The sequence below is a fragment of the Coffea arabica genome, chromosome 4c (genome assembly GCF_036785885.1).
Source record: "Coffea arabica cultivar ET-39 chromosome 4c, Coffea Arabica ET-39 HiFi, whole genome shotgun sequence".
In the NCBI taxonomy this organism is placed as follows: domain Eukaryota; kingdom Viridiplantae; phylum Streptophyta; class Magnoliopsida; order Gentianales; family Rubiaceae; genus Coffea; species Coffea arabica.
Genome location: NC_092316.1, coordinates 18,853,052 through 18,925,140, shown reverse-complemented (window position 1 = coordinate 18,925,140; position 72,089 = coordinate 18,853,052). Strand labels below are relative to the sequence as shown.

Below are 72,089 nucleotides of genomic sequence, written 5' to 3'. Positions count from 1 at the left end.
GTGGTAGTACTAAGCATAGGATTTCAGATTGCCCTAGAGCTTTCAAAAAGAGGAAGTACTCAATAGCCAACTAGGTCCACCGCAAAACGATCAAGTGCCAGATGGGAGTAATTAGTACTAATGGTTATGAACGGGGTCCTAGTAGCGAAGGTTTCACAGATTGAGATGGTTTGACTTCACTCGAGGAATAGAGGTGGTAGTTTTACCCTAGACTGGGCTAGCACCTTTGGAGGTTGTGATCTTTTGAAAAAAAAAATCTTTTGTTGTTTTGTATCCTGGCAACTTGACATGTTTTGCTACAATCCTGTCATTCTCCTTTCCTTTTGAGAGGAGTTCATAAACCTCTTCCAACTGGATGTAATTATTATGATCTTTATGACTCATGAAAATTTACTTCGCTTTTAATTGTTTTTATGACTTACACGTATGTTTAAATCCTACCCCACGCCCTTAGAATGATAATAAGACACGAAAGGTATTGGATGTGATCGAGATTTTTCTTGAGAATATAGATCACCTGAGGTCTTGATAGTGACTAGAGATCGGGATCGAAGTGAGGACTTAGTGTTGAAATGGAATTCAATGTTGGAAATGCCAATTTGAGATATTAAAATCGGTGGATTGAGTTAGTAAAAGGAAATAATTAATGGATTCAATGTGCCTAACGATTAAGGACTAGATATCGTATTTGGAATGAAGGCTAGAAGCTATGTATTGATAGATTATGGAGTCTGGAACGATGTGACCATTAAGAGCAACCACCATTTTTCTTACATGGACAAGAATTCAATAATTTGTGAGGAGCCGTGATCCTATTTAAGTTGGATTTAAAGAAGAGATATTACCCATTTGGGAACCCTAGGAACTAATGTGGTTAATACCGCTTTCAAATTAAGACATGGACACTCTAAAATTTTCGGTACACCCTTCGAGTTGACAGATGCACTAGAAGTATTTATGGACCCAAGGTATCGGAGTTAAATCGTATTTGGACAAATCGGTGGAGACATTTATTGATGATATATCGATATACTCTAGTGTTGAGAAGGTCATGAAAGACACTTGATGGTAATTTTACGAACCTCGAGAGAACGCCAACTTTTGTTAAGTTCAATAACTGTGGGTTCGATTGGAAGAAATAATCTTTCTACGTTATACAGTATCTAAGGAAGGAATTATTATTGACTCAGCTAAAATGAAAGATTGTATAAGAGGAAACGACCAGAAAAGCATATTGAAATTTGGAATTCTCGGAGTTAGTCGAATACTACCTTTGGTTAATCAAGGATTTTTGTAAGAGTGCAAGACTTGGCAAACCATTTGAGGTTCTAAATGTAAGGAAAAATCTTGAGATGAAGAATGTTAATTGGTGTACATGTGTAGGGGGTAATTTTGTGCTTTTTACAGATGACTCAAAGGATGGTTTAGAATGTATATTAATAAAACATGAAAAGGTGATTGTATATGCCTCTAGGAAGTTAAAACGCCAAAAAAAAAAAAAAAAAAACGTAAGCTGGTGATCGATCTGATAGGCTTAACCATGAAGAGAATGATATTTTCTCAGGTGTGAATTTCGAGGACGAAATTCTGTTAAGGAGGGGAGGATGTGAAGACCCGAAAAATTTCTTATTTTTTTTCGAATATTAATGGTTTCATTAAGTATTTATCCACCTGTTTTCCCCAAATAATTTATTACGACCATTTTAAATCCATTCGTATGGAATAATGTCTTCATTGTGTTTTTAAAATGTCCCGTTAACAACTTCAATTTTCGGAAGGATTGTTTAAGTGCGAGATAGTGAACACGAGTGTTTCGAGGTGATATTATATTCGAGAGCATGATTATCCTGGGGAAATTAAGAACGGACAATAGCAGATTAAGAAAAGTTAATCGAGAATTAAAGGTGAATAAATTCTAAGTGAGCATATACTACTCACGCGTGGATAGTTTTCCAAAAGACGCATGGATACAAATTTATTGGAGATTTGAGGAGTTAATACTCGACTCATGTGAGGACTCGTAAAAACTATTATTTTATTTAAACCTAATTTATGGCTTAATAAATTATTTAATTGGATTTTTGCCACGAGGAATATTTTCTAGTCTTATTGGACATAAATACATAGTAATATAACTTCGTTATATTTTTAAAGTGACTCGTTTCAAAAATTAATTTCCTGGAGCGCGTTTAGTAAAAATAGTGAATAGTGCTTGGGGATTTTATCCGCGTAGGAGCACAATAAGCTTGGAATATTGGAGACTTGTACCATGGTCCTAAAATAGGTAATCGTATGAATAAATATTCAAGTGATAGTTAGTAGTGCAATCGTTATATGAATTTATCGGAAGTTCGCGTTATAACGTTAAAATTGTCGGTACGCGTTTTCACACGCGCGACTTTATTTGAGGGACTTTAGACCCTTATTTTGGGACAATTAAGAGTGAATAATAGTTACAAGAATATAAATGCATTGGAGGTTTAGTGCACTAGTGAACCAAACGCGCGAGAAAATCGAGCTCTAATCGCGCCAAACGCACCCTAATGTGAGTTGACTAATGGGTGATTTGAGGCCACAAGTTAATGTCTTCTCTTGGAAGCTTAGAAATCTGATCACACTCTCTCTCCTCTACCCAAGACAGCCGACCAGCTCTTCCTCCCTCTCCAACTCCATTGTTCCAAAAATTTCTTACCCAAATCACCACCAAAACATCTCCAAATTCAACCAAACTTGCACCATACTTAGCTTAACACTAGGAGATCATTTTGAGCTGCAAAAGGGTGCTGGAAATCACGGTTTCTTGGAGCATTTTGAGGGCCAAAAATTCTGATTTGGTACACTAAGAAGGTATAACATGATCCATCACCTTAAACTTGATTTATAGTAGTAGATATGCATCTCTAAGTACTTGCATGTGTATGGGTGACTTCATATTGTTGGAAATTTGAAAAGTGGGCTCTAGGAATTCCCACACTTGGGTTGTTGCTGATTTGATGATTAATGGTGGATATATTATTGGTTTAGTGGTTAAAATGATGGATAAATGGTGTGTAATTGATAGAAACTTCATTGGGTGCAAGAAGCAAAAATTTTCCGAAACTACCCCTGTTTTGTTCGGCCTTGATCAGGCCCATTTTTGGTGATTTATTGGCATGAACCTGATGTTTATATGTTATATGATATGTGTAAAAAGTTTCATTGGAAAACATTGACGTTTGGATGGGCAAATGAATTCTTTTGAGAAACTAGCAAATCTGGAAAACTGTTCGCGTATGATTCTGACCAGTGGTAGTATTTCGGCTATAACTCTGTCCTCGGATGTCGAAATCATGTGCCGTCAGTGGCGTTTGAAACTAGACATTCCTGGCTTTAATTTAGTATAAAATGCACGTTCTGATTCTTTGTGAGTGAGCCGAACCACTCGTTTTAAGTTAGCTGTCCTGTCTCTCGGATTTGCTGGAATAGCTTGTAGAGGCAGCAACTTGAGGCTCAATTTTGAGCTGGTTGCTTGCCGAATTTCAAAACATTTCCTTCTGTGAACTTTTAGTCCTATGAATGTTTTTTCTAACGCCATAAACCACGCCCAATTCCGAGCTAAATTGATTGAGTTGTGACCAAAATAAGAAGACTGCCCTGTTTTGGAAAAACGTAACATTTGGACTGGTTTTGGACAAAAACCGTGAGTGATCTTATTAATTGAAATTTTGATGCTAAACCATTACCAAAGGTATCATGGTTGTATCTTAGACCTTTATTTCACAAATGAACCATGGTTGGATAGTTTTCTTGGTTAAACGATTTGTATTTGGGAAATGAAAGTCAAAAGGCAGATTGCCTTAGGAATTTTCCGAAACTTTGGATGATTAGTTAACTACCTTCCGAGGGTATTTTTCCCTGAATTTTGACAGAGAGATACCTTCCATATAGTATTGAAATACTGCCCATTTTGGTGTCAATCCAAGTTCGTTTCAATACCTAATTAAATTTCTAGAGTTGGAGGTTCAAATCTGGAAAATTCTTCTCCAGTCTTGAATTTTCCCCAACTTTGAGCTACCGTATCTCGGTACTCAAAACTCCGATTCTTGATCCGCTTGCTTTTCTATACACCTCACTTGCAACTCTAATTGGGTTACAAATTTCAGAGGCCGGTTTGCAACGTGTAAGTCGTGCCGAATTTTCAAAGTTGGCCGAAATCCAACTTAATGCTGCCTTGAAACCAAGTCTGCACCTTCAAGCCCATTTTTGAGCACTTTTCACTTCGATTCATGGAAAAGTGTCTTCTAGGAACTTATAGTACTTTCTAAGAGGTTTCCAACGGTATAAAGTTTTCCAATTTTCGACTTGTACCGAGTGAGTTACGATTTTTCAAAGATTCATGATAAAGCTGAAAATTTTCCAATTTCAAATAAATAGAGTTTTTCAAGAACTCTTTACACTTTTGATATTATCTAAACGTTTTGCCCACGATTTTCATGATAAAAACTCAACTAATATTATACTTCATAAAACGCAAGTTGAACCTCGATTTATGAGTAATTGAGGTTCATTTTTGTGAAATATTCCTTAGATCGTACTAATGTACAATCTTACTTGATAATTGAGATACTTGAGTAATTATCCACCATTAACTGCCAGGCACACAAGGAGACCTTCAAGAGGATCTCACCGTGGACACTTGAACTCCAGCGAATAATCTTTATTGATTAGCTCGGTGAGTGTCAAGTGTGTGAATCTTTGATACTTGCTTAATTGTGGTAATTATTAGAGATTTTAAAAATAAGGGCGGGTGTGTACTTTATCGCATCCGTTCTGATTTCAAATGAATGAATGAAATGTATTGAATGAATGAATGAAATGCAATGCTATGTAATGGTTACATATGTCGTTGGAGTGAACCTCCTCGACTTCCAAATGAATGGGGGACGCCCAAACTCATAGGCCGACCTTGAACTCGAGCCGGCAATGGGCTTGGTCGGGAACTTGGGCGAGCCATGAGATTATAAGCTCGACCTAATAAGAGATCCTGCTTGGCATACTCGTAAAGTATCGCCTTATAACAGACTTGTGGGCCCTTGGGGTGTACGGTGGACGGAGGGAAGTAAGTGGTGATCTACGGAAATGGAAATACCGACCCGGTTGACAGGAGGGTCAATGCGGGAAGGTATACGAATGACATCGGCAGAGCGAGTGGAACTTAGCTCCTGAGAGCTACTATATCCTTGAATTGTTTCTGATTATTTTTCCTGCTCAAATGGTACTTTATTGAAATATCACGGTTTTATTTGATAAAGTTGAGATTGCTATTTGAACAATATGCTTGCATGTGTGTCCTTGGCCTCACGAGCGTTTTGCTCACCCTGTAGATTTGTTTTCCTTAACAGGACTGGAAATGGAGTTAACGCGGAGAAATCTCCTTTTGGATATATTGTGTTTTAGGGTTTCAGGTGTATTTTGGCTTGACCCCTTTATGATTGTACTTTTGGAAGTTTAATGTATCATTCGGATATTTGGGGTGTATATTTTGGAATTTAAGTTGTATTATGAACGCACGACGTGCGGGTGGCAAGCTGATAGGTACCTTGTGGTGTGACCCCTGAGAACTGTATGGATATTGTTAAGCATGAACGTTTCCGCACTATATGTATTTGCACTAATTTGATTGTGGTATCTAGTATCGCTTTGAGTTTGAACGTTTATTGCTTGAGTCCTGGCGAGAGTTAGGCAGGCGTTCCGCGGATACCCTTTGGTGCGCCTTAGGGAGAAGTGGGGACGTCACAGTTTTAGCTCTAGTTTCATATTGTGAGTTTCAACTTTAGTTTAAGAGTTTTGAGAGGAAGGTGAAAACACTTTTTTACCAAATTTATTTGAAAGATCAACTTGTAAAGGAACTCAACGATTCAACCTTCAAGATATTGAAGAAGAATTTTTCTTCCTAAACTTTGTCTCTTGTTCTTATTTGTCATGTTTTGTTACAAGCTTGTTTCATATTTAGATGTTCTTAATATAATGTCTAGCTAAACTTTTTCATATCCCAGGGTGAAGATGAACTCCTTATAGTTTTAATTCGATGTAGTTAAGGAATGATTATGCCTTTTCATGATTTGTTAGTTTGAAAATGTGACGCCCCGAAAGAATGAGTACGCGGACCCGCCTTTTCGACATTCTCTTTATTAGAAAATTCTCCAGATAATTTTTATGAGTAAATATAGTTTTTAAATGATTTTTCTAGTATCGGTTAGTTTTTGAGAAATTAAGAGTGTATATGGACGTGGGACCCACTAGTGCGAAAAGTTCGCAAAAATTCGACCAATAAGGTTAAGTTTCGGATACTGTGTGAAATTTGTCGGGTATTAAGAGATAAGTAGAGGATATTAAGTGATTGATGTGAGAGGAAAAGGAAGGGATAGGAATGCATTAATTGAGGTGACAAGTGTCACCATTTCATTGGGTATGGCTTATGACAACTATTCATGGTTTTTGACTTTTGACCAAATTGGTTAAATATCTAAAAAATTAACCAAAAATCTCTTATTCTTGTCTTCCTCTTGGCCGACTTTCTTGAGCTTCAAAAGAGAGAAAAACTCTTCAAGTTTTGGCTTTGATCTTGCTTCAATCAAACCATCCAACCTTCTAAACTTGTTTCTACTCCATAAAACCTCTTCATTTAGTGATAGTGAGTTGTTTGGTGAAGTTGTTTGGAAGCTTAAGGTGACAAGTTGCTCTCCCTCTTGTTTTACTAAGGTGAGTGGTGGATGAACCCCTTTCCTCCCTCTAATGATGTTTAATTTATGTTTAGTAGTGGCATAAGAGGCAATTTTATGGATTAAATCTTGATTTGTGGTTGAAATGATGAAGTTTTATTATTTTTTGGGATTTTTCTGTTTTAATATAAGCATGATTGTGTGGCTATCTAGGATGATTAGAAATGGTATATAATGACTTAAGGAGGTGGGAAAAGTGAACAATTGCAACCAATTTCTGGTTTGGGAAAAATTTCAGCAAGTTAGGGTTTTTGGGTTGCACAATCTGTCCGAATTTTTAGCACCTAGTTAGAGGCCGAATTGGCCTTGTCTCAAAACATTAAAGTTGTAGGTATTGATGTGTTTGAGGTGCCTGTAAAATTTCAGGTCATTTGGAGTAGTGTAGAGTGAGGTATGTCGATTTTACTGTAGCTGTTCTGGGTTGATCAGAATGTGCAAACTGTGTTTGTAATCGTCTATTTTGACAGGAATTGCTTTGGATTTGGATGTTGGTGTCTTCTTATGAAATGTATCTTGAGGTCTTAGCTACCGCATGCCTTTGGAATCAATGCATTTGGACCTGTATAGACTGAGTTGGACTAATTACAGCATGGTGTGATTTGTAAACCTGCAATTACGGTTCTGGTTTGGTATTCTGCATTTTTGACCTATTTGCATTCAAAACTGGGTTGAGTGACCTTCTGTAATGTTATAGCCCTGTCTTTTAGCTTCGAAACGGTGTATCTTACACCCCCATCCGATAATCGTGGTGCCAATGGTGCCAAAATCACTAAAGGACATCAAATCTGTTTTGGGTTTTAGGGCTTGGATTCGGACAAGATAATGGTTTATGACGAATGGGTTCTGAGCCGTGGAGGTGAGTGACCTCAAACTACTTCTAAAGTTACTTTTGAAATGTTTTCTTGCATATCATGTGTGCTGGCATTTGAGTGTGCCTTGGTTGCTATATTTCTTGACTTCATGACTTGTATTTTGGTTGATAACGTGTTAAGTGTTTATAATGATTTTCAAAACGAGTTTTCGAGGCGAGTGTGTACTTTATCGCACTCGACCTCGATAAATGTGAAATTTTCGATTCAAATGTTACTTGCGCATGAATGTAAGCCTTTTGGGCTGAACTGGTCATTGCCCCTTGTTACCGGTCGTCTTGAGCCAGAAGCGGACTCGGTCAGGCGATTAGGAACTTGGGTGAACATTTGGTATACTCGAGTATTACCTATGTAGGTTGGTGGAGCCTGGCCAAAAGCCAGGGACGGGGTGAATGAAATGAAATGAATGACCAAATGAGCGAGGAAATGTCAGGAGAATGAATGTATCCTTTCATGAATGTTACTATCGCTTTCCATTGTAAATGTTTCTTGAATTATTGATAATCCATATTTACTGTTTTGCAAATGATGTAGTTGTTTCCAGATTTATCATTTAATTTATGACATCATTGCTATATGACATCATTGAAATGAACTATTGTGAAACCGATTTGATTAATGATTTTCTGGTTACTCGGTGAGCTTTTAGCTCACCCCAAAAACTATTTTATTCCCCTCCACAGGGCTCGTGGCGAAGGAAGGACTTGTAGTACTTGTGCACGTGTATGGATGGCCTAAACTTTGTACAATTTTGGATTTGGAATTATTTTATGTATATTTGGGATTAGTTTCCGCTGCATTTGTGACATGTAATTATTGGAGACGGATGTGTATTTGTGGAGAATTTGATGTATACTTGAGATTTGTATTGTATTTATTTGAGAACTGTAGTGAACGACTGAGTCCCGACGAGAGTTGGGCAGGCGGCCCGCCGAACCCTCGGGTACGCCCTAGGGGGAGGTGGGGCCGTCACAGAAAACTTGTGCTTATGCTTTATAAATGTTTGGCCATCAATTATGAATAATTTGATAATTGTTGAGCAATGAAAATTGCATTCAAATAGATATAAATTCTTAAACATTAGCCTTTTCTCACGAAAGTAGTGAATAATGGTTGGTTGGATTTATATAATAACTTCATTAAGCTTATTTAACTTGTTTCTTACCTTTTCTCTATGAATATAGGTGAAGGATGATCCAAGGGGTTAAAGAAATTAGCGAAAGTAATTTATAGAGGAATTAGCCAAAGTCATTTCTCTTAAGAATGTCCATTGGCGAAAGCAAGGACATACATTTAGAAGTTATTCCTTGACAATTCATGGAAGTATAAGCATAACACCTTAACTAACTTCTAATCTTGACATAACAAGGAATTCTAATCCCTATGACTCTCTCACTTAATTTTTAAGTAATTCTAATCTAACTTATCTTTACTTTTATTTATTTTCTTACAACATACTGCCTATATGATTGGTTTTGCCACCTAATGACCGGTTTTATATTTATTGTTTATGCCATATGGCTAGCTGTACCACTTAAGTGGCCGGTTTTACTATCTAATTAACTTTTTTTGTTTTTACTTCCTTAACTTTGATTATTTAAGAAAGTAATTAAACTCAAATGATTGCCAGGTTCTAAGTTCCTATGGGATCAACACCTATTATCCCTATACTCAATAAACGAACCATGCACTTGCGGAAATAGAGTAATAAGTTTTTAAAATTTGTAGTGAGTAAGAACATCCCTATCACTCCTCACCTGCAACATTTATACCAAAACGCTGAAAGATTAAGATAAGGAGACAACCATATGGGAATGCCTTTTGCTTATTCTTATATCCCACTATTCGAGTCATAGTCCCCAAAATAACAATACTTAGAAGAATGCCAGCGATGTCACCTAACCAATTTTCTAACTTATCAAAGAAGTACATATCCGCGACACACACCTCATTCTTGCTACTAGAAGTTAACACAATATTATGGTTAAACAGATAAACTAACAGGCTGTGCCTCAGTGTCAAGGACTTGGTAGGAATATATGTGGTCTCTATTCGTACATCACCTTCTCAGGGTCCACTACCTCTTTATAGGTAGACAAGTTATGGCAAAACTTATGAATTGTTGCCTTAAAACCCCAATTGGGATCAGTTTTCACCACATACTAACCATGATCGAAAAATGGACCATCACTTGTAGTGCCTAGTAGAGTAGTCAACTTAGCTCTAGTGATTACAATAGACCTCCCCTTAACATAGATCTCCACAAATTCACTGTTTACCACACCATTATTTTGGATATTTACATAAAACTGATGAACTTGAATGGGTAATAGATTTTGGCAAATTCAACATAGTTTCCCAACCCACAATAGCAAATAAACCCTAAAGTTATATTCAACATCAAATGCTAGGTCAGTTTCAATTTCATCCAAAACTCGATTAGTAGACCGAGCTTTATACCAAGTAGCATTGTCAACATTTAAAAATCTTACAGCATCAAATGCCGATGACTGACTACTACTAGCACTTCCAGTTGTACCTCTATCGCTCTTGTAAGAAGTAAAGTCATCATTGGATATTCTAGTACGGGAACAACACAAAACCAATCACTTCCTACACAATTTAAGCAAAAATTCAACAATGTCTAACCAAAAATCTGCAATCCAAAAATTCCATTCTACTTAATAAATCATAGCAACTTCCAAATAACAAGCAAAATAAACTTGCAAAGTTGCAACCAATTCACCAAATCCAAAAAATATGTAGCAATACTCAACATCAAATGAACTAAAAGTGCACCAAACTAAAGCAAATTAAATTCATACTATTGCCTAAACAACCACCAAATAAAGTCAATAACCATGCAAAAGGATTCCCAATGAAGTCAGAGTTAACCAAAAGTTTGAGTAAAAAATCACAAAAATTTGACACATAATACACCAAGAACAAACACTAGTTGCAATCCACGAATTTAAGCAATTTCAACCATTTAATTTGCAAAAGTTTAAGTCACGACTTACTCTATCATCCATGAAATGCAAAGGCCCTTTGATTGGCTACTAAAATTTGGTTGCATTTGGGGAGATTTGGAGGGCTAGGGCTTGTCTCCCAATTGCCTTCAAACCCCAACAAAATGCATCATGAATCAACTAGAAATCTGTTGTGAAAACATGGTCTTGGGGGTTAAATTCGAGTAAAAGTGCTAGTTAGTAAGGAAGTGTGGTAGAGGAAGATTATGGAATGAGGTGGGTATGCAGAGATTGGTGGGAGAGAAAACAAAAGAAAGGAAAGAGAACGAAGAAGAAAGAAAATGTCGTGTTGCTTTTGTTGCTCAATGAAGTTCAGCACTGGACATGCACAAACCATGTGCGCCATTTGGACATTAATCACTCCTTTTTTTTCTTTATTTTTCTTTTTTAAAACTTGTAACAAAAACAACACACCAAATTAATAACTCTATATAAAAGAAAAAAATAAATGAAATATTAAAAATATAATTAGGAACTTGGTTTGCATTCCAAAAAGCACTAAATTTAATGTCTTCAACCAGACAAAATCAATTCAATTATTTTGAAAAATGCATGACTTCTACCATTCCAACTTGATCACCCTCAAAATATAACTTTAATCACTGCCCGTTAACCATAAATGGTGTTTGTCCTTCTTTTTGAATTTCTATCCCACCATATGGACCAAGTCTGTGAATGACGAAAGGACCTAACCATTGAGACTTCAATTTGCCAAGAAATAATTTAAGATGAGAATTGAACAACAAGATCCTTTTTGTCCAACTTGAAATTCTTTTCTAATGATATGCTTATGATGCCATGCCTTTGTTCTCTCCTTGTAGGTATGAGTATTCTCATAAGACTTCCACCAAATTTCATCTAGATTGTTCAAGTGGAGCAATCTCTTCCCACCAGCACTTTTAAGATTAAAATTTAATGTTTTGACCATCTAATAAGCCTAATGCTCCAACTCCACCGGTAAATGGCACGACTTCCCATACACTGGCCAATATGGAGACATACCTAAAGGCATTTTGTACATAGTCCAATATGTCCATAATACATCATCAAACTTAAGTGTCCAAACCTTTGTAGAAGAATTCACAGTCTTTTTGAAAATTTGCTTAATCTCCCAATTAAACACTTCTGCTTAACCACTGGTTTGGGGATGATAAATAGCACTGGTACAAAATTTTAACCCACATTTAGCTAATAGTGCTCGAAATGGACCATTATTGAAATGAACATCATGGTTATATAGAATTGCATAGGGGACCCCAAAGTCTGTAAAAATATTTTTTTTTTTTACAAATTTTACAATGCTTTGACTATTGTTGTCAGATAAAGCCACTGCTTCCACCCACTTGGTCACATAGTCCACTGCAACTAAAATATATAAATTACCATATGAAGGTGAAAATGGTCCCATGAATCCAAACCCCAAACATCAAATGGTTCAACTTCCCAAATACATGTCTGAGGTATCTCTTGATGTCGACTAATGTTACCTATATGTTGGCACTTGTCACACGTCATCACCAAGCTCCTTGCATTCTTAAATAGTGTTGGCCGAAAGAATCTCAATTTTAGTACCTTAGCTGCAGTTCTTTTGACCCATAATTACCACCATAAGGAGACACATGGCAAAGCTCAAAAATTCAAAAATTGGCTTCATCTCTCCTCAAGCACGCATCTTCTTTTAACTATATCGGCACATCTCTAGAATAATAGGAGATCTTCCCAAAAGTAATGCTTCACCTCAGCAAAAAATTTCTTCTTTTTTTGAAAGTCATATCAATAGGCATGATATTAGCAACAAGAAAATTAACATAGTCAGCGTATCAAGTTACCTCAACACTTTGAATAACCCATAATTACTAATCCAAGAATATGTCCTCAATTGGTGTGTCATCATATGGATCCACTTGCTCCAACCTCAACAAGTGGTATGCTACCAAGTTCTCCAAAGTTTTGAGAATTTAAGAGAAGGTCACGGTGAGACATTTGATCTAATAAGTACCTTGTGTCATAATTGAGATCCCACTGAATTGAATTGGGTCCATGGATCTAAGAAATAGTGAGAATTCTTGATCTCTCTCAATATCTCTCTCAATTCGAAAATCCAGGATTTGAATTGATGTCCTTTTATTGATTCCTTCTAAATTGCATTGATTTATCCTAAAGATTTCATTTCACTTGGAATTTGGTTATTCACCATGTACGAGACCCCTGCTAAGCATCCACAACTGAATGGTTAAAGCGCCCAACTCAAAATTGGCGAATTTGTAGGTTCAATTCCTACTGAATGCACGCCAATGGGGCCCTCCAATAAGTATATCGGAATTGGCTCTGTATTAGTGGAATCTCATCATCCATACATAACGAATTGGTGTGACATATTCATATCATAATATATGAATAGTAAGAACCAGCATTTCTTATCATTGATCTTCAAGTCAAATTCTTATAGCGGCAAGATCCAATGAATCAACTTGGACTTGGTATCCTTCTTAGACAATAAATACTTAATAACAGAATGGTCTAAATAAACAATCACTTTAGATCCCACAAAGATAAGAACAAAACTTCTCAAATTTAAACACAATAGCTAGCAATTCACTTGAGTATCATTAAGAACTTTACTAGTGTGAGGATTTGAAAATTATTGTATATTCTTCTTATAATTTTTCCTATTTCCTTTAAAAAAACTAACTAAACTAAATACTAATTTATATTTTCGTAGAGTTTATGTACTAATTTATATTTTCTTTTAGATTAATTTATGTACCTTAATTTTGTAAATACTTTAATGATTGAGTTGAGAGTTTTATCTTTTCTTTTATAATTTGGTGCATGTTAAGTTTCGTAGTGCATTGTGGTAGTGTGATTAATTGGTGAAGTACGTAATAAATTTGGTGGACAAGAGTAGGTGTAGTGTTAAAAGGATTATATGATTAGAAGTGTTAAGAGTGTATTAGAAAAATATAAACTAGCAATTAGAGACCAAGAAAGACAAAGAGATAGGAATGGAATTTGATCATGCCACTTGTCAACAGTTAAAGCCATCATTTGACCAAGACTTTTCTTCCATCCTTTTCTTTCATTTAGCCAAAATTCCTTCACTTTTCTTCCTTCTTGGCCGACCAAAAGAGAGAGAAAAAGAGAGGGAAAACTTCAATTTTCATCTTGATTTTGGCTTGATTTAGTGAAGAAATCAACAAGAAACCTAAATCTAATTTGAAGAAAGTTGCAACAAGGGAGCAAGAAGACTTGTAGTGGAGTGATTTGGGAAAGAAAGATTTAGTTTTGCATTTTCTCCTTGGGATTTGAAGGTATCAAGCTAAGAAACTTTCCTTCTCTCTCTTATCTTGCATTTTAATGGATATATAACTTGAATATGAAAGTTTGGTGGAAGATTTCATGATTTTGTAAAGTTGATTGATTTTCAAGCCTTAAAATGAGAATTTCTAGCCTTGATATGGACTTGTGAGTTTTGATATGAAGATTTCTAGTCAGATATGCACTTTTTGCTTCGTTATACGATTTTTCTAGCTTTAGTAGTCAATTTCCAGCTTTGGGTTTAAATTTTCAGCTTGGGTTTATGATGTATATGAGCTAGTTATATGTCCAATTTAGTTAGTTTTGTGGCCTAGAACAAGTGCCCTTTATATCTTATAACTTGTGGCCTTGATTAGGGCTGTTTTGCCATGAAATTAAACTTTGAAATTGGAGGAGAAATTTAAGGAAAAACAGGGGAGATGCTATCAGTTTCCTTTCTTGTACTGTAAGTGAGTGAAAGTAAGAATAGAGGTCTGATTTTTGGTCGAATTGGACTTAGTTTGCTTATGGATGCTCGAACCTACTTTGGTTGTGGTATTGTTGCGCCCCATTTGTAAATGAAAAAATAAAGAGTTTAGGAAAAATGATTTTTTGATTTATTTTGAGTGAAAAAAATGAGTTTTTGATTAAAAGGAATTTTTGATTGTTTAGAAAAATAAATAAAGAAAATGTGGGTTTAAATAGGGCTTAAAAATGAGACAATTTTTGACTCAAAATAATAGTTTAAAAAGGGTTTTTGAAAAAAATCGGAGTCGCCACTTGGTATCGAGTTAAGGTATACCAAGTCACATAAAATGATTTTTTTTTAATTAAAAGAAGAAAACCCTTTTTAAACGACTCCAAGTCTTCGAAAATCAGAGAAAAGTGTTCGAGAGTCACATTTGAAAAAAGGGAAGGCAAGGATAGAATCCAAGGCACCCTTTCAACCTAGCCAAAGCTAGTTGCGTGATTTAGTCAAAAATTTTCTTATTTTAACCTAAAAATTTATCACATTAGGATGTACTATATGAATGCAAACCCTAGACCTAATGTATCGAGGTCAACATGTCTCTTCAAATTTTAGTTAGTGCCAATCGCATTAATTACGATGCCCAAAAATAATTATTTGAAAAGGTCACGAATGTGCAAAATATGAGACTCTAAGGAAAGAAAAGAAGAAAATAATAATATACAAATATACATGATCTAAAGGAATGCATCTTAACAGGTGCGGGGACTATGACTCGTGACTTCAATTTTCCCTTTTGTAGAGGGAATACGAGCGTGCTAAGGTTAGAAAGCCAAACTCGTCCATATCCCATATTTGAGGGATATTTTCTAATCTAATCAGGCAAATGTACTAACCTATCTCTAATTTTCCTTATATGAAATGCAAGTCTAATGTCATGTGTCACACATAGGGTTATATAAAGGGAAATATGGGATAAGGGGTGTATATAGGAGAAATATGGGATAAGGGATGTGTATACAAGGGAAATGCCATGCAAAAATGATAAAAACCTGAAAAGTAGCAAATATGCATGAAAGTGTAGTGATTGTCACACAAACATGTTCTAACGCGTGGATGGTCCTTAAGGGTCTAGCGTTGGATTAGCCTATATCTATGAGTCCTCACTAGTTTTGGACTAGTGGAAAATCGGAACAAAGGGCCACAACTAGTGTTGGACTAGTGTGGCGAGGTCACACATTTATTATAATCAAATAAATCATGCAAAACATAATAAAGCAAATAAACACATAAATCACATAAAACACATAACACATAAGCATGATATCTAGATACAAGGCCCTAGGAAAGCGAATAACATGTAACACACAAACATGCAAGGCACACAAGGCAAATAAAAGCAATAGGAACCTGACTATTACATTCGGGGGGCCCTACTACAATCTAAGGGGAAAAATGAAATAAAACAAGATAATAACCTAACTATTACAACTTGGCATTTAAATGCCTTTCAAATAACCAAAATTAAAATAAATATACAAAATCAAAATAAATACAATGAATAAATAAATAAATGAAATAACAAAAAAACATTCAAGAAAAAGCATGCAATTACACACATAAAATCACATAGGAGCACATATGATCACATAAAATCAAAATAAGGGATAGAGTGTACCTCCCTTGAATTGTTGCCCTAATGAAACAAAATTACTTATTTACCTTCCAAAACAAAGAAAAAGGTCAAGGCATTACTTAAGTAAACAAATAATCACATGAAATAGGAATAAACATGAAATTGAATCAATAAAGGCATTCGAATGAAGGTAAACAACCCATGTTTAAGAAATTAAAACAAACAAAGACCCAATTGAAAGAATTAAAGAATTTCGAGAGATCAATTTATTATTATTACAAATATTAAGGGTCCAAAAGGAAATGAATTAAAATTAAGGGCTTAAGGTGAAATCTACCAATCAAATGATAAAATTCACAAAAATAAATGAAAACCAATTTGCTACGATTAAACAACAAACTTTCCAAAATTTTCACTAAAATCCAAATCAAAGCTAAAATTTATCAAAACAACATTAAATCCTCAAATTCCATCCTAGAACTCAATAAAAATCTACCCAAAAAGTCATGTTAAGACATTTTAGAAACAAATGGCATGCTAAGGGAACAAAATTGGTTAAGTTATCCAATTGATTGAGCCATAGTGGCATTACATGAAAATGCAGGGGTCAAAGTGCAATTTATTAGAAAATTTCCATGCATCATTCGATAGCTTTCTTTCTTCTGCAATCTTTTTTTTCAGCTATGAACTACAACAACGGCAATCACACTCCAACATCAAAACATCATTTGATCTTGCATTAAAAGGGCGAAAATGGAGCCTTTTCGTATAACGCAAACATTAAACCAACAATGCAGCAAAATAACACAAGATTCAAAGCCTAACATAAGAACATGCATCCCAACGAATCCATCATATTCTGCAACTTCAGAAAATTATTCAATGTAGGCAAATAGCAATGAACTTCAGTGAAAACATGCGGATCCATCAGCTAACCCCACAGGAGTCTCAACCCAACAAGACATCATACAACGACACAAGATCAAAGACTCAACAATCCCCCTTTCTCTCACTAGATTCGCAAGGCAAAACAGATAACTTTTGTTAAGTTTTCATTTTTCGGCAAGAACTCTACTAAATATGCAAATCCAGAAACCAAATAAGAAACTAATGAAACCCCCAACAATATCCAAGTCCCCTTAATTCAAACATCAAATTTAATCAGAAACCAACATGGGGAAATCTTCATCCCACTACTTAGGAATAGAAACAGCAAGAGCAAATGACAACAACGAACAAGAAACTCAAGATGATGGCCCGACAATGCATGAAGATGAAAGAAACTAAGGCACCAATCTAAGGGAATACCTGATGTAGCTGTTTGGATCAAAACCAGGACAAGAAAAGACGTGAAAAAGAGACTGCTGGAATCACTTCGTCGCGGCTTCGAACCCGTATCAGTGAAGTCGAGCTGCAGATTTGGAGACCAAGTTCGAGGGCTGTATTGAAGTTTTTTGTGGAAATTTCCTGGAGTAAACTTGCTCTACTGATTCCTTAATGTATGCAGAAATTAAGATCCAATCGAACCAAGCTGACAAGAAAGCAAAAATTGGGTCCCAATGTGACCCGAAACCCAGCCTATTCTGATGAAGCTTTTGTTAGGACTGGTCCAGGAATAAACAAACTAAAGTTAGAATAAAATAGGTGGTATAACCGACCATATAATGATTAGGCAGTAGACACCAGCCATATAATAATTAGATGGTAAAACCGACTATATAAAAGGGTTGTGGCAACCCAATAAAGACAAATAACAAAGCAAAATAAAAGATACCAAAATTTACGTGGTTCGGTCAAATTGATCTACGTCTACGGACGAGGGAGGAGCAAAATTTCTACTATAAAGAAGAAATACAAAAACCGTAGGAAAGCGGTTCCAAAATGGCACTTACAAAAGGTTTAGAAAATATTCCTAAACTCAAAATAAGAGAGGCTAAAATATTTGACTAAATGGGCTAGATGACCCAAGAAGCTAATAGCCCATATAATGCTCTCTTGAGTGGTGCACTTGATTCCTTCATAAACCCCTTCTTATAGGCTCTCCAACGAAGCCTTCTTGTTGTCTGCAGTGATGTGGGATGAAAGAATTATGCCACAGTCAAACATTGCGGCCGTTGGAAAAATCAACAAATCTCCACCTTGGCATAATTTCTAGTCCTACCATTGACAATAGTAAAATTGCTCCACCTTCTCCACATAAACCCCAATGGGCCAAATCACATACAACAAATATCAACCAAGTCCAAGCACTGCTTAAACTTGTAAACTGGAAGAGATTTCGTAAACATGTCAGCTGGATTGTTCTTGGTATTGATTTTCTGAATAAGAACTTTTCCTTCAGCAATGATATCCCGAATGAAGTGATACTTCATATCAATGTATTCGTCCTCTTATGATACGTCTGATCTTTAGTCAAGTGTATAGCACTTTGACTATCACAGTGAATAACCGTAGCATCCTGATGTAGATTAAACTCGCCAAATAATCCTTTCAACTACAAGGCTTCTTTGATTGCCTCGGTCACTGCCATGTATTCTGCCTCCGTAGTAGATAGAGCCACAACGGGTTGTAAAGTAGCTTTCCAACTGACTGCACAACCCCCAATGCAGCATGCGTAGCCTGAAAGTGATCTTCTTCTGTTAAGATCCCCGGCGTAATCTGAATCTACAAAACCAACCAGAGTGGTTTTATTTGTTCCAAACTCCAAACAAGCGTTTGAAGTCCTTTGCAAGTATCTGAGAACCCACTTCATAACCTGCCAATGTTCTTTACCTGGACAAGACATATGTCTACTAACAACACTGACTGCTTGTGAAATATCCAAACGACTACAAACCATTGCATACATAATACTGCCGACTGCACTGGAATAAGGAATCTGTGCCATATAATCTTCCTCTTCATCTGATTGTGATGATTGAGCAGCAGATTGCCGAAAATGGCTAGCAAGAGGAGTACTTACAGGTTTTACATCTTTCATACCAAAACGCTCCAAGACTTTCTTTAGGTAATTTTCTTGGATCAAGAACAACTTCCCTACTCCTCGATCTCGTTTGATATCCATGCCAAAAAAATTTTTAGCTGCTCCCAAATCTTTTATTTCAAATTCACTATTTAACTGCAGGTTTAGAGTGTGAATTTCTGACAAATTCTTGGCAGCAATGAGCATGTCATCAACATAAAGTAGCAAATAAATGAAAAAAATCATCATTTAACTTCCGGAAGTAAACACAACTATCATACATGCTCCTCAAATAACCATGACCCAACATAAAAGAAATCAAATCTCTTATACCACTGTCTTGGAAACTGTTTCAATCCATATAAGGATTTCTTCAACAGGCAAACATGGTCTTCCTTACCTTCAATCTCAAAACCCTAGGGTTGTTTCATATAAATTTGTTCTTCAAGTTCGCCATGCAAGAAAGCTGTCTTAACATCAAGCTGCTCTTTCTCCAAATCATACATGGCAACTAAAGCAAGCAAAACACGAATACAGCTATGTTTAACAACAGGTGAAAATTTTCATTAAAATCAACACCTTGTACCTGGCTATAACCCTTTGCAACTAATCGTGTTTTATACCTTGTATCTTCAACCCTTGGAATACCTTCTTTTTTCTTGAAACCCACTTGCAACCAACTATTTTCTTATTTGACGGCGACTTTACAAGAACCTAAGTTTCATTTTGATGAAGAGATTCAATTTCTTCATTCATCGCAATCAACCACTTTGCAGAATCATCACAAGAAACTGCTTCTAAATAGGTGGAAGACTCACCAACTGCATCAATTTCTGCTGCAACAGACAAAGCATATACAACTAAATTTGCATATCTTTGTGGTGGTCGAATGTCTCTCCTTGTTCTATTTCTGGCTATGGAATACTCCTCTTCTTCTAAACTATCTTCAACAGTAGATTCAGGTGCATCTATTGGCTCTTGCTGAATAGAAGATTTGCACTGTGAAGGATCGGAACTGCCAATATCAAGCTCCACCTGTTTCTGTGTACTATCAGTAGTACAATGACTAGAAGACTCTTTCTTGGAAGATAATATAGACAATTCATCAAAAGTAACATCTCTACTGATTACAAATTTTAGGGATTTGGAATCAGGACACCATAATCTGTATCTTTTCACCCCAAAAGCATACTCAAGAAAAATGTACTTTTTAGTCCTAGGCTCCAATTTTCCATTATTCACATGCATGTATGTTGGACACCCAAAAACTTTTAAATTGGAGTAATCAGCAGGAGTACCTGACCAAACTTCCTCAAGAGTTTTAAAATCAAGAGATGCAGAAGGAGAACGGTTGACAATATAACAGGCCATATTAATTGCCTCTGCCCAAAAGTCGTTTGTCAACCCTGCATTGGAGATCAGACATCTCGCTCTCTCCAAAAGCGTTCTGTTCATACGTTCGGTCACATCATTTTGTTGAGGCGTCATTCTGACAGTGCGATGCCGAGCAATTCCTTCATTCTTACAAAATTCATTAAATTCACTTTCACAAAATTTCATGTCATTATTTGTTCTCAACCGCTTTATATGTTTTTCTATTTATTTCTCAGTCAAAACTTTCCATTGTTTGAAAGTTAGGAAAACATTATCTTTATACTTAAGAAAATATATCCAAATTTTCTTTGAATAATCATCAATGAAAGTCAACATGTACCTGACACCACTTTTATAAAGAGCACAAGAAGGCCCCCAGAGATCTGAATGAATGTAGTCCAAAGTTCCTTTTGTCATGTGAACTATCGGCAACTGGAAGCTAACTCTCTTCTGCTTTCCAAAAATGCAATGTTCACAGAATCTCATCTTTCCAATACTTTGACTATCAAGAAGACCTCGTTTGCATAAAATAGATAAACCTTTTTCGCTCATGTGTCTCAATCTCATGTGCTATAATTTGGTGAAATCAGAATCGGACAAAATTGATGTAGAAACAGCAGCAACACCTGTAACAGTAGATCTCTGCAAAATATATAAAGTACTAGATCTGTGTGCCTTCATAACAATAAGAGCACCTCGAGTGATTTTGAGAACTCTACCTCTACCGGAATACCTGCACCCAATAAACTCAAACCGATTGTCTACCAAACTTTCCTCAAACTTGAAAACCAATCACTAAGTTGAGCAACTTCTCTTTGATGAAAGATGATCAACTAGATGTACAATGGAGGGAGCACTTCCTCCTTGCCCTAAGCCTCACTTAGTCAAGTTAAGAAGTTTTACAATCACTCAGATAACTCTCAACAAAGCTACACTAATGAAACTTTCAACCACAAGAGAAATGCTCACAAGAAATTCACACCACTTGGAGAACAAATCTAGCTTTGGAGACTATTTTCTAGCTAAAATATCTCTTGAGATCTTGTAAACAAAGTGAGCAAAAGTCTACCACTGGTTCAGAATCGTTTGTATTTAAAGAGGACCAAAAGTGGGCTTCAATAATGCTTCCAACGGATAGTAGGCAGATAAAGAGTCAACTAGCCGTTGGGACCGTCGGACGTCCGACAGATGAATCACCGTCCGATCCCATCGTCCGAAAATCAGCCAAGTTGTCGTTCGAACGTCCGATGGGATATTATCGTCCGACAGCATCTGCGTCCGAACGTCGTCAGAGAGTCATCAAAACTTTGCAGAATTTCTCGGACGTTCGATGCGATCGATGTGCGTCCGAAACGTGCGTCCGATCCTCCCCGGACGTCCGATGCTTCCTTACGAGCGTCCGACAGAGCTTCCTTCTTGATGTTCTTTATCCTTTCGGACGTCCAACAGATTCCTTTCGGACGTCGGACGTCCGACATGAGTGTCCTGTTTTTGCTTCTTCTTTTGGTTGATTTTCATTTCTTGACATATTCGTACCTGATTCTTTGATAGGCAAAAACACTTATATTTGAAGAGAGTTAGATAAACATTTCAAAGTACTTTGTGATCATCAAAACCAAGAATAATAGATCTCACTTTTTTTCTCCTTTTGCTTTTCTTTATTTTTCAATTTAAAGCAATTAGAGATAACATGACCTTTCTTTTTACAATAGTTGCACACCACATTTTTATGTTTGGATTTGGATCTACTTCTATTTTTTATGTTTCTCTTTTTAGATCTACCCCGAATAAACAAGCTATCGGCATGTCTCTCACTAATTTTTCCAGTAATATCCCTATCTATTTGCTCTTTAGATTTTAATGCAGATTTAATTTTCCAATACGAAATTGTTTCCTTTCCATAAATCATAGTATCATGGAAATGCTTAAAGGACTGGGATAGGGAACACAAAAGTAATAGGGCCAGATCCTCATCATCAATTTTTGAATCAATATTCTCCAAATCCATAATAATAGAATCAAATTTATCAAGATGGGAGAGTATAGATGTACCTTCAAACATCCGAAACATATACAAACTCTGCTTCAGATATAACCGATTCTCGACTGTCTTCTTCTTATACAAGACTTTCAATTTATCCCACATAGCCTTGGCCGAAGTCTCCGTTGTTACCTCACGTAATACCTCATCGGAGAGATTTAAGATAATGCTGGATCTGGCCTTCTTATCCATATTGGCGAAATCCGCATCCTTTACATCTTCTTATTTTTTCTCAATTTACTGAATTGCCAACTCAACTCCGTTTTGAACAAGAATGGCCTCCATCTTGAGCTGCCACATGCCGAAATTGATATTCCTATCGAATATTTCAACAACCGTCTTTGTTATCGTCATTGTTGCTACAAAATCTGTAACCTAAATTTTGTCTCAAAAACTGGTCAAACAAATATGCAAGTCTCGTAAGTGGGCCCTACAGGGTGATGGCCCCACGAGATAAGCGGGCTCCACGGGATGAACGGACCCCACAAGGTAAGCGGGCCCCACGGATAAACGGACCCCACAGGATGAGTGGCCCCACAGCATAGACGGGCCCCACCAGATGAACCTGTCTTGCAAAATATATTAACCAACTCTGATACCAGTTTGTTAGGACAAGCCCAGAAATAAACAAACTAAACTTAGAATAAAATAAACAGTATAACCGACCATATAATGATTAGGCGGTAGATATCAGCCATATAATAATTAGGCGATAAAACCGACCATATAAAAAGGTTGTGGCAACCCCACAAAGACAAATAACAAAGCAAAATAAAAGACACCAAAATTTACGTAGTTCGGTCAAATTGAACTACGTCCACGGACGAGAGAAGAGCAATATTTCTACTATGAAGATAAAATACCAAAGTTATAGAAAAGTGGTTCCTAGTGGTGCACTTGATTCCTTCATAAACCCCTTCTATTTATAGGCTCTCCAACGAAGCCTTCCTGCTGTCTGCTGCAATGTGGGACGAATGAATTATGCCACAGTCAAACATTACGGCCGTTGGAAAATTCAACAGCTTTTGCAGCAAATTTTTTTGTTTCTGGTTTTTTCCTCAATTCCCCCTCGGCTCTCCCTTGCTTCTCTTTCGCCAAGCCCTCACTCGGTCTCTTGTTTGGATTTTCGTTTCTCTCCTTTTTCCTCACCAGAATCTTCTCCCCTTCTCTTGGTTTCCTCTTACTATCTCTCACTCTCCGAAACCTTTTCTTTTCCTCTAGCCGAGCTCTGGTTCTTCCTCTTAGGATGCACGGTACAACTAACCTCTTCGGCTCCAAATGCCACCTTATAAAACTGTACGGAGTCGTTCGTCTTTGGTGTCTCCATGAACAGCTACGGCTTCGCACCACCGCAACAATCACTCTGGCTCACATCCTCTGAGATGGCTCCGGCCCTTCCTTGTTTCTTTCTTGTTTCAGTCTTTTCCTCTCAGCTCCAACACCTCGCTCCCTATTTTTCTTTTTCCTTTCCTCCTCCGCTGGTTTTCTTTCTTTCTGTTTTCCCCAGCCACCGCCTCTTTACTCTCTAGCTTTTTCTCTCGTTTTCTCAGTTTTCTTCTTTCACTCTCGTCTTCCCCTTTTTTTCTGATCTCTCCTCACTCCATCCACCAACCTTTCCTATTTCATTCCCTTTCAGCCGTCATTTTTCTTTTTTTCCTCCTACCCTCGGTTCCCCTTTCTTTCACTTATATAGCAAATGGCAACCTCAAAAACCTGATCTCAATGGCTCTCCCTAAAGCTCAGTTCATTGATTCTATCTTAGCCATCGGATTGGTTTCATTTCTAGATTTTTCTTGGTTTTTAGATGAAAGCCAGGTGTAATAAGGTTAACATGATCCAATGGTGAAGGAAAAACAATGGAAAAAAAATGGTGGAAAAAGGAAATGGAACCGAGCTGCATTTGCTTCTGTATTGTAGCATCTTCCATGGATTTGATATGAAGTCGTAGGAAAGAAATGGTGCGCGTGGCTTCCCGCAACTTTTTTTTTGTGAACAATTTTTTTTTCCAACAAATTTTAATGCTAAAAAAATGTCTAAAAATAAAAATTATGAGACTAATAAGCAAAAATGGATAATAATTATTATTTAATCAATAAAAATAAAAATAAATAAATAAAACTGAATTAAAAATTTGGTGTCTACAGGTATATAAGCTAAAATTTTGCCAAAACTATACATTTTACAAGGAGGAATTAATGGTCACTTTAAACATGGCTTCGAGTTGTATATGTCTGGTTTTTAACTTGAAAGTTTTAATCGTTTTCCTTCCATAAAGGGCATGCAAATATCTTGCATGTGGTTTACTAAGCGGCATGAGTTCTATTTACATGATCTCCCTTTGGTATTAACAAGCGAAGGTTGTGCATTTTGAAACCCTATTTGATTGCATTTTGCTGTATGATATTTAATCACAGATTTTGAGAGTGGCCAGGGAGTTGGACCTGAGCTTGATTTTGATAAACAGTGAATCATTAACGAGTGTCTCTAATTGTATGGTCAGACTTGCTATTTGAATGCAATACTTTCTTATTGTGTTTGGGATGGTAATTAACTTGTTTGAGTGGGCAAGGGTATACTTTATCGTACTTGCCCTAATTTGACTAGGTACTGTACAATGTTTACGAGTGGATTGATGTATATATGTATGACTTGATCATTACCTGGGATCCTAAACCCCTATTGGTTAACTGATTGAATTGAGCTGGCAAGGGTTTGGTCGAGGAAATTGGCGAACCATAGGTACTGTTTACTGTTTCTCCACTGTTTATTATGTGATCCACTGGATGTGGTTCACTAGATTTGGTATATTCGAGTATTACAACCGCTGTTATCATTGGAGTTCGAGCCCGGTAAGAGCTTTGAATGATGGATAGAGATGGGAGTTAAGTGGTGATCTACTAGATTTGTTACTGTACTTCTAAGGTTGACAGAAGTGTCAACCGATCTGTGAGCAGCTGCTGTCGGATTAGCTCACGAGGGCAAACTGTATCCTTATACATGAAAGTGTTAGCCTAATTGACTGGCTACTTGAAGTGTTAATGCTTACTCTTATGAACCTTTACTTTCTTTTACTTTGAGATTTAAATTATACATGATTGCCAACTTGCTACTTAGTTTGCATGGTATCTTGGAATCTCACTGAGTTTTACCTTATTTCATTAGTTTGTTTTCCTTACAGGGGTTGCGAGCATAGGAATGTGATTGGGATAGGCCGGATTTATGTCTAGATCCTTTGGCTATTATAATTATAATAGCACTAGTGCTCATCTAGTGTTAGGATCTCAACTAGAGTTTGAATCTTTTGTTACATTTTGGGTATATATAGATATTCTGTGAGGACTCTAACTTTTATTCCTACTTTCACCTATTTTAAAATTATTTGCATTGGTGTTATTTTATTTTATTATTTTAGCATGAATTTTACTCAAATTATATTTTTATCGCTTACGCGTCAAAATTTTTCAAAAGTCACCCCAGCACAACTAATTGGAGATTTGGAGATTTAACTTCGGACTAGTAAGAATGAGTATTAGTGGTATAAGAGAAACTACCTTGGAAGATTAGTATTTGAGAGTAAAAAACAAGAAGAAAACTAGCTAGTGCATGGCATTATTTGGCTATTATTCCTCGTTGACTTTTAACCACCAAAAAGGCAAGCTTTCTCTTCAATTTTATATCACAACCAAAGCTTCATTTCTTCTTCCTTTTCTCTCTCTTGGCCGAATGCTTGGAGCTCCAAAGGAAGGGAAGAAAAACTCCTCCTTCAAACAACAAGTTTTGCTCCAAGAATCTCTCCAAAACCCTAAAACCTTTGGAAGTTGATCAAGTTAGAGGAAAGCTCCTACCTTGTGGTGATTTCTTGGTGGATTGGTGGTGCAAAGCTTGGCTCTAACTAGGGTTGAAGAACCTTGGGTGAGGTAGCTAGCTTCACTTCACTTGATCTTTAGTTTCATGCAAGATTTAGTAGTAGCTTTGAGTTGTTGAAGGGGTATTTGAAATCCTAAATAAAGCTAGGCTAGATGACTTGATAATATCCTTATTTTCTTGATTTACTCTTAGGTAGATATCTCGAGGAGGATTATTAGATAGTGGACTTGAGGATTTCTTGTTTGTTTGGCTATTATTTTTGTGATTTATAGCTTGATTTTGGCTATTATTTTTGTGATTTATAGCTTGATTTTGGCTTGAAAGTTTGAGAGAAAAACTTGAAGAGAAAGAAAGCCATACTGTCCGAAATTTTTGCTGGTTCATTTCCCTTATTTTAATTTCGAAATTTGTAGTTATTTTGATGCCAAAATGCTTGTTATATGTTGGTGTATATGTGTGTAAATTATCTCGAAAAAACATTTCATTTGGTTGAGTTAAAGTTAGGTTAACTTGAGGAAACAAACTTGGAAAATTTCTGATCAGTTTGGCCGACCAGTGTGCATTCAACTGCATATAATTTTTTGTATAGGAGTCGAAATCAAGTTCCATTTGTGGCATATGAAACTAGACTCCCAGGGCTTTCTAACGATATAAAATACACCTGTTTATTCATTTCCTATGAGCCGTAGTGAATAGGAAAATTGACTGATTTTCTCCTACTGTTTTACCCCTGAGACCTGCACAGCTGCAGATTGTAGCTCATTTTTGTTCCCCTTGTGAAATGAATTTGAAGACAGTTTCTTCTAGTGATTTCTAGCATTTTGAACCTAGTTTCCAACGCCATAAATCATGATAATTTTTTATTTGTGTAACCTTAGTTATGACTTGATTTACAAACTGTGTCAAGTGTTCCAAAGCTGGAAATTTGTGAACCAGGTTTCAAAAATCAGCTTTCATAAAACTGTTGTATCTTGGTGTAGAAAGATTCAAATTGAGTTTTACTTGTTTTGTTTGAAACTAGACTTGGATTTCTTTCAGTGATATAAATTTCAAGGGCAAGTTCGATTTCTATGAATTTTTCCAAATTTTCAAAGTTCACTAAAATTCAAGGCTGTTTTGCTCTGTTCTTGCTGAAACAGTGATTTTGAGCTAAGATTTGACTAAGTTCGGATGTGAATATGGAAAAGGTGTCTTCTAAAGAGTTTTAATTCATCGAGTCTATTTTCCAACGGTATAAGATTTGTAAATTTTGGATTTTTGAAACTCGAATTATGATTTTTCAAAGAAGATTGCCAAAACTGAATTTTTCCTTGTAAAGTGACAAAACTCCAAAGTGACTTGGAAACATTTTCTAGGTTTCAAGCCTCACTTTATTGATTATTTGCACCTTATTTCATACTTTGGAAAATAGATTTCAACCCCTAGTCTAATGCCCTTGGTTTCCATGAAATCAAACCATAAAATAGAGCGTTTTAGCTAGAATAATTCTTGAAGGATTTCACTAGTTTTATATTCAAAACTTGGAACTTTTATCTTCCATATTTACTATGAAAATAAGCAGCATTTTGATAGATTTTGACTCCATTAGATTAGAAAACATGAACGCTCCTTTATATTCTAAAACTTGGGCATAGGATTAGAAGTTTTGAGATATAAAAACTGTGAGAACCCAGAAAAAAAAATTTATTTATTTATTATTTTATTCCTGTGCACCGTTTTCTTGTATTTTCTTTATTATATTACTTTTATCAACATTTTATCAGTAAATATAGTTTTCAAATCATTTTTCTAGTATAAGGTAGTTCGTGAGAAATTTGGAATGTATATTGGACGTGGGACCCACTAGTGCATTTAGTGAGAGAAATTCGGCCAATTCGGTTAAATTTTGCATAAAGGGATTTTATTACTAGGTGTTAGGAGATGATTAGAGGTTACCTAGATGGATTAACCATGGAGGGACAAGAGGATAACTCTAAGTGAAAATAAGGTGCCAAGTGTCCAATTTTGGTTGGCCAAACCATACCTAACTTTGCCTAACTTTCTTTGTCTTCACTTAAAAGTCAAAATTGGACCAAATTATCTTCATTTTCCTCTCCTCCATAGCCGAACCTCTCTTGCAAGCAAAGAGAAAAATTCCTCAACCTTCCATCTTCTAATCTTGCTTCAATCTTGAAAATCAACCGATTACTTCTTGAATTAGTCCATAAAATCATCTTGCTAGGAGTGTTTGAAGACTTTGGTAGTGTTGTTTTGGAAGAAAACTCTCTAAGCTTCAACCTTTCTTGAAGAACTAAGGTATCTTGCTTGGAACTCATCTATTGTTTCTAATTTTGGCCAATTGGTGCCTTATAGTAGCTATTTATGCGATTTTACGGAAGATTTGGTGGATTGGAGTGAAGTTTTCTAATTTTCTGATTTTTCTTGAAATTTTTCTGTTTTCCTATGATGGATATGATTGAGCTTGTATTGATGGTTCTAAATGGTGTTAAATAGCTCTCTTGTACGTTAATTGTGGTTAATTGCGGAAAATTTCCGCTTGTGGCGAAAATTTCAGATTTAGGGTTTCAAATTGGGGGTTTTCTATGGATGATTGTTGAGCTTCTAATTGGCTATAATTGAGGGCTATTGTGACCCTAATGAAGTATATTGAATGGCCTATGAATTGTTTGGGTACTTGTGGTTGTTTTGGATACAATTTAATGGTTGTCTTGTAGGTTGGAAAGCTGAAATTTTAGGGGAAATGCTGTCCAAATGACTAGAGTGTTGGATTCTTGTGAGTTGGGTTGAGATTGGATCGAATTGATCGGTTTTAGGGATTGCTTCTACTTTTAACCCTAAATGTTATGTATTTTCCATTTCCAAGCTATATTTGGGTTTTGCCTTAATAGTTCCTAGTATAAGGTATTCGACTCGGGTTTGAGTCTTAATTGTACTTTCTTGATTATTACAGGGCGTGTCGGTGATCCGAGGCTCACGTCGGGCGAAAACTTGTGAAATTTCTTTGTTTGACTTGGTGAGTGTACTACTCACATATTTGTTATTCCGTGGCTTTCCTGTACTTGAATTCTGTGATTTGGACTCGTTGTGATGATTGTTTGAACTAGGTGAGGCGGGGGTGTACTTTACCACTCTCGTACTCTCTGGCCTCCTTGACTGATTATTATATTAGATCTACTTGTTTGTTTGTTATATCACTTGAATACTCTTGACTGGACTTGATTTGGTGTCGGTTGGATACCAACCTTTACTGTAACTCTGAACCTTTACTGTTTACTCTGAACTCTACCCCATTGGAAGTCAATGGACTCGAGCCAGTAAGGACTTGGTCGGGGACATTTGATAAACCATGGGGACTGTATTTGGGAATCTTTGGGTATGAGACCCTTGATTCTGGTATACTCGAGTAATACCAATTCTGTACTGTTTGGTGTTCGGGCCCAGTAAGGGGAAAGTGAGGTGGACGGATAATTGGAGTAAAGAGGAGTCTACGGTCATGATTACCTAGTATACATTGACGGAGGGTCAATGAGATGAGATCAAGTATGGAAAAATAGGATAAGGGCTCTTGAGAGCCATCCGTATCCTTTTACTCCGTATGCTTTGGTGTTATTGCTTTTGCTTACTTGATGTACATATTTGGATTGAATATTCTTGTATTTATGTGCTCTTGGTGTATTTACGTGATAGTACCTCATTGGGCGAAAGCTCACTCCGTTAATTTTGTTTTCCTTACAGGGAATTATCTTTTGGACTTTTGACTGTAAAGAGTGAGTTGAGTAGAGCTAGTTGAGAGATTTTGTATAGCTCCTCAATAGTTGGAACCTTTGTTTGTACTTGGATCTAAATGCTTTCTTTTGGCTTGTAACCATACAAATGTGGTTTGTAACAGAGTGTATTCCTATCCAATGGATTGTACTTGGCCTGTATATACTCTTTTCAGTGATTGTTGGAAATTTCTTGTAATCAATGGGCTCTCGGCGGATTGTGACGTGGCAGTCACTATCGCTTTACGTTTTGACTTTTATTTTTTTCTGTTTCTCATTTATTGGGTTGATTAAGCGCGCTAATATTTTTCCCGAACGACTTGAGTTAGTGTTTGACCGTTTTAGTAGTCCTGGCGAGAGTTGGGCAGGCAGACCGCTAACTCCTTTGGTACGCCTTAGGGGAAGGTGGGGCTGTCACAAAAACCATCTTTCCTTTCCTCGATTTTCGTGCCAAAAATTAAGTAGGATACTTTCTTCTTGGAATCAAGATTTCTTGCCACAACTTGAATCGAAAATGACTTTTGAGTTCTCCTTGAGTGTTATTTCAATGCTTAAGCGAAAAAGTCTCTTTTAACTCGACTTGAACTTGTGGCATTGAGTGTGAATAGCAAGAGGATATTTTTTTTATTAGCATTGGTCGAATATCTAGGTAATCGTGATTGTGCATGTCTCGGGTGATCACGTGGACACCGAGGAGCTCGTTACCTCTTGCTTTTGCTCTCATTTATGCTATTGACTTTTGGTGAGTGTCAAGTGCATGTTTCATGTACTATGATTGAAATGATATTTGTACCAATGTTATGTGAAATTATTATGATTCGTGAACTTGCCGAGGCGAGGGTGTACTTTATCGCCCTTGTCCTCTCCCTCTTGAATACTTGTTACTTGAAATATAAATTTGCGTGACTTGAACTTGTACTTGAATATGGTTGTAATCATGAGTATTGAGTGGCAACATGTATCACACCCTATTCGGGTGGGAGGTGCCTCTCATTCCAACTCAGTACCATGGCCGATTTTAACTCGATTAGAGCATTGTCTCATCGAATTCAAATCTTCTCGGTGTAGAGGGAAAAGTCTCTCTCTTGGGATTAGAGCTTTCTCCCCTCAGTGGTGGGAACATCAGCAAAACTCAAACTTTTTCAAAAAGCTCAATTTCCCGCAACTTTCTAGACGAATCTCCAACCCAATTTCAGAACCAAAAATGCCTGAATCAAATGCAACATTAATGCAGCTCATTCAATGAATGCTAGGTCATAAAGGAAGTTCGACCAAAGGAAGCGTAAAGTATCATAAATGCCACTTCCCATGACTATGATGCAGAAGATGGGATTCTGTTTACAATGGATCAATTGGATTACTAGTTGTACGCAGTCTGTCACTTACTCCTTCAACTGTAATGGGGAAACCAAAGGCTTTGTCACACCAGGGAGAGGAATAAGGCAGGGAGATCCTTTGTCTCCTTACCTTTTTCTTAATTTGTTCAAAAGGCTTCTCAAGCCTGTTGAGAAAAGCAGAAGGAAGGAATGAGATAAAGGGGCTGAGAATCAGTAGGCAAGGGCCCATCATCACACACCTCTTCTTTGCAGATGACTCACTCATTTTCTGTAAAGCTAGCATTCAACAGGCCAAGGAAATTATGAAGCTCATCAAAACGTATGAAGAGGCATCAGGTCAGCTGATCAATTTAGATAAATCAGCTTTTTTTTTAGCAAAAACATGACTCTGGTGCAAAGGAAGGAAGTATGCAGTGCTTTGGGTGGATTTGTAGAAATGACTCAAGGGAAATATTTAGGCCTCCCAATGGTGATAACATGAACAAAGGATCAGGTCTTTGGATTCATCAGAGACAACATTAAAAGGAAGCTTCAGGACTGAAAAATAAGTTGCTAAGTATTGCAGGCAAGGAGGTAATGCTTAAGGCAGTCTCTATGGCAATGCCTACATATGTCATGTCCTGCTTAAACTACCAAGGAAGTTGTACAAAGACATTACTGCATCTATGGTTAACTACTGGTGGGGAGAGACAGATGTGAAAAACAAGATGCATTGGCTGTCTTGGAAGAAAATGACACTAAAAAGATCTGGAAGGTGGATTAGGATTTAAGGATATAGAAGCTTTCAGCAAGGCTTTGCTGGGGAAGCAGATTTGGAGGGTGTTAACCAAGCCAAATCTACTTATCAGTAAAGTACTAAGACCTAAGTGTTTCCCTAAGGACTCCATACTCAAGTGCAAGCCTCAAAAAAATGCCTCCTGGATTTGGCAAAGTCTACTAGGAGCCAGAAGCTTAGTTGAAAAGGGTTTGATCAGGAAGATTGGCAATGAGAGAAGCACAAACATTTGGGAACATAAATGGATTCCAGGATCATCTTCTGGTAAGCCTTCTACCCCAAGACCCGTTAACAGCTCACTGAAGATGGTGCACGAGCTTATCATTCAGAAAAGATGGGACAGAAACACCATTTTTAGAGCTTTTAACCAAAGTGATGCAGAGAGGATTTTGAGCATCCCTATTAGTCTAGCAGGTAGATAGGATTGCTATTTTTGGCAACACAATGCAGGAGGCTGTTATTCTATAAGTTCTGGATACAAACTTCTGATGGAAGAAAATGATAGCATTGAGAAGGCAAAATCAGGAGAAGCTAGTCCAAGCATAATGGAAGGAAGTCAACAGCTGAAGCAGATGTGGAATATTCTTTGGAAGCTCAACATAAAACACAAGATTAAGCTGTTTATTTGGAAGTACATCCAAGGGGCATTGCCAGTTAGAGAAGCAGTCTTCAGAAGGACAGGATTGGGAGATCCAATACGTAGAGCCTGTGGGGAGAACTAGGAAATAGTGGAACATCTACTCTTAAGTTGCCCGCATACCTTGGACATATGGAAAATGGCCCCTATACAATGGGATGGAGCTAGACTTCAAATGATGGCAGAGCAAAATATTAGAGGCAAAGACTAGACCAGAAGGGGCACAGCCCATTGGTTTTACTGCAAACATTCTGTGGCATATGTGGAAAGAAAGAAATAAGAAGGAATTTGAAAACCAAAGCAGATGTTCACCAGTGAAGATTTTGAACAAGGCTCAGAAGGAGTGGCTGGAACAAGAGGAGCTAGGAAAACTAAAGACAGAATGAACACAGGAGAAACAACTACCAACCAATCAATACATCAGCAGGAGCATGAAAATGAGGGGATCATAATACTGGAAGTGAATACAACAAGCTAGCAAAGGCAGTGTTCACTTGGAGTTGGAGCTATAGCTAGGACATACCAGCACACAAGGGTTGTCGAATGGGCACTAAAGGAGAGAACACTTGGAAATAAGATCCTTGATGATGCGGCAGTAGTCAAACTGGTCTTAAGTAAAGCTATGGAACAACATTGGGACAGAATTAAAACCCTTTCCCACAACAAGGAATTACTGAGACAGTTAAGGCATCAGAGCTCCTCAGAAAGCCATTTAGCTACACTGATTGATGATATTACTGAATTGCAGAAGATGTTTCGCATGTGCTCTTTTGAGCTGGTCAGTGAAGAAAATATGACAAATAGTAAAAGATTAAGTTCTTATGCCTCAAGCATTCTTATGGATGAGGAATGGTATTTTCCTCAGTGCAATTGAGCACTAGTTGTAAAGCTTTTCGAGCCTTTGCTCGCACATGTAAATTCTTTTTATTGAATGGAAAAATCTTATCGTTTCGTTAAAAAAAAAGAGTATTGTCTCATCGCCCACTTATACTTGTAGGGACACCCAAAACCCAATGGCTAGCCATTCAAATCAAGCTAGCAAGGGCTTGGTTGAGGAGCTTGGTGAACCTTGGGTTCATATACTTGACTTGCTTGGATATACTCAAATAATATCAAAAACTTGTTTGACGTTTGGGTCCGGTAGGGGGTATAACGGTGGACGGAAATTGGTAAAAAGTTTCTACGGACTTGTTACTTGCTTGGTTGACGAAGCGTCAACACTTGGAAATTGTGGATCAAGATTATCTATGAAGCAATATGGATTTAGTTCCTGAGAGCTCCTGTATCCTTTACGTGTGTTTTACTTCCTATTTGTGCATTTAAATGAAATTTCATGTTAAGTCGTTTTTAAGTGTGTTATTCAATTTAATTTGTACTACTTGCTTGCTTGCTTGATTTTTCTTGGTCTCACTGAGCGTTAGCTCATACCTTTAAATTTGTTTTCCTTAACAGGACTTGGAGGTGGAAGTTGGTGATTCTAGACTAACGGCTTTTGATGGAAGCTAGTATACCTTTTGTATGAAATTGGAGACTTTTAAAGTGTAAATTTTGTTATACTTGGGTATTTTGATTTGTAATTGTAAATGGTAGCCTTAAGAGTTGTAACTTGTATATTCGAAGTATTTCTAAATCCTAAGTCAATGGTTGACTTGTAGTTCTTTATTAAGTTAGAATGACTGCGTGAGTCCTGACGAGAGTTAAGCAAGCACCTCGCGATACCCTAGGGTTTGCCCTAGGAAGAGGTTGGGGCGTCACATATTCGAGATAAACAAATATGTATATATATTTCTGGTTGGAAACTACTGCTCCTCTTGTTCTTGAAGTTATAATTTTTGTTTTTAAATTGAGAGAGTAAGTCCTGGCGAGAGTTAGACAAACGATTAGCTAAACCTGGGGTACGCACTAGGGAATGGCGGGATCGTCACAACTAGCATAGTGTACTTCATGAAATTTCAGTCTTTTCTTTGGCCTGAAACAATTCCTACTGCATAATCATGCACATCACACTTTAAGCCAAAAGGAAAATTCCAATCAGATGCAATGATTATAGGTGCAGATGTAAACTCTTTTTTTGGTTTATTAAAAGCATCTAATTAAGCATCATCAAAGACAAAAGCTACATATTTAGATAGTAAATCATATAGAGGTTTAGTTATCTTAGAAAAATCTTTAATAAACGTCCTAATGGAAGTTAAGTTCTTAAAGGACCCCAAATAGTAAAACAGTTTTTCCAAAGAAACCTCCATTATAACTAATGGAAGTTAAGTTTTGAAAGGACTCCAAATAGTAAAACATTTTTTCCACTTTTACCCTTACCATTCATCACACTTCACCCCTTCGAACTAAGTAAATATCCTACTTTGCCCTCCTTAATAGAAAACTACACATTTTATTTTAGTAATATATGATTATATATAAGTTATAATACAATTTATGATACCTAAAACTAACATTCTTTATTCCAAACATTTATTAAGAAAAAGAAATTTCATATAAAATCACGTTAATTTCAACATTGCTTTAAAGCTTACTTTCATAATTTTCTTTCCATTTTGAATTAGTGGCGTTTTCTTTTTCACATTAATTATGGATTATTGCATCTATTATAAAAGGAATTTTTGATATCGACCTTAAATCTTTGACCTCAAAGAAAAAATGGAAATTGGTCATCAAGAAATCAATAAAACTGACATTAATAAAAAATTTTCGGAAACTTCATTGACAAAATCTATACACATTTTGTCAAAATTTATGCATAAGATAATGATCAATGATGATTAAACAAAAATTTTAATATATTATGATATAAAATAATTCAATTTATAGTTTATACATATGTTTTGGAGCTTTATCATTAACTCCAAAACTTGAGAAGATATTAGGTAAACAATAGAAAAGGTATTTTTGCCCATTTAACACTGTAACATGGGCAATTTAGTCACTACATTACATTTTTACTTATTTTAACACTACAATACAAGCAATTTACTCACTGCGTCAATACTTTGCAGTGTTACTAAAACTAAGCGTCAATTTTTCTTTTTATTTTTGTTTTGGATTAATAACACTTTTTCCCCCTCACTAGGGGACATTTTGCCCCCTCAACCAAAGTAATATACACTTCCACCGAAAAAAAGTCAACGATTAGTTTTGCTAACACTATCATAAATATCAACGTGATGACAAAATTGGCCATGTTGTAGTGATAAATGGGTTAAAGTATCCTTCTATGTTTTAATTAAGGGATAATTTTAGAAACCTCACTTGAGGTTTCTGATAGATGCACGAACCTCTCTTGAGGCTTTAAAAATTTTTCTAACCTCCTCTAACAAATTTCACTGTTGTTTGATGTCTAATTAAAAAGCATGGCTGCAAGTTTTGAAAAGGCACCAAATCAGACACCAAGATAGCGCCATTAGGAAGTACTAGTGTTAAAGGCACATGCAATGTCAGTTTCAGAAATGGTTTTTTTTTTTGCAAATTAATTTTGCATAAAATTTTGTCATCACTAAAACAAATTGTGGTATTTTAACCTTTTTCCTCATCAAATGATAGTTATTTTGGTAGTTACAATATTTGAAACAATTATTTTTTCGGGTCTGTTTAGATACTTAAAAATTAGTTATAGGTAGTTATCTTAACAATTCATAATTAAGTAATAAAAGATTTAAGTAATTTTCATAAGTTTAAGGTTAGAAGTATATAAAATAAAAAAAAAGTGTACATAACTACAATTAAAAAGTTTGTGAGTTGTACTAATACCCCCTGAACTTTAGTACTTGTTTTTCTTTTTTTAATGATTTTCAATCTTTTACTAATACAACGACCAAAAGAGCATTTGTTGAATAAAATATCATCTCACCCATGAAAATATTATTTTAATGCTCGAGGTCAATGAAATTTGTAAAACCTTAGGGAGATCAGTACAACTATCAAAAATATCAAGGGAGGTTTCTGAAATTATCTCTTTAATTAAATGGGAAAAATCCACTTTTAATCCCTAAAACTTTGAGTTAGGAACAAATTTTGTCTTCAAACTTTTAAACGCACCACTTTTAGTATATGAATTAATTATTTTTGCCACATTTAGTCCAAAAACGGTAAATTGCTTAATTTGGATAGAGAAAGTCATGTGGTTAGCATGTAGCCGTTAAGTAAAAATAATTTTTCAATCAAAATTAACGGTCATGTCAGTCTTCTCCATCCAAATTGAATGTTTTACCCTTTTTAGATTAAACGTGGTCCACAATAATTAATCATGTACTAAATATAGTGCGTCTAAAAGTTTGGGGACGAAATGTGTCCCTAACTCAAACTTTAAAGACGAAAAGTGGATTTTCCCTTAATTAAATACCCTCTTATTTTTTGAAGTTAATCACAAATCTGCAAAACTTAAATTTACATTCAAATTTAATAATATAATTATTTCATATCATAATAGGTTTTAAATTTATGTTTACAAATCATTGATCGTTATCTTTGATGCATAAATTTTGACAAAGTGCTTCCAAAAAGAACTTTTATCAATGTCAAATGTATTGATTTTTTTAGATGATTCGTTTCTTTTTTCTTCTTTGAGGTCAAAGATTTAAGGTTAAAGTTAAAAATTTTAAAAGGAATTACGATGGATGATTTAATTTATAAATTAATGTGAACAACATAAATATGAAAGCCGTTAAATTGAAATAAAATTATAAAAAATAATTTAAAGAAATGTTGAAATTAGAGTGAACCCATAAGAAGTTTTTTTTTTTTTTTTTTTTGTCAACACAACTTGTGAAATTAATTGTATTAGTTTTATACATTATATTGCAACAAATAAATGACCATACACCATCAAAATAATGTGTATATTTATTTCCGGAGAAGGTAAAGTAAGATTTTTCCTTGAGAACTAAGCGTGCTCCTGGCTAAGGGTAAAATTGGATGAAATGTTCTTTACTTTAACTTCCGTTAGATTGGGGGAGGCAAATTGAGAGGCGACCCGACTAAAAAGCGCGATTAATCCTAAAATATATATGTGTTGAAGCTAAAAAAATCCCAAAAATAGAAGGTCTATTTGTACATTCCGTTTATGGAAGCAACCAATTATGCAAGGGTGCTCAAAAAAAGCTTATAAATTATATTCAGGAAGACCTCTTATTTCGTGCTTTAAGTTCATACCACAATACAATTTTGAAACATCAAGAGGTCATACAAGAAAACAGAAAATGATGCTAGTTCATAAGACTAACAAGAATGAATGTAGTTAATCATACAACTATACATTTGACAAAAACCGCAGCCATCTGTATAGAGATTCCACTCCATGAACTGTAGAATGGTATTTCAACAATGAAATGCTAAGATTCTGTGTCATCCCAATGGAGAATCAGTACCGTATGGTTGAAAATGATTGCTGAAGCTTGGATGTTCGATCCATAATTCGCCTGATAGTGGTGTAATGGCAAAGCGTCTGCTGCTGTATTGCCATAAAAATCATGATAATCGGGTATAAAATCTGCTGACCCAAGGGGCTAGCTGGGTAATATCAGGAGTTCTGGCATTCTGGGAATAATAATCGGACCAGTAGCATGGCGAAAGCCTCTCTGCAAACTTGCTGTCATAGTAAATACAAAAGGGTAGCCAGTCTTCGCCTCCATTCATTCTCCTTTTCCTCTCTCGCGGATAAGCTAACGGTGCCTGCACGTACCTACATACATGTATGCCAATGGAGGCCCAAATCAGCAATTAGCATCCCACTCATTGTAGTTGGAATCTACTTTTTACTTTACTTCATCTATTTTCGTTTATTTATTTTCTTAGAGAGGATATCATTTCAAGTTTCAAATAAGGAAATGGACAAGTTTGAATTCGCTAATTGATTGGTTTTACTGGCCTATCTTTAGCACCAATCATTGACACTTCACTAAATTCTTCAAAAAGATGATAGTGGGAAAGCGACGTTTTAATATACTCTTCAATTAACACGGGAGACAATTCATGTCCCCACTGTCACTATTTTAATCTTTACATTCAGTAAACATCTGTAGTCAATTCTCACCCAACGTTCCCCTTGATACTCGGTATTTCTAAGAAAGTTCAAAAACCACCCTAAAAGTACCCTGGAGATGATGTTTCATCTCGCACACCAGTTCCCTTGGTTTCCCTCGTCCACACTATACCCCAAGTATATCAAAGAGTAAATTTAAACCTGCAATAACAAATAATCCTAATAAAACAAAATGGTCTGTCCAACCTTAAGTTTTCTCTGCTCAGGTCAGAAAGGAAATATTCTGCTAGGTTCTCATAATGGATCTTAAAGTTTCTTTCCTTTCAAATTTCTCTTCAAATTACACTACGTGGAAAATTTACTGGAATATGGTACATGTTTAAGTAATACTATAATTTCAAATCAGACTTTGAAGGGAAACTACTAGTATGCAACATATATTCAAACAAACCAGGTCTGCTTTAAATTTCAGAAGACAACTAGGATCTATCAGACGCAAGTTAGTTAAATGAATATCTTGGGGCAACTTCCTCAATTAGCTATAGATCATTTTCCAAAGTTTTTCTCCAGTAACTAGAAAACATTTTCATTCACTTAACTGGATATAGAAAATGTTACAACTTAGTTGCATATGAAAGTTTAAAAACCTTTATACTGATGTTTCAAAGAAAGAAAATAGCTATCATCTTTCCAATTTGTTATTTTAAACTCAGCTGGCCAAGAGATGTTGAACCTGCACATTGTATTGTATTTACTACAGCGAACAAGGAGAAACAAGATAATTAATCTGAGACACTAAGTCCACTATTGATTCAAACCATCCCAGATGTTCCCACTATTAACAAGATTCTGCTAGAAGCTTAGGTTGTTAACTTTTTAATAGATGTATTTGAAACAATGCAAAGAAATAAATTCTAGCATGTATCCCTAGCTCAACCAAACAGCACATATCATCATCATTTGCTACATGTAGAATTCAAAAAATCAAACAGATAAGCTGTCTACCGAGCGAACTAATTTACTTAACAATTACAAAACAGGTACAAGCATATGCAAATGAGAAGAGAAACGCAGTGGAAACCTGTTCAAGATACTTATAATCTCTTTTATATCAGTGTAAGGTGTTTGAAGGCTTTCATATATGTACACTGGAAGAACCAAGAAAATGATTTGAAGGATGAAAGAAAACCATGACAAGAGGAGGAGAAAAGAAAAATTGACCCAGAACGCACATGAAAGGCATTTGGGGATTCAATGAGACAACATAATCATAGACTTCCCAGATGTTTCAATATAACTTTGATGCAAAATACATTACTACCTCTATTATGATTTATTAGAATCTTAAGGTTGAGTGGTACATTAGTGCTTTCTGCAGAGGCTAAACTAGCACCCCTTTAGTCACATTTAGGCATTTCAAATCAACAGAGTGATTTCTGCAGTCATTTCTTGGCGTCCAAACTTTTAAATGCTAAATCAAATTCAGCTTCCTGATTCCTTGTCCTATAGCTTCCCTAATTATTAATTTTCATTAGCTTGGCCTCCAAGTTTTGTTTGCTACAAGTATCAGTTGTAATAGTTTCCTGTACAAATGGCAACAATGATATTAAAGCCAAATTGAATTACAAGCTCAATTTTAAATATTTATTTATTTATTTATTTTAGTATTGATAGCAACCATAATATTGGCAACCTATCCTAAGGAAAATGAGGAGGAATTCTTACTCGTCTTTCTGCTACATTCTTAATCCTTCTTGATCACAACCAACAGTTCCCATCAAAGTTCTGATAGAGCTAAATTCACTGACCTTTCTCACACAATTGATCGATGAAGAGCTCCCCTAAATAAGTCCTGCAACAGAACTGCTCTTGTCTAGAGAAAGTTGAGCATTTTAGCCATCTCTCTCTCTCTCTCTCTCCCCTCTTTCCCCCCCCCCCCTCCTCTGAGATGCTCATCCATCTTCATCTTTAGTGACACCAATTACCAGGAGCTCTACATGCTTATGGGAAATGGAAGACTTGAGAACTCTGTCCCTCTTCCTTCCCATTTCTTCTCCAGCATGACTCCTCTTAAGTTTTATCAAGAATCATAACCCTTGATGCTTGCTTTTCTGTGGGAAATTGCAGAGTGAAGACTGACATGTTGGCTACAGAATGCATTGTAATTGATACATTGGTAACCTTTTGTTAAACCAAGATTGCTTATTTAGTATCATTTTCCTGAACCTTTTGCAATTGGTTTCTAGGCATCACAAATCTGATTTCATTGATTTTGATCAATCTAACTTTCAAGGTCAATGACAGAGCTCAAAGTCATGTTTGGTTCTTGCTGAATTAGTACCATACCTGAGTACTACTCAAGCTTGGGTTCAGCTCCAACGTTCTTCATGAAAAACTAGTTGCTACATATGCATTTGTGCATTATTAGTCTAATTTAATTTCTTATCAGGTAAAAGTATGTACAAGAGATTCTTTGTGACATTTACATCAAAAAATACCCGAGGAAAAGTGCTAGTAGACTCCTTACGTGCCTGAGCACCAGGCATTGTCACTGATGCACAACTCATCAAACAAACCTCATGTCTCCAAAACAAATTGCTGATCCCACTAACCAGAATCTCTTTGGAGCCTTTCACTGACATCTCAAGGACTGTCATGACTAACTGCTTAACAAGCAACACAGCCCCCCAATGGCCTAAATTTGCTCATCAGATGCCAGATTAGTAGAGCAAAGTTTCATGCAGAACATGTCATCCTATGCTAGTTTATAAGCGAATATGTCACCTTATGCAGAACGTGTCATACTAGATAGTATTATTGCTGGCTTTTAAGTGAACCCCACACCTTCAGAACAGTATTAAGCTATTCATACCTAACATGCATATAATACTTCTCAATCGCCAGCATTACTTTTCTAACCCCTTGCTAAATCTTAACACTTTGAGTAAATTAATACTCTACTGGAAGGGAAGCCGTTTTTGGAATAGCCATCAAAATATGACCAAGCTACGAAGAGTCATTTCACAAATTTAATCCAAATTTGCCATAGTCTCTCTCTCTTTCCACAAGGACATGCATGCAGAATATAGAGAAGTGTGTAGAGATCTACATGCTTCTACATTTTTTATTGAAGGTAAAAGCATTATGAAAGACTCAGGAGGGGGTTGCAACCTGAATTGCAAAAGACAAAAACCTATCAATGAAGGCATCAATGTGCATGATCAGAAAGATCAGTGCATGTACCAACACACACAAGCATATGCGTCTTTTACATACATATCCATATCTGCATCTGCATTGCACAGACCTCCAACCTGCCTACACATTTAGATGAAGCATATTGCTTGAAATACTTTACAATAAACAAGAAGGATAAACCTTCACTGTGATGTCAACAAATCATTTCCTCTCTGCAGGGTGATTTCTCTTGTCAGAAACACACTGCTCTTTTCCCTGAGATAGGCTGAGACCATTTAAAGTAACCTGATTTTAGTCTTCAGACCCTAAAAATTTATTAAATTTTCTCGTTATCAGAGAGTTTCTTCATACGTCTTCGAGCATTCTCCAATTCCATAACAAATTAACCTACGAATTTAACTCCAAATAGTGCTGTTTTCACCTGTGGCATATAAACATGGTATACAGCTATATAATGCTGCTTACAACCTCCAAAGTCTTAATGCATCATATTATGTCTGATTTTGGACTTCACTATCTTTAGAGGTATGTATACTGCTAAAATAACCAAATAAGCTCACTTTTAACTAGATGTATAAAACCCACCAACTAGAGAGGATGAGGACATCTGGAGATATTTGATAAGCAGTGTGATCTGTAGCATCTAAAAGCTCAGCAGTTAATAGAAAGGGACAAAGGATTACCTGATGCCATCAAGCAGAGCATCCCAACAGAAATGAGTATGACCAAAAACATGGCATGCAGATGCAGCACCTTTATTTCCATGTATGGATCTTATTCGGGATTCAAGAAAGTCAGAGCCAATTACTTTTGGAAGCTTAGGATAAAAAAGCATTCTCTTCTCCGGGCATAGCTCCTGCCTGCATCAACAAAACAGTTATTCATCAGTAATGTAAAATATATCCAAGCCATGATCCCAAGTCAACCTGCCAAATCAAAAGCCATGGATTTTTCCAATCTATTAGGGTCTATAGAGAAAATGCAACTCTCTGAATAACATCTCAAGCTTTTACTAAGGTGGAAACACAACATAGTACCACATGACGACCATGAAGCAAGGAATTAATTCAGAGAATCTTAATATAAAGCCAAAAATCTAAGGCTTGAGCATTCATGTCCCCTCATCAAGTCTCTTTCCAGTTTGCTGTTAAACCAAATTCAAGGCTAGTCCTTTCATATTTTTCACTCAAAAGCATACGCACAAATAAATGGATAGAAGCTCTCCGCCTTTGAGTCCAGGCAGCTTTTAGCCAGCCCCTTGCAGATTTACACAAACAAGCTCACCTTTCTTTTGCATTTAGTTGTCAACCAACAATCACTTGAAAGCTCCATTGATGCCATTCATGGTACCCTTGCCATTTAGTTCTCCTCTCTGATGCACATACCATTCAATGACCCCATTTGTTTGGCAGGAAAGTGATGTAGATCCGGAATCTCTTTTGCAGTAAATTATTTAGACAGCATGTGAAAGGATACTATCATGAAGAAAATTCTGAGGTGATTATTTCCTTGAAGGGTTCTGCTTTTCTTCTTCACCAAACACATGAAATGAGCACATATTTATGCCTCCAAAATTCATGCATTATATTGCCAGCTTTAGACCACTGGTTACTAGCTTGAGGAATAATAATGGTCTAGGAAACTAAATTGATTTAACAAAACTAGAATGTGAAGGAAATAATCAGACCATTTCCTGATAAAAAATTCTTTAACCTTGGTTTTGCCTGTCCCTTTTACTATCAGGAGATGAGAATAAATCAACACACATTACTTCTGATTCACCAAATTCAGTTTTCCATTGTTGACAAATGCACTTAGATTAGAAAGTCTCTAATAAACAGTTAATGACCATCTATCCTCAACTGGCAAGAAACATAACTCAGGAAAATTTCAAAGAAATGGCATGCATTTTCCTACATTGTTGGCCAATGTTCATAGTGGAAAATAGATACACGTGAAAAGAAGGCGAAAACATTTCATAATTTCACAGATTTACTGGTCTTATGTTATTACTTGGTCCGTCGCTCTAAGTCAATTAGTTGGCTGACAGAGACTGTGTAAACAGCCCTACGAATGTTGGATAACTTTGAGGGCATCAGCTGATCCAGATGGAACTCATCTAGTTCATCTTTTCCTATGTATGTTATTTGAGACACTCATGAAAGCAGAATACAGAGGTGCAGCCTATCTGCTTAAACAGCACCCCAAACAACCCAATACTGTACAAGTTTCATTAAGAAATAATTGATCAATTATCCTATAATCCAAAGTTGAAGGTCAAATAATTCAAAAACATGTTTTAGTGAAATCTTCTTTTGAATCAAGGTGGCCTTCTAGAATGAACAAAGGCGGATGAAATTCACAAGGATGCAAGACACCAGAAGTTTGACAATGAAGTAAAAACTCCTTAACAAGTAGAGCATGAAAGTTGAACAAAAATGGAAGAAAAGACAAGAAGAGGAACTCGTCTATAATTTTCACTGCAACAAATGAGAACTAATCAACTTAAGTTAGAATGTTTAAAAAGCATTAAACCTCTAACATGATTTCTTTACCTAGTAATACTTTGGAATACTTTATGTAGGAATTGTTCAGCAGTTACAGATTAATGCCCCTTCTATAAGACTAAGTATTTAGTTAACATGACCATTAAACAGATAAGAACTAACCAGGCAAACAAAAAGAAGAAAAGAACCGACAAAAGAAAGAGGAATCAACATTTGACTTAATCTAATGAAACATTAAGCTCAGAAGAATTTGTTACAATTTCCAAAGATTGCATTTTAAGTGTTCCTTTTCCCCTTGTATTGTTTTATGAAACATTGAAAAGGTTAGCCTCCTTACCAAATACTCAACCACACACTGAGCTAAATCAGGCAATGCTGCAAAAAATCATTCAGGGGGCAAAGCAGTGGAAGGTGCTTTTTCTCCTTGATAGAACATAACTGTTGTACCATAAGCATCATCTCACTTCTTTAAAGAGTATTTGAAGATTCATTGAAGAGCAGTATCCTTTTTTTTTTTTAAATACACGTGAGAAGATGACAACTTGTGCATGAGATTTTTTACAGTAATTGATTTTTTTCTGACAATTTGAAGTGATAAACCACAGTTGTTCAAACCATATGGACCCTAGATTAACTGCAAGGAAGAAGATGACCAACTCAACTCTGGTCCTTTTGCTGTCTTCACGAATTTCACCTGAATCCTTACCTTCACTTACATCATCACTACAAACAGAAAAGCATGAGCTATCTGCTACAATGAGATAATTGCCTTTATGCTGTTAACATTACTTCACTTAATCTTCCAATGACAAACACTTGAATTTAGATTAATTGACTGGGAAAAAAGAAAAAGAAAAAGAAATAAGTAACAATAACAAAATGATTCCAATGTTTATATCTTCTCAGATAACCTTCTTTGAAGATAAAGAATCATATTAATGGGATCCTAAGGTGCATTATAAAAAAATAAAAATAAAGATTCTTTTGTATTGAACAAATGTTAAAGAATGCTAAATGGTGCTGTTCATTTGCTCATAGAATAGGGCAAGACTTACTCCACACAAATACTTATCCATCTTAGAAGGATAATAAGGCGTTTAAATTTAGACTACGCATCAATATTCAGGTTTATAGATACTATATTTACTTTCCTTTGTTTTTTTGGTCAAATTCAAATGAAGTAATGAACCACAAGTAATATAAAGGGATAGGTCTAGCCGAAACAATTACAAACCTCGGAAGAAAGTGAGAGAAAGAAATAATTTGGCTGCATTTGCTTTTGATTTCTTCAACTAAATCGTTGTTCTTATCATTCATGACATCAAAGAAGAGAGCAAGAGAATTCTCGTCATTTGCCCATTTGCATGCACGGAAGTCCTTACAAGCCTGTAAATGTTAGGAATTAGCTTATAAAAAACAGCAAAACGCATTGATTGCTACAGTCCACATAAAATGACAGCTGAAATGAAAATTCCTCCTTCATGTCAAGGAGACATACTATCAGATGCAGGACAAATTAAGCACCTTCAAGGAGTTTGGAAATGATGATCAGCCGGACAATTAGCTTAACTAGACACTAGTTGTAGATAGAGATAAGACTGCAAAAAATTGTCTAGCTTACATATGTCTTTTAAGTTCTGGAACTTTCAAAGGTGCCAGTTAAATTGGCCCCCTATTTAAGGTCTTCTCCTGATTTTCCCTGGAAATCAAAACCTCGATGATAGACTAAAGTCATACTTCTTTTTCTTGGGTTTTGTCTAAGCCACTATGCTAATATTCTGTAAAAGTGAAAAAATATACAAGGCCATCAAGGGGGCAGAATGTGGCAAATCAGAAAATGATCACTAGAAATCAGTGTACTGTAAAGGGGGCATAAAATTGCAAAGAAGGAACCAGTCACCAAAATGAGTGTAGCATAAGGTAAGAGCAAGTTGGGCATACAACAACAAAGTTGGATTCAAGATTTCAAAGTATTAATTAGAAATCTAGGAAAATAACACACCTAATGCAGAAACTTGGGTTATTAAGACACTGCATTTACATTTCTTTATGCATTTCAGTACCACCTCTTATCTAAATGTGCAAGATGACCAAAAGACAAGCCCTTTTGCAGAAAGATGGGGCATTTCCTTCTTTAACTTCATGGTCAAAAATGGCAGAATTAAATTCTTGTTCCTAGACAAACAGGAGTATCTTTTCTGTTTTCTACAGCCTAAACCTTGAAGGGGCATGGATGGAAGGAGAGGCAAGCAAGGGAGCAACGCATTGACCTGGTAAACAAATTCATTTCCATAGAATACAATTTGCATAATCAATCAAGTGCACCTAAGTCTCAATGCAAATCAAAGATTTAGTTAGTTAAAATGTCAAATCAAAGATGTTAAAATCCTTACAAGGAGAAAGAAAGTGAATCACCATCTCCAAGGACGGAATCCGAAAGCCAGGTATGTCCAGTTCTTTATCAAAACTCTGCGAGAAAGCAAATGAATTTATGGCTAAATGTAACAACTAAGATGAATAATGTACAATCTCAATGTAGCGATTTAATCAAACTGTAAGTTTACCTCATGGTACCATGAAAACAGGGGTATAATTCCCAGAACATCAAGTATTACAGGTTTTGTTTCTACTCCAATCTTTTGACAAGCATCCAGTAATTTGTCCAGCTTTTCAAAAGAATCAAACTGATAGGTGGGAAGCATAACAAAAAAAAAATGTAATTTCACAAGTTGGCATTGTAAAACACATTTAGGTGCAAGCTAATATAGAGCAATAACTTTTTTTAATATAGAGCAATACTTTGTATCCATAAAATAATGTAAATATTGACCAATTATTTCTCACAAAGCACAGTGTCAAATTTGCATATATCTTGGATGCAAGGCTTGAAGTATGACAGAGTTGGACAAAAATACATCCTGAAACTCAAGTGAAATTGAAAATTCCCGTGAGGATCATCTCGTATCCTTCAGTTGGTAAGAGTTCAATGATTGATGTAAACTTTCCCTGACTTATGATTTTTATCATTTATTAAAAGAAGATCAAGTTTTTAACTCAATGACAATACCAATTTTAACAACTCGTGATGGCCCTGGGTCTTCTGAGGAGCAAATTGAAACTCATGCACTGAAAACAATAAATCGCCAATGAATCCTTATAAGTGGAAGTATGAGGAGAACTAATAAAATCACATGCTCAAATGATCCCATACACAATATTGAAATGGTCAAGTGTCTTCTCCTTTTTCATTAAGCATGGCCTACTACATGTTAAAAGTTTATTGGCTGCCCATCACAATTTGCAAACCAATGTTCTATTCTCAGTAACAAGAAACGCAAAAAAGTTTTGGGTCTAGAGTCCAGGGTGGGCTATAGCTCAATTACCTTACCATGAAATGCTCTCATTAGCCTATCTTTTGAAAGGATTTGCATAAAAAAGGAGTTCCCATTTTCTAGAAAACAGGTTTGGTGTTTGAAACTGAAGCGAGTGATGTAAACTAATTAAGGGCACCATCCAATGAATGAAGTTCAAATATCTCTGAAAGTAATGAGCTATGCCAAGTCAAGATCACATCCCAATCTTTACTCTCTATAAATGCATAAACTGATAAAAGTCATATTTGCATTGCCAAATATACACAGTAAACACTACTTACATAACTATGATCCTCCCGGCGGCACCAAAGATCATGGTTTCCAGGTACATAAAACACATGTTCAAACCTATCCTTCAAAAGGGACATTGTTAACATGAAATTCATGTACGTCTCAGCTACATCTCCAGCAACAAGGAGGACATCATTCTTGTACCTCTTCTTTGATAAATCTCTCACCCATGTCATGTTCTCAGGGTAGTCCGTATGCAAGTCAGACACTATGAAAACACGCAATCCATTAGCCTCTGTATTGGTAGAAGGCAAAATCTGAGGCCTGAAAACACATGCTGATCTAAATGCTGGTCGTCGACAATAATTCCTGGTATTCACTTGCTTGCGACTTGGTTTTTGAGGAAAACTCAAGAAATAAGGAACCAAGCACAGTACCATTTCTTCAATTACACGTAATAATAGTCGAATCCAAGTACCAGACAGCTTGATATGATCAAGGCCTCTCAATTATCCTACATGAGGAAAGAAAATTGATCAATGCTGTTAATGAAGCACAAATTCACGGCACCAGTTAAATACAATACCAGAGAAACATTAAGTATAACTAAAAGGCACTAAAGAGAAAACTTTTAGCAATATTTCCTTTACATATTTCCCGATTACCTCTTGCATAAATCATATTACTACCATATAACTAAAAGGCATCGAAGAGAGAAAAATTTTAGCAATATTTCTTTGACATATTTCTTGATTATTTTTTTTTATCTTACGCATGCTACCATATAACTAGAAGACATCGAAGAGAGCAAAATTATAGCAATATGCCATAGACATATTTCCTGATTACCTATTTATATGACATACATCACATTACTTCAATATATTTTTCTACAAAAGCTTCAAAAAATTGCAAATCCAAACAGCACAAAAATTTCTGATATGGGTATGCCTGGAGACCTAACGCATAAAATATAATGCAAAACACAAAATTGCTGTTCCTACAAGCAAAATAATTTACACAATGAAAAGCTAATAAAATGCAGATTAACAATATACAGTAATTTACATCAGAAAGTAAGATTTTCAGGAAGTAATGGAACAATGCTCAAAAAAGTAAAAGGAAAAATGGAAAAAGGAAAGAAACAGAACAAAGATAGACTGTCCAGACAAGAAAAGGGAGGGCGGGGGGTGGGGAGAACATGAATTTTTGAGCAAATTTAAACAGGAAAGAGAACGAGAGAGCTTGAATTCGTACCTCATTGCAGCGTAAGGGCGGAGGGCGAAGCTCTTGTAATACATCTATACGGAATTATCGGGTTAATTACATTTACCTCCACTGAGGTTTGCCCAAACTACACATCTTACCTTGAGATTTAACTGTATTGCAAGAAGGTCCCCCACATGAAAACACCTCTAACAAATAGCCCCTGCTATTTACTTTATTAAGGTTGACTATTAAATAAATAATGATGTCAGCATGATTTTATCTATGAAAGTCCTACTCTACCCCCAATACTCCCGTCATCCACTCTTTTCCTTTTTCTTTTCAACATAAATAGAATAAGAGTCGAAGACCTCTTTGGTCTGGCTTCGTTTTCGTCGTCCTCTCACGTGTGTTGTGCGTGGTTCTTGGCAGGTACAACGATGCCGTTGGTGTTGTGCGTCGTTCAATTTCAAGTTGTTGTCTTTCGCTTGTTTTATCCCACACAACTTAGCTTCGTTGTCTTCTTGCATGATGTTCACCACTATTGTACATCAAAAAAGGCTGTCTGCTTTTGGTTGCTCCCATTTCACTAATCCAACTAGCTTTCATGTACCTGCACTTAATTTGCCGCACACTTGTCCTCATCCAATAATGGCACTAAATAATTGCTGTTCTACTTTTACTTTTACTCTTACTCTTCAGCCTTGCCAGAGCATTAATGGGTTTGAGCCTTGCTGCTTGCTCTCCGAACATTATTCGCCTTGCTGCTTGCTCTTCCAAGTATTTTTGTTTTCGCTGTTCAGCATTAGCTCCATTCGTGGTTGGTTCTGCTTACCTCTGTTCTTTTTTTATTTCTTTTTTTTTCGAGGCTTAGTTAAGCTAATGTTTAGTCTTGTTTTTCCTAATTACTTGAGTGCAGTTGGAGGATAAAGGACGTTGTTGTTTTGCTTCTGGGAGATTCATCCCCCGACGCTAAAGCTTTTTCGTCCAACTGCTCTATTTTTTCTCCATTTTTCCCTTGGTATTCTTTTTTTCCCTCGAAAGTTTTACTAGCGCCAGAGCTCGCTTCTTCATTCACTCTTTGTTTTGTACATTTTGGGTTAGATACTTTTCGCTTTTGTGCTAGCTTTTACGCTTGTTTTGTGCGTTGCTTGGTTATTTTTTTCTCTTGTTCCTGGCTCTTACATTTTTCCCTTTTCCTATTCATTTTTTCCCTTTTTATGTTTGCTGTAATGCCTAACTGTTGTGTTTTTTCCTTCTTTTTTGCCTGGTACTCTCTTCATTGTTCTCTTAATTTCCTTTTTCGTTTTCGGTGAATTGTTCTTTTGTTGCATTTATCCTCTTCCGGACTTGTGGTTTTTCTTTGTTTCTATCATTTCTCCTTTTTTCATTTTTTTGATTTCTCCTTTTTTGATTTTCCATGTGCTTTTAGAACTGGTGAATGAATAATAGTGTTTTGTCTAGTTCTTTCTTTTTTTTTTTTATGCGTAGGTTACAGCCAAAGAAAAAGGCAAAATATGCTTGCTAAAAAATATACACAAAATGATTTGAACTGGGCTATCACAGGGGTAAAAAATAGAAAAACTGATTGAAAACTTGGAGATCTTTTTGCCTATTTGCCTTTTTTTTTTACCCAACAACCAACAACAAAAAAAACCAATCCCCAAATAAGGCCCCTCCTGATTGAAGTTGTAGAATCTTGGAAATTGATGAACAGTCAAAATCTCCATGGATATAGCTGTTAGTGTTAATATGTGTCGGTAATGAAAAATCTTATAAAAATCTGGGATGGATGAATCATTATGCACTGTATATATGTATGTATGTATCTGTATAGTGGGAGAAAATTATCTAAGAATGTGAGGGTGAGAAGCAATTCAGTAACCAACCTGGCATAATTCTTTTATCTGCAGGTTTTAACCTGTCATTATACTTGGTTGGGCTTTTCTGTTTAGTCTGAACATGTAGTTGCACCTACATTACTGAGCACTACTAAAAGCAAAGGATATCATTAAAAATGAGGAAAAAAAATAAAACTGCACTGCTTACCTGTAAAGTATTTAAACATTTAACAAGATGAAGAAAGGTTCCCTAACGCCTTTTAGAATCTAGACATTCAAATCAATAAATAAACTGTCAGGAAAATTTTTCCCTTTCTCCATTCTATCATTTTGTTTTTCTGTTGGTTTTCCTCTTTTTCGTGTGTTTTTTCCCATTGAGCCTGATTCGTCTTTTTCTTTAGATTATGTGGTCTGAGCATGCTGATGGGATGTTATGTTTGCCTGAGGTTAATGCTTGCATGGTTTGTTGGACATCTCAAGTTCAGCTTATTGAGGCATCGCACGTGAAGACAAATCGTGGCAGTGAGCTAATAAAGAAGTTTCGCTACTTTGTTTTTTCTGATTTCTAAGTGCAGTTTTATATTGGTTCTTTCTTACTTTTCTTTAATTCTTTTGCTGATTGTGGATTTGTCTATTTTAGGGTGTTAAGGTGACTGCACTTGCAATTGATGAGAATATTGATCGTGTTAGCAATCTACTTGTGCCGTTTAAGAAGTATCGCATTTCAAGAGCCCGTGTTTATGAGACACCTAACTCTTCTTTGAGCGTTGGTTCTTATCGCTTTTATTGGATTTTCACTGATGAAATTGTGATTGATGAAGTGATCAAAATTGAACCTCTAAAGCTCCCATGTTATTTTTGGTTGCACTCTATTGCTTCATGCGACATTGTTGTTGACATAGAAAATTTCATAGGTAACTCTATGTTTTGTTGGGTTGTTTTTCTCCCGTTCTTGATTTTCTTGTGCCTATACATTTGTTTTTCTCTGAATTTATCTTTTTTGAGGATTCATAGATGTCATGGGAATTATTTTGTGTGCCTTTCCTGCTAGAGAAATATTTTTTAAAGAAGGGCCGTCTGTCGCGCGTGACTATGTTATTGTTAACTATGAGTAAGTGTTGGCTTTTCTTCCTCCTCGGTTTATTGAGTGTATCTTTCGTATTTGGATTAATAATGAGTTTTCTTTGTATGTTTTTCTGTGTTAAGGCTTAGACCTATTATTTTGATCCTCTGGAATGAGTTCGAAGCTGTAGAAGGGACTGATACAATGGCTAATATTGCACAAAATCCGGTTTTGATAAGTGTCCATCTTAGGGTGACTACAGATAACTGTAAACTTCTTTATGTTATAAATAGCTTTTCCTCTGTTTTGTTCATACAGGTTTTTTTTTATTTAAAATCTGGTTTTGGCTAAGCTTTGTTCTCTGGATCCCTTAATCCTTTTTTTAGATTTATCATTATCAACTCAGTCTTCATCTGTAATATTAGTTTCACCAATTGTGCAAGAAGCTGGGAACCTTCGAGCATGGTCTGCTGCTTTTGTTTTCTTAAATTTTTTCCTTATTTGTTGTTCTCTATTTATCTTTCTTCTTTTTTACTATTACTTCGCCTTAATAAATTACTATAATTTGTTTAGGTTTCAAGCTAATAGCTCGGAGCTCACACGAATGGTCCACGAGAGGAGTTATGCTAATCCATGTGTATTGCTCCCTCCAGTTGCTTCTAGCCATATAAGTCAGATCTCATTCATTGCTCAGGCAACGAAGTTTGTGAGTTTGCTATTATGTTCTTGCTAGAATCATAATCTTTCCCTGTAAACTATTTTCATCTCCACCTTGAGTATCCCCTACTTTTTCCCCTTGCTGTGTATGTTAATCACCATAGGACATTGGTACTGCTTGGATAAAAGGCACTGTTTCTCTTGAGTATAGGATGGGTAGACTGTGATATCTAGCCTGTCCAGATTGTTATCTTCCTAATGATTTTTCTTTGAACTAGGGTATTATGTGCCGCTATTGCAGCCGAGACATTTATACTTTCCCTAGGTATGATGTTCTTATGGTAGTCTCGGTTATATTTTTTGACTTGTTCGTATGATTTTTTATTATATGTAGTTGTTTCTTGAGGTCTCTTTGGTTAGCTAAATTGCTTATGTCTTTGTAATGTAAGGGCTTGTGTGACTCTTGCTATCAAGGATGACACTAGTTCACTCAATGCAATAGCCATAGGGGACGAGGCCGAGAGATTGATAGGTATCAATTCTTACCGTTTATATCAGGCTGATCAAGAAGTACTGCTATTCTTCTTGGTGTATATATAGTTTTAAAGTGTAATGTTGTTTGCTGGATTTTTTGCTATGGCAATGAGTCATTGGTTTCAATTTATCGACAGAATGTGCATCTCGCTGATCGTGTGATGAGTGCGCTTAAGGGAGGAGTAATGTTATTCTATGTTAAGCATTCGAATCATGCTGTAAGGACTACGAAGGGTGCTCGCTATACAATTGTCACTTCCTATGATGTCAATGAAACTGAAGCGAATGCTGCCAAATTCTCTTTAGATCTTGGTGTATGCTTCCCTTGTTTGCTTTTGGATGTATGGATTATAGGCTATGTTATATCGAACTCTCTTTGGCTATTATAGCTAGGCCAACTCATGCTGGATTTGTACTTTCATTGGTTGTTTGGTTCGTGGCTGCACATTTGGATCTTAATCTATGCTATGTTTCTTATGGCCTAGCTGTTATTTAGGCCATGTTTTCGTTCATTTTCTATTTTGTTATTAGAGAATTTGGATCTCTTGCAGTAAAAAAGGATTGGTGTAATCAGGCAAAATGTAGCATTTTTTGGTTATCTTGATATTTTTTATGGATTTTGATCCCCAAGCAATTTATTTGTTTGCAGAGAAAGCAATGGCAGCAAATAAGATTCTCAGCTATCCACTAATTAATATTTCCCTGATAAGTCAAATAGAAAACGCAAACTATTAAGCTGTGACAAATTAACTGGTTAACAAACTTCAGGAAGCTAAATTGATTGACTTAGGTTTCCTAATAAAGAATCAAGGAGAAAAGAGGTCAAATATAATCCTTTTCATATATTTTTCCCAGAAAAGAAACTATTGGGCTGAAGGAGATAAGTTGCCGAAAGAAGGTTTAAGGAGATAAACTGATCAGTTTAAGTTCATAAGAAAGCATTAGAGAAAAACAAGAACACCTATGACCATGCAGAATTTTGTTTGTCCTGCAAGAAATGGTCAACTATGTATTAAGCAAAAAAGTAAGAAATCTGAACGGCCTGGTACTTATTGTCCATCTTATACAGGTACTGCATCCTGAATCTCTTGCAGTTAGGCAACTTTTTCCTGTAAAGCAATTTGCTCTTTACTGAATGCTGCATCTATGTCCCCTTCTTTTGGTTACTAAGTCATTTAATAGCCTGGAACATGAACTTCAGTTTGTACTTACCTGCTGCTACTTTTGTTTTTTGCCTCTAATGTTGTAGGCTATTGTATCTGGTCCAGAAGATATTGTTAGGCTATCAACAGCTCTTTTTTACTTTTTTCTTCTTATCTAGATCATACGTTGCAGTTATTTGTAAAAACTAGAATCCTACAGATTCATCTCCTCCTTTCTTTTGCCTCAAGGATATACTTATCCTCCCTAGAATACTGGTATGTCTTTGTTCATTCTCTATTGAGTATGAATGAAAATATCTCTGTTATTACCATCTTTGTAGTCAACCACATGTATTTGAAGTTATTGCATATATTCTATGCATATTTTGTCTGATTGTGTCTGGCCACATTGTTTCCTGTTTTGCTTGTTTCATGTTATTTGAAATTTTCTTTGGTTGTTCTATGCCGTGATGCTCTACCAATGAGCCCCTAATGTTTGCGTTTTCACTATTTTGCATCTATACTTCTAACTAGGTTGTTCTGTTTGGAGTTTTACATGGCACATCTGATTTTCTTCTTCTTTTTTTTAAGCCATTTAGTAGTTAAACAATCTATTTGTCCGTTATGAGATATGCCATGCTAAACCTTTTTCTTGCTTTGCTTAGCCATGATAATGTCCTTGATGAGTGTGTGTGTTTCTAGACATGAGGTTACTTGTTTGACAACTTATTATTTTTCTGTTCTCACATGCATTTCTCGTCCTTTTTCCCCAGTCAGAGAACTCTTGATAGCTCAAGTGATCTTGAGGTCCTACATATACTTGCCTTTTATCATCCTCTTGTTCTTTTTCAATCAATTGAAGACTGTCAGGTATTGTTGAGTAGAAATATGCTTGTTTACCTTTTTCTACAGTTGGCTATTTCTGACTAGATGCATTAGTTCATTTCTTTCATTTCATGCCTTAGGCTCAACTGATGTTGTGTTTGTTTGAGTGTTACTTGCCTAGTTGGCTTTTTCCTTGTTCTGTTTGGGTAGAAATGTTTCTGTTTATGCATTTATTTACTAACTGTTTAGCTCAAAATAGCTAGCCTTTAATATTTTAGCTTAATACATGAAATACTGTAATGCATTTTTTTTCATGAACTGCAATACCGTTAGATGTATGCATTATGCTAATATGCCAACAAAGAAAAAGGATGAGTTGCTGCAGCGCAAACGGTAGCGGTATGCTAGAAAGAAGGCAAGTAATGTGCATACTACTGAGCAATCTAGCTATTCATCTATGCCAGAAGAACAGAACAATAGAATTTGCCAACATAGGAGAGAGTTATATGCTATGAAAAAAATGAAAAAGGTTGCATCACCTGAGGCTTCTACTCCTATATGCAACGTTCCCAAAGTTAGCAGTTGCCGAAAAGCCTATAGCTCCTCTGCTAGGAAGTCTTCGTTAGAACAAAGGCAGAATGGTTCAGTACCTGAGCCATGTAATTCTGCAACACATCCCATTCCTAACAATAATGAATTAGCTGATCTGTTTGGTAGCATAGCGACGAAGCTCCAGTCATCATCATCTTCGTTGCCTTCATCTGCTGTGCCATTTTCTTTAACTACTTTGACTTTATGTGCCTGAAGGTTTGATGCTCAGTTCAAACTATGTTTCTTAGCAAGCATGTGTTTACTTATTTGAATTCCTCTTTTATAACTATTTTTAGTTCTTATGAGGTTTTCTGATAAACTTGTTATGCTAGTTCATAATAACTCCCTGGTAGAAGAAGGAACTTGCATCATCAACGTTGAGCCATCTGATTCCTCTAAATATAGCGGCAACCAATAGATTCTTGTTGACACACGACTCGAGAACAGAGGTTAGTTGTAGTATATATTTTAATCTAGTTGTGCTTTAAAATGCTACAGGTCATATTGTTTTTCCTCTTTTTCCCTTAAATTGATAAATATATGGTTTGGTATGCTATTAGGTAAGCGACGAAGGACCAAAAAAAGCAGTTTTTCTCGCTTGAAACAGATTCTAATTGAAACATTGGTCCTCCCTATGGTGCTCGGCGATTCCATTTGGGACCTCCAAACTTTTGCTGTTCAGGCGGTGAGATTTCTGTTGTTCATCCTGTGATACCTTATGGCCTTTTCCGCCTCTATTTTGGTATAGATGAGGAATGTGTTCATTTTCGCAAGAATGTCCGCACGTATAATAAAAATCTTGGCTTTACCACGTTTGCTGAAAAGTACGATAAGGATTTGACCAGGAATACTCAGGGGGTTTACACTTTTCGTGTACAAGGCCAAATTTATCATCTTCTGAATAGTCTAGTACCAAATGACCAACCTCCTACTGGAATCCATCTATACTTTTATGATCAAAAGAAGGAATTGTCGCAGAGGCTTAACACTTGTCCAAGATTATGTGAGAGCACTCTTAAGCTCCTGATGGGTATTCTTGAACAGAATCCTTACACCAAGGTTTTCAAGGCATTAGGAGAGCTTCCTAATCTGGATGGCCATAGTATATTTCTTAATTCCAATCCAGGCCTTGATCAACGTCTATATAAATATGCCAACGTCTTCAGAAGTTGCTGCGATATGGGCAGAGACTGATAATGAAACCTTAGAGAAGGGCGCCCACATACAAGTTATACTCATGCAAATATAAGCCATAGAATCTAACACTATTTTGCATGCTACGATTCTCTGCAATATCCGTTGTTGTTCCCCCGAAGTGAATCTGGCTGGCACTATGGTATTCCAAGAAACACCACTGCTAATAAAAGGAAAAGTGAAGAAACTGATAATGGTAATCTTGCTGATGTTACTCAAATAGGAAATGCCATTGATCTTATTCAAATGGAAAATGAAGGTATCTTTATCTCTGATGGTCGTTTTTCGTTTTGTTCTCTTATATTCATTTTTTCCCTATGGTTATCCTCCTTGTATGTGTTTTACTATGATATTCTGCCTCACTTTCCATCTTTCTTTTGTGCTTTTTCCCTTCCTGTGCTTTTGAGCTAGCAGCTTTTCCCCCTTCCACAAGGGAAGAATTTTGTCAATTTCTGCTTATTTCTTTCACTGCCGCTCTTGCTTATTGTTATTTGCTATTTTAAGCTTTTCCTTGTGTCTTGTTTGAAACTCTCTTAAACTTGTCCTGCCAATCTATATTTTCTTTGATGGCTAATTGGTTTTTAAAAATATTGAGGTTCTTAGCTTTTGTTTTTCATGTTTAGCTGCTGAGGAGGGAAAGAAAAAACGTGAAACTATTTCTGCTCGAGAGTATTTTTGCTACAAATTGCAAATTAGAGATGATGACAGACCAATGCTCCTGCACACAAGAAGACTGTTGCAGTAGTTTGCCGTAGATATTTATGTTAAGATTGAGACCTCTAGACTTGAATTCCATAGGACAAAACAAAAAGAGATTAGGACTGAAATTCTTAAAGGTGTAACTGATAGTTTCTCTTCTAGTCAGACTGAAGGCAGTAAGGTTGGTCGACGAGTTTATCTTCCATTTTCCTTTATTAGTGGTCCAAGGGACATGAGGCTGCAGAGATATGGTAAGCCTGACATATTCATTACAATGACTTGCAATAGGATGTGGAAAGAAATACAGGACAACCTAAATATGGAGAAGAGGCTCAAGATAGACCTGATTTAGTTTCAAGAAAAGTTGGAATTATTAAAAGCTAAAATTACAAAAATGAAAATATTCGGTGAAGTGGCTGCCTGTGTGTATATGATTGAGTTTCAAAAGGGAGGACTTCCTCATGCTCATATGTTGATTATTCTAAAGCCAGAATACAAGCCCCTCAATCATGAAGCTTATGACATGATAGTTTTAGCTGAAATACTAGATCCTGCTAAGCAGTAGCATTTACACTTTCTGGTTATGAAACACATGATGCATGGTCCATGTGGTTCATTAAAAAAAGATAATGTTTGTATGAAAGATGGATTGTACAAGAACCATTATCCAAATAGTTTCAGTGACTACACAACTTATACAGAGGATGGTTATCCTCACTATAGGAGAAGGATGGATGGTCGTTGTGTTAGAGTAAGGAATCATTTGTTGGATAATAGGTGGGTTGTCCCATACAATCCATGTCTTCTAGCATTGTTTGACTGCCATTTGAATGTGGAAATCTGTTCCATTGTTAAATTAGTTAAGTATTTTGTACAAATATGTTTATAAAGGGCATGATCGTGTGAGCTTTTATCTCCATTCTGAGAATACCTTTGAAGATGTTGATGAGATTTTAGACTACCAGTCTGGGCAATGGGTCGCCGCTGCAGAGGCTTTTTGGCATATATTCCGATTTGCTTTAAACGAAATGACCCCAAGCATCTATACATTACAGGTTCATCTGCCTGGAGAGCAAATGTTTTCTTTTCACAGAAAAACCAATCTTGCTGATTTGGTTGCTAATGTTGACTTCTCAAAACTGATGCTGATAGAGATCTTTTATATGAATCAGACAAATAAATATGCTAAAAAACTCAAGCTCCTTTATAAACATTTTCCTGAGTTTTTTGTATGAAAACTAGCCAAGAAGCATTGGTCTTGAAGAAACGGCAAAAAGTCGTTGGAAGATTGGTGACAGTTAGCCTAGCAGAAGGAGAGAGGTATTTCTTGAAGATGCTTTTGTCCTGTGTCTCTGCCCCTACTTCGTTCGACCACTTGCTGACTATTAATGGCATCCGTATGAATTCCTACAGAGAAACTGCTTTCCAGGTAGGGCTGTTACAATCCGATACATGTATCGAAGACACCCTTGATGAGGCTACTACTTTCAAATGCCTTCTTCGCTCATAAGCTTAGTTACATTGATGCTAACTTTCTACTCCCCATCAAATCCCAAACACCTGTGGGAAAGGTATGAGACTGAACTATCAAGGGATTATCAAAAAAATAGTTCACTCACTGGATATACTTCTGATTACATCAAAATGCTGGTTCTTGAGTAGATCAGTAAGTCTTTGGAACAAATGGGTAAAAGTATAAATGATTTTCACTTGGTTTCTGATTACCTTGGTGTTACATTGGATCAACGGATTACAAAAGAAATTGAAATTGAAAGAAGTGTTCAGTTCATAGAGGAGGATCTACTAATGTTTTCAAGGTTTAATGCAGGTCAGAAATTTGCCTATTACTCTATCATGACACAGGTTTTCTCGACAAAAGGCTAATATTTTTTCATCGACGGGCCTGATGGGACAGGGAAAACTTTCCTTTATCGATCAATCCTTGCTACATTACGTTCTCAAGGCTATATAGCCATTATTGTAGCATCGTCCAGTGTTGCTGCCTCTATTCTTCCTGGTGGGAGGATTGCACATTCACGCTTTAAGATCCCTCTTGATATATCTAGAACTAAGCCTTCCAAGTTAGTAAGCAAATCTCTACTGCTAAATTGCTTATAGAGGCCAAACTTATATTGTGGGATGAAGCTTCAATGGCTAAGATGGAAACAATCGAAGCATTTGATATGCTTCTTAAAGATATAATGGAATGCAATGATCCTTTTGGTGGCAAGGTGGTGGTTTTTGGAGGTGACTTCAAGTAGACTCTACCTATGATTCAAGATGCAACAAGAGATGTTTTAGTACAGTCAAATTTTGTCAACTCACCTCTCTGGATTTCTTTGTAGAAACTTACTTTAACTGAAAATATGAGGGCTATTATGGATCGTGCTTTCTCTGAATTCTTGATGCGAATAGGTGAGGGTCGTGAACCAGAAGACGAAGATGGCAAAATATCTTTGTGTAAGGATATGATGATCCCTTATGATGGAAAGGAAGCCTCTCTTAACAGGGTAAACATATTTGTTCTGTATAGTGTTACTTTATCAGTTGGATATGTGATAGTTTACTTTTTAGTTTTCTTCATTATTTTGTTCTCACTTTGTGTTTTAATCACTAGGTTAATAGAATCTGTTTTTGGTGACCTAAACGTGTATTCTTCAGATCCATATCAGATGATTGATAGGTGTATTCTATCAGCAACAAATAAAGCTATCGATGATGTTAACCAAATCATTATTGATAGGTTTCCTAGAGATCCGCATATTTATATAAGCTTTGATAGAACTCTAAATGAAAAAGATCAAGGAGACTATGAAGACTTTCTCAATTCTTTAAATCCAAAGGGGTTACTACCTCATAAGTTGATCTTGAAGGAGAACTATCCAATTATTCTTCTCAGAAACTTAAACCCAATGAAAGGCCTTTGTAATGGTACTAGACTTATATGTAGAGAGCTGCGGCACAACACATATTTGTGCAGAAATCACAGTGGGTCAGCACTGCGGTAAAAGAGTCTTCTTGCCAAAGATTCCTCTTCAAACTTCTAACAGCGAAAAAAATGGCATCCCCTTTAAGAGAACTCAATTTCCTGTCAAATTATGTTTCGTAATGTTGATTAACAAGTCTCAGGGGCAGACTCTGGATTATGTAGAGATTTACTTGCGTGAACCTGTTTTCTCTCACGGACAGTTATAGGTTGCCCTTTTTCGTGCAAAAAGTTTATCTGCAGTTAAAGTGCTAATAATGCCAGCAACGTATCTAGACGTAGTCACTGATTGCAAAATTAGGAATGTGGTCTTTCATGAAGTTCTTGAATTAGCTAGACAGTAGCATTTATTTCTGGTTTTTTTTTTCATTTGTCATTTTATTCCCTTAAATGCTCTATTTCTGGTTTGTGTTTTCTTCTTCAATTATATTACCATATTGTCTCATCGATAGTAAATTAAAACTTTTCCTTTTTTTATAAGATGGTGAATCTGCTTTGCATTGCTAATATCAAACTAGAAATAAGAGGATGGTCAGCTCACGTTACTATTCAGGAAAAAATGCACGTTGCTTCTTCGTAAAAGTCTCCCACAAGATACCAAAAATTTGTTTTTGCTGATAAACAGGTATAAACCACACTGTGTAATGCGTTATTTGGCCTATCCTTTTCTTAACTAGGTTGCCACATGGAGTTGACATGTTTTTTTGAATGTGATATCAGGGATCAAGAGTTGAGGGAATTATGTTTAATGCTACTATTGAAAAGATGGGGCCAACACTCCATGTTTTTAAGAAGTATCTGATATTAAATGCTGATGTTAGAGAAATTGAGAAACAGTATCAAACGAATGGTCTTACGATGCAATGAGTAACAAGTACACAAATTATTGTCGAGGAGCTGAATGAATAGGGAAGCAGTGTTTTGCCATCCGAGTTTGATCCTATAAGCTTTAAAGACTTAGCCAGTTATGCTGATTCAAAGTCTCAAACTATTGGTCAGTATAAATTCTGCTTCTAATCAGTTGTAGTGTAATCAATACCAGAACTTTGATTTAAAAATCTAACTGCTTACTTCTTTACAACGTTTATCAGATTTTATGGGCGTAGTGGTTGACTCAATGCCTGTAGTTCCAATTAAAAAGGATTCGCAGCAGTCTTATCTAACAAATATTTCTTGCTGTCATTTTGAATGTTAGGGTGGTCCCTACTGTGCTATCTCTGTGGAATACATTTGTTGAGAATGAAGGAAAACTGCTCACAGATCACCGCAACAAGTATCCGGTTCTTATATGCTGCAGGCTTAAAGTTGTCACATATAATAGTACATCTTTAATCCGTTCTGTTGATCATCAGATACTATTGTTTATTGATTAAACTCACATTATTGTAATGGTTGTAACAGGAATATCATTCTCAACAAGAAATGACTCAGTCATTGTTGTTGATCCCCCTGTTAGAAATGCTAGAAGCCTAAAAAATTGGTAATCATTAATGTCCAAATGCACATTTATGTTCCCAATCGATACTTTTCCTCTGATTATTTATTTGGTCTACTCTCTATTATTATATATGCATAGGGCATCAAGAAATGAAAAGGACTTACTTGCTCTCCGCCATGATAAATCATACAATAACCAGTCTCCTAAAATATTCTATGGGCCTCAACAAAAACTAACTGTTATAGGAGGTGTTTTGCCAACTGAAAAGGTAAGCTCCAGTTGTCTTTTATTGAATAAGTTTCCATTTTATTCTACTGCCCACTATAAATCAAGTAACAATATTCTCATCCTAAAAGGTTACATGGGTGAAGTGCATATTCTCTTTTGAGCACATACCGCAAAAGTATTTGTATATGGCATGTGTAAAGTGCTGTCGTCTAACTTTAGTTGACTATGTATGTACATATGTTTGCAACCATTGCAATGAAAAGCAATCTGCTCAGCCAAGGAAAGATATTTATTACAGTTTCTGAATTTCTCTTACCCTATTGAATGTCTTGCATAAATATTCATTTTTCCCCCACATGTTTATTGCAGATGCCATTTTGATATTGACCTTATTGATCACACTGACATGATTACGGCATCAATTTTTGGTGAACAAGCTGAGACATTGCTTGGATTTACTACTTTACAAGCAATGGATTACTTCAACAGGGTTTAAATGCACAACTTCTTTACTTGTTTAAGGCCTTGTATACGTAAAAGCTAAGCAAAATATATATTTATATATCAATCCGTGCCATGTCTTTGTTCTGACTTCTGCGAACTTTTTTTTTGGCTTGATAGAATGAAAACCTACCTTTAGCTGGGCTCCATCAAGAATTGAAGAGTAAAATGTTCATAGTGCAGCTTAAACTTGGAAGCACAAGAAACGATGGATCATATTAGTGCTACACTGTTATGTATTATTTTGAAGAAAATGCTGAGACTACCTCTGCTGAGAATCAGTTGCAGCTTGGTTCAAAAGCTGGGACTGGTGGGCTTCCTGAAGCTCTAATTTTGATGTAGATACGATACTTTTGCTATAGTTACTTCCATGTATAAAATACCTAATTTCACTATCCCTATAATTTTCTTTTGCAAGCAATGAAAGCTACCTTCAAAACAGCAATGAACAAGCTCCTTCTTGTGTTGCTTTAACTCCATGTATGTATTTCGTACTCTTTTGTATACTAACTTACTTTCTTTAAATAAATGGTTTGACTGTCGAATTATTTTTTGCAGAGAAAGAAGAATTGCCATATAAAACATGCCGTTGTCTTCTAAGCAGTTTTGATGAATCTGAGGAAGCTACTTCAAAGAAGTAGCGCAAAAAATAGTTGACAATTGGCGATTGCTGTTAAGCAAGCTCTTATTTGCTCTTAAAACTACTGTTATTAAGCTCATCATACTGAGGACTAAATTGCTCCATCGAAATATTCCTATCGTATAGCCTCTGGTTAATTGTGTTACATCATTAATGATAATTTACAAACTGCTAGCTTTTCTTGCCTAGCTATGGGAGTGGCTTAATCTTTTCTTTTGTCAATGCATTCTGGAAGGCCCTAAACCATTTATTGTTTCCAGGATTTTGTACACCAAGATGCAGTTACTGCTACCTTTTACTCCACTGTAGTGTAGCAGTGTAGATGTCCATTAATTTCATCAGAAGCGCGCTTTGTTCTTTCCTACCTTGATAGATATAACCATTTGCGTAATTAATGTTGCTCCACTCTTAGAATTTCCAGCTGTGTTCTGTATAGGTTTGACAGTTTGTTCCTTCTCCAGTTAATTTACAGGTCTAGCACCATAAAGCTGGGCACATCTGCTACCATTTACAATAGCCATTCATTACACCTCTGAAACTTTATTCCTTAGTGCTTCCATTCACCTACCATATTTACTCCCTTCTTGCTATTCCATGATTAAAGCCAGAAAGCTTTCCCCCAGCATATAAGGACATACAAATGTCTGTATAGCTGCACATTGCAAACTCAAATTTCTCTAGCATTACTACAGCTCTTATTGTAGATCACCTCTTAGCATTTTTTCCAAGCACTTTCTTCCTATTGTGCTTCTCGACTTGCCAATGACTACACCAAAAAATCCATTCAAGAAATGGCTAGCCATTCCCCAAGACAACAAGACCAGGTTCTTTCTCTGCACTTTTATCAAAACAAAGATCCATGCTGCAACAATGGTTGAAAATCTAGGAGAGCAGATCATATGTTATATCAAGAAAAATTTCCTTGCAACTTATACACAAATACTAAGACACACAGGAGAGCCATCTTTATATTCTTTTCACTCCATTACCCAATGGTTGCAGAACATAATTGTTGGGTGTGGGTCAGCCCATTTGTGAGCCAACCCAAAACACAAGCAATGCTTGAGGGTTTCTCAAGCTTAAATAGAAAAGTGAGCAGTCGTAGGTCAGATTCTGGCTTTGGGTCTTGCGCGAGAAAAAGTCAGCCGCCACTTTTGAGTGAAACGAAAAGAGAGAAATAGCAGAGAAAGAGAAATAACTTCAAGGCCTCAATTGGAAGGCGATTTGAAGTCCGATTGAGACGAAATTTTACACACGGGATCCTCTCATCAGGCTCTACTCATCTATCAATTCAGATTTCGGATTTTCTTTTCGTTTGGTAACATTTTTCCAAACCCACTTTTTTGACAGTTATAGTTTTGGGGGGTGATTTTATAGCAGATTTATTTGGTTGATATTGGTGCTATTATTGTCATCCGAATATTTTGGATAGACCTATGTATTCCCATTATTGTGATAGTGGAAATTTTTTGACTGGATTAGATCCCGTGATTTTTTTCAATTTGAGTTTTTCATTTAAAAATCTTGATGTCCTGTGCCTTTATTTTTCTTTGCATTTTATTATCACTATTGGTATTATTATTTGGTGATTTGATTTATTTCTATTTTAACTGGTACTTGGGGAAAGAGAAGTTTATCCTGAGCTAACTCTGATATTGTGTGCCTGTACTGGTACTCTTTTCCTAACAAGTGGTATCAGAGCAGTCAGGCTGGACTGCTCAGTTGTACTAGTTAAAAATGGATGATTCGGATAGCAGTTGTATGATAAAATTAAATGCAACTAATTATTCGATTTGGAAGTCTAGAATGGAAGATTACTTGTATTGTAGAGATTTGTTTGAATCTGTTCTAGGGGATAAATGTAGACCAAATGATATGAGTGATGAAAAACGGGTTAATATGCACAGAAAAACTGTTGGCAATATTAGAAAATGGATTGGTCAAAGTATTTTTCAATATTTTGCTAATGACACTAGAACTGATATATTATGAAAAAAGTTTGAGAGTATGTACAGGTTTGAACAGGGCTAGTTGTTTGAAGCAGATTACTCGAATGAGATATAAGAATGGGGAAGATATGACTGAACACTTGAGTAATTTTCAGGGATTGATAAACCAGGCAACTACGTTAAATTTGAAATTGGATGATGAAGTACAGACTTTATTATTATTCAGTTCACTACCACATAGTTGGGAAACTATGGTGGTCTTCGTCAGTAATTCAGCTCCAAATGGTGTGTTGACCATGGCTATCGCAAAAGAGGCCGTGATGAATGAAGAGTTCAGGAGGAAGGAACAAGGAATTGTTTATGAGTCCCAGACCCTGGTGACAGAAAAGAAAGAAAGAAGAGGGAGAAGCAAAAGTAGAGGACCCCACAACAGGAATGACAAATCCAGAGGTAGGTCTGAGTTACGAAAAAATGTTGCATGCTATTATTGTAAAAAGAATGGGCATTATATGAAGAAGTGCAGAATTTTAAAACGGGATCAATCTGAGAAAAAGGATAAGGCGAAAGAAAAAGATGATGAGGACACTACAGCAATTGTAGCAGCTTATGTTGATATGTTTGCGTTCTGTGATGATGGTCAGGTGAATATTATTCATTATGATAGTATTTGGGTAGTTGATTTGGGTGCATCTTACCATGTTACTCCTCAGAGGCATTTCTTCTCAACCTACACCGAAGGAGATTTTGGATATGTTAGGATGGAAAATGAGGTCTCATGCAAAGTTGTTGGCATGGGAGACATATATTTGGATACAGATACCGGGTGCCAGCTGATATTAAAAAATGTTCGACATGTCCCTGATATTCGCCTTAATTTTATCTCTACAGAAAAACTTGACGATGAGAGTTACCATAACTTGCAAGGTGGAGGCAAATGAAAACTCAGCAAAGAAAATCTCGTTGTTGCTAGAGGAAAGAAACAGAGTACCCTCTACTTGATGCAAGCCAAGTTGGGGAAGAGAGAAGTCAATGCAATTCGTGATTCATCAATTGACCTGTGGCATAGATGACTTGAGCACATGGGTGAAAAGGGGATTCAGACACTTGTTCGTAAACAACTCCTACCTGAAGTTAGAGATAATGCACTTAAACCTTGTGTTGACTGCATTTATGGGAAACCACACAGAGTTGCATTCAAAAATTTTCTTCCATCTAGAAAATTGAATTCGTTAGAATTGGTGCACACTGATGTTTGCTATATGAAAGATAAGTCTCTTGGTAGTGCTATTTATTTTATAACTTTTATTGATGATTTTGCTAGAAAGATTTGGTGTTGTGCTTTAAAATCCAAAGATTAGATTTTGGATGTGTTTAAGATTTTCACAGCAAAGTTGAAAGAGAGACTGGCAAGCAGTTACAGTGTGTTCGTGTTGATAATAGTGGTGAGTATAGGGGACCATTTGAAATCTATTTCAAGTCCCATAGAATCAGATTGGAGAAAACTATACCAAAAACTCCTCAAGAGAATGGAGTAGCAGAGAGGATGAACAAATCCATCACTAAGCGGGTCAGATGTATGCTCTCTAATGCTAAATTGTCAAAACCCTTTTGGGGTGAGGCAATGAGAACTGCAGTCGATTTGATCAATCTTTCTCCATCAGTTCCTCTAGATGGTGATATCCCAGAGAGGGTATGGATGGGAAAAGATGTGTCCTTTAAACACTTGAGAGTTTTTAGTTGTCGGACATTTATTCATATTCCCAAAGATGAAATGTCAAAACTTGATATAAAATTAAAACAGTGTATTTTCTTGGGTTATGGACATGAAGATTTTGGTTATAGGTTGTATGATCCTATTGAGAAGAATGTGATCAGGAGTAGAGATGTTGTCTTCTTTGAAGATCAAACCATTAAAGACATTGATAAAGGTGATAATTCAAAATCTTTAGATGACATTCCTGTTAGCTCAAATTCAAATCCAAATCCAATTTCAGTACCTGTTGATTTAATTAAGGGAGAGCTGAGACGGAGAGAGAGAGAGGATATTAATGATGTTGATAATCCTACTGCTGATGAACCTGAGCATGAGGCGCCACATACTCCACCACCGCCACTACAAGATGAGATTAGGAGATCTACCAGAGAGAAAAGACCTTCTAGTAGATATAATCCTCATGAATATGTGCTGTTAACAGATGGAGGAGAGCCTGAGTCATACTATGAGCTTTTAGAGCATGAGAACAAAGAAAACTGATTGCGAGCCATGCAAGAGGAGATGGTGTCCCTAATGAGAATCATACTTATGACTTAGTGAAACTGTCTAAGAGTAAGAGAGTTCTGAAGAATAAATAGGTCTATAGGTTGAAGGCTCAGGAGCCCAGCTCACAATCAAAGTACAAAACAAAATTAGTTGTGAAGGGATTTAGTCAAAAGAAGGATATAGATTTTGAAGAAATCTACTCTCATATGGTAAAAATGTCATCAATTCGAGTTGTTCTTGGTATTGCAGCCAGTTTGAATTTAGAGATCGAACAACTTGATGTGAAGACAGCCTTCTTGCATGGCGACTTGGGAGAGGAGATCTACATGGAGCAACCGGAGGGGTTCAAAGAAAGTGGTAAGGAAAATCTTGTATGCCGTCTCTAGAAGAGCTTGTATGGGTTGAAACAAGCACCGAAATAGTGGTATAAGAAGTTTGACTTCTTCATGACATACCATGAGTACCACAGGACTACATCTGATCACTGTGTTTATGTGAAAAATTTTTCACATGGTGATTTTATTATTCTCTTGCTATGTGTTGATGACATGTTGATTGTTGGTCATGATACTATAAAAATTGACAGGTTGAAAAAGAAGTTAAGTAAATCCTTTGCAATAAAGGATTTAGGTCCGGCTAGACAAATATTGGGGATCAAAATCTCACGTGACAGGCAAAATGGGAAGCTCTGGTTGTCTCAAGAAAAATACATTGAGAAAGTGCTCAGCAGGTTTAACATGAGCAATGCTAAGGAAGTCTCAACTCCACTTGCAGGTCATTTTAAATTGAATATCAAACAGTGTCCTACAAGTGAGAAAGATAAAGAAGACATGAAGAAGGTTCCTTATGTTTCGGCTGTTGGTAACTTGATGTATGCTATGGTTTGCACCAGGCCAGATATTGCTCATGCAGTTGGAGTAATCAGTCGGTATCTCTCTAATCCTGGTAAGGAGCATTGGAATGCTGTCAAATGGATTCTCAGGTATCTCAAGGGAACTTCTAGATTATGTCTATGTTTCGGCAATGGTAAAACTATGCTAGATGGATACACTGATGCAGATATGACAGGTGATCTTGATAATAGAAAGTCCACATTTGGATACCTAATGATCTTTGCAGGGGGAGCAGTGTCATGACAAAATAAGTTACAGAAGTGTATCGCCTTTTCCAGTACGAAAGCAGAGTATATTGCAACCACTGAAGCATGCAAGGAGATTCTTTGGTTGCAGAAATTCCTTCAGGAGTTGGGTATAAAACAAGAGAAATATAATCTTTATTGTGACAGTCAGAGTGCTATTCATTTGTGTAAGAACTCCACATTTCACTGTCGATCCAAACACATTGATGTGAAATATCATTGGATTCGGGAAGTACTAGATTCCAAGTTGTTGACACTTGAGAAAGTACATATAATTGATAATGGTGCTGACATGTTCACCAAAGCATTGTCTAAGGAGAAACTTTTGTTTTGCAAATAAGAAGTAGGTTTGGTGGAACCCCCCAAATGAGCTGGAGGGGGAGATTGTTGGGTGTGGGCCAGCCCATTTGTGGGCCAACCAAAACACAAGCAATGCTTGAGGGTTTCTCAAGCTTAAATAGAAAAGTGAGCAGCCGTAGGTCAGATTCTGGCTTCGGGTCTTGCGCGAGAAAAAGTCAGCCGCCACTTTTGAGTGCGATGAAAAGAGAGAAATAGCAGAGAGAGAAATAACTTCAAAGCCTCAATTGAAAGGTGATTTGAAGTCCGATTGAGACGAAATTTTACACACGGGATCCTCTCATCAAATTCTACTCATCTACCAATTCAGATTTGGAATTTTCTCTTCGTTTGGAAACACCTTTCCAAATCTACTTCTTTGACAGTTATAGTTTTGGGGGTGATTTTATAGTAGATTTGTTTGGTTGATATTGGTGCTATTATTGTCATCCGAATATTTCAGATAGACCTGTGTATTTCTATTATTGTGATAGTGGAGAGTTTTTGACTGGACTAGGTCCCGTGATTTTTCCCAATTTGGATTTTTCACGTAAAAATCTTGGTGTCCTGTGCTTTTATTTTTCTTTGCATTTTATTATCACTATTAGTATTATTACTTGGTGATTTGGTTTATTCCTATTTTAACTGGTATTTGGGGAAAGAGAAATTTATCTTGGGCTAACTCTGATATTGTGTGCCTGTACTGGTACCCCTTTCCCATAATCAACCTTTCACCTGAAGCTTTTATAGCTAGTGGTATACTCTTTTTTTTTTTTTCAAATCAAACAGAAACATACGCTTACTAGTCTCGAACAAAGAACTTCAATGGGATCCATAGAGCAAATTGAAATAAAAACAGTGGCTAAAATACATAAAGATGGGTTTGGATTTTAAACATTCTGAATACTCAAAAAACTCTCTCAACAAGCATTTAAAACTTCACTTGCAACTAATAAACTTTTTGAACTCAAAATTGTAGCAGACAGTTGAAAAAGCATCAACTCTGCTGTGGCATTGATTCCCCCAGACAATCTCTAGAGCCTCGTGCATCTTGATCCAAAGTCCAAATGTTGGGAGATAACACGCCAAATTCATACAATTCTCCGAAGACAGTAATGACCCATGCAGCATCAAAGGCAAGATAGCGCCCTACACCATCTCTGGCATGGTTAAGACGTTCCTTAATTTCACTAATGCCTCTGGGTTTTTCCGATGGATCTTTTGCCAGAGAACAAGTGCTTGGGTTTTAGAGAAGGAATGACTCTGTCAACCTCTCCACGCCGAGCATCCTTGTTCCTCTTCTTTACAGATTTCTTAGCCAGCTTCACAACCTTAACCTTTTGAGCAGAGTCCTTGAAACCCTCTCCTAGGGCCACTTCATTTGGTGGACGTGACCTTGACCGAGATCTAGACCTCAAGCGCAGCTTCTTGCTAGGTTGATCATTGTCTACATCCATGGCATCTTCTCCTCTTTCAGGTGATCTCTCCCTCTTACGACCTCTGGACTTACTACGAGCTCTATTAATCGCCAAACTAGGATCAAGTCCAAGAGATGATAACTGTCTTCCCATTCTTTCAGAAGTGAACTGTCTCTCTTTGTCAAATTTTCGGGGAACAATTGGTCGGCTCTCTGCAGTACTTTTTTTCATCCTATGCTGTTGAATGAGAAAGCTTTTCTTTTTCCTGATCTCAGCTAGGGCTTCTTGTTCTTCTGCAGTCAACTCAGCACCATCCATCTCAAAATCATCATTAGCCTCCTGTTCCTGCCGAATACCTTCCTCACGCTCCAATTCCTCAAGCCTCTGTAAAATATCAGGATCAATGAAATCATAGACATTGTGCCCATCCATAATTTCAAGCATTATATCGTCTTTCCATTCATCATTTGCAAGGATATAGTGCTTTCTTAAGCTAGCAGAGTATACATCTACACCACCATTCTCATCCTCCAGAACTAGTGGTATACTCATATCTTAAATCTTCTATATTTATTGCTTCAAGTGTCCTTCCTGCCTCACGCTATAGCCTTGTCTATAGATACAACCATCGCTTCCTTTGAAAGCATACCAGTAGGGCGACCATGGTGTTTTGTTCTTTTTTGTTCAAATAGAACCAAACAGGTTGGTAAATAAAAAAAAATCTGTTTCTCGATTATTTGTTTCTCACTTAATAAATTTGACTCTCTCGATTTTTCCTTCTATAGAAAATCTCTCCTGATCTATTTGATTCAATTGGATTCCAAGATGACATAACAATTAAAGTATATCATGGCATACGCTCTTGGAACGTTAAAATCAAGGATGGATATTTTGAAGAAGGTTGGGAACTGTACTGTATCAATAATTTGATCCACGAGAATGACATGGTCTTCTTGAGAATCAAGGAAAATTTATCCTACGATTCCATGGCTTTCTGTGCTTCCCAATCACATATTCTCATGCCATGGACACTTCCTTTGCCTATGTTTTCAAACATTACATCCAATGTTGAAGCATCTGGTTTCTTGTTCAGACACCAGCCCAATTTATGTACTGTCACCTCCTCCATAAATTTATGCAGCACGATTGGATATCATTTGTTTCTTTCTACCAATTTTATACAAGCTGTTCTAAGCACAACTTGGTAAGTCCATTCTTTTATACAATTTGTTCACAACTGCATTCTTTAGAGATCTAACAAACATTTGTTTTTTTTTAAATAGGCCCTTCCACAATATGCTGACCTTCGACTACCTGAAGGCA

At 36.3% G+C, this 72,089-nt stretch overlaps 3 protein-coding genes across 6 annotated transcripts; 1 reads left to right on the top strand and 2 right to left on the bottom strand.

Moving 5' to 3' along the window:
* Positions 1-37,920: 37,920 nt before the first annotated feature.
* Positions 37,921-49,479, bottom strand: LOC113740446 (uncharacterized). Of its 4 annotated transcripts, none has more exons than XM_027268075.2 (7): positions 49,378-49,479; positions 48,171-48,634; positions 47,080-47,199; positions 46,931-46,984; positions 45,750-45,901; positions 42,692-42,868; positions 37,921-38,510 (listed from the first exon to the last, which is right to left on the bottom strand). In XM_027268075.2, the coding sequence occupies exons 2-7, from the start codon at positions 48,558-48,560 to the stop codon at positions 38,297-38,299; spliced, it is 1,107 nt and encodes a 368-aa protein (XP_027123876.1). In that variant the 5' UTR covers positions 48,561-48,634; positions 49,378-49,479; the 3' UTR covers positions 37,921-38,296. The 4 variants fall into 4 exon arrangements, 3 of the variants coding, with proteins under 3 accessions (XP_027123876.1, XP_027123877.1, XP_027123875.1); XM_027268076.2 differs by lacking the exon at positions 49,378-49,479 and having other exon boundaries at positions 48,171-48,237; positions 48,325-49,314; XM_027268074.2 differs by lacking the exon at positions 49,378-49,479 and having other exon boundaries at positions 48,171-49,313.
* Positions 49,480-51,571: 2,092 nt separating this feature from the next.
* LOC140004719 (replication protein A 70 kDa DNA-binding subunit B-like) lies at positions 51,572-52,815 on the top strand. Its single transcript, XM_072044861.1, has 6 exons — positions 51,572-51,718; positions 51,808-52,081; positions 52,182-52,278; positions 52,374-52,498; positions 52,617-52,708; positions 52,804-52,815. Exons 1-6 carry the CDS (start codon positions 51,572-51,574, stop codon positions 52,813-52,815), a joined length of 747 nt encoding a protein of 248 aa, XP_071900962.1.
* Positions 52,816-70,538: 17,723 nt separating this feature from the next.
* Positions 70,539-71,318, bottom strand: LOC113739090 (nucleolar GTP-binding protein 1-like). Its single transcript, XM_027266335.1, has one exon. It carries the CDS (start codon positions 71,316-71,318, stop codon positions 70,539-70,541), a length of 780 nt encoding a protein of 259 aa, XP_027122136.1.
* Positions 71,319-72,089: the final 771 nt, after the last annotated feature.

Bases quoted from the DNA above. Each gene is read 5' to 3' on its own strand.
- LOC113740446 (XM_027268075.2), bottom strand. From the start codon at position 48,560: ATGGTACTGTGCTTGGTTCCTTATTTCTTGAGTTTTCCTCAAAAACCA. The intron at 46,985-47,079 runs GTAAACTTACAG...GCTTTCTCGCAG, and splicing joins TGTTTTCATGGTACCATGAG to AGTTTTGATAAAGAACTGGA. The intron at 38,511-42,691 runs GTAATCCTTTGT...ACATGTATGTAG, and splicing joins GCTCTGCTTGATGGCATCAG to GTACGTGCAGGCACCGTTAG.
- LOC140004719 (XM_072044861.1), top strand. From the start codon at position 51,572: ATGTGGTCTGAGCATGCTGATGGGATGTTATGTTTGCCTGAGGTTAAT. The intron at 51,719-51,807 runs GTTTTTTCTGAT...TGTCTATTTTAG, and splicing joins TAAAGAAGTTTCGCTACTTT to GGTGTTAAGGTGACTGCACT. The intron at 52,082-52,181 runs GTAACTCTATGT...GAGGATTCATAG, and splicing joins TGACATAGAAAATTTCATAG to ATGTCATGGGAATTATTTTG.
- LOC113739090 (XM_027266335.1), bottom strand. From the start codon at position 71,318: ATGAGTATACCACTAGTTCTGGAGGATGAGAATGGTGGTGTAGATGTA.